Here is a 72,089-nt window from a genome sequence, read left to right as displayed (position 1 = left end):
TGTGCGGCTCATGGAGGTTTGACAAATGTATTTTCCTTGTAATCACCATCCCAATAAAAATATAGACTATTTTCATCACCCTAGAAAGTTCCCTCCACCCTTATCATTCAATGCCCACCTGACCCTACTTATCTTCCAGAAGCAATCACTGTTCTGGATTCTCTCACCACGAGGTAAGGTTTGCTTATTCTAAAACTTCAAATAAATTAAATCATACAGTGTATACTATTTTATATCCAGCTTTCTTCACCCAACAGAATGCTTTAAAAATTTGTCTCTTCTGTTGTGTGTAGTAAAAGTTGGCTTCATTTTACATTATGTAAATATATCAGGCCAGGTGTAGTGGCTCATGCCTGTAATCCCAGCACTTTGGGAGGCTGAGGCAGAAGGATCACTTGAGGTCAGGAGTTTGAGACCAGCCTGGGCAACATAGTGAGACCATGTCTCTACAAAAAATAAAAAATTAGTGGGGCATGGTGTCATCCTTCTACATTCCTACCTGAGGTGGGAGGACTGCTTGAGCCCAGGAGTTCAAGGTTACAGTAAACTATGTTCTCGCCACTGCACTTCAGCCTGGGTGACAATGAGACTTTACCTCAAAAAACAACAAAAAGAAAAATATATTATACTTTGTTTATCCATTTACCTGTAGATAGACACTGAGGTTGATAAGAGTTTCTGGCGATTATGAATAAAGCTATTAAGAACTTTTAAAATAAATCTTATTGTGGAAATATACATTCATTTTACTTGGGTAAATATCTAAAAGTAGTATTTCTGAATCATAGGGTAGATATATTTTTGGCTTTATAAGAAGCTACCAAACTGTTTCTCACTATAGCTGAACTATTTTACATTCCCATCAGCAATGTAAGAAAGTTCCAGAACAATCTACCTCCTTACCAACCCTTGGTATTGCCAGTCTCTTTAATTTTAGCCATTCTGATGTCTGTAAAGTAATATCTTATAGGATTTTGATTTGCACTTCCCTGAAGACTAATTGTAAGATGTTTCTTTTCTTATATTTGTTGGCTAATTATATGCCTCCTTTTGCAGGTAATCTGTCCATTTTCCTATTATTTGTTTTTTATTATTGAACTTTAGGAGTTATTTGAATATCCTGAATATTAACCCTTTGCTAATATTTTTCCCTGTCTGTGACTTTATCAATGGTGCTTTTTTTTTTTCCAAGAGCAGATTTTAATTTTGCTAAAGCCCAATTTAAGACTTTTTTTCTCTTTTGATTAGTACCCCTTTAATCCTAAGAAATTTTCACCTACCTTACAGCATGAAGATATTATTGTATATTTCTTCTAGAAGTTTTATAGTTTTCATTTATATGCCTGGGTCTATGATCTAGCTCAAATTAATTTTTGTGAATGATATGAGGTGAGGCTTGAGGTACCCCTTTTTTCCATATAGATATGTAGTTTGTCCAACACTTTTCTTGAAGACTTTTCTTTTTCTATTTAGTTACCCTGGCACCTTTATTGAAATTGGTTGAACATATAAATGTGTATTTGCAGACTCTCCATTCTGTGATACGGCTTCTAAGGGTATATTTCGTTCTCATATTTGGTCTTTGGCCTTGGTTTCTGACACAGAGCTCCTAAACCCCTTGGAATTCCTCATGACAGGAACATCTTTTGTTCTAATGAGATGACTCTTGATGGGCTCCCAGATGGGGGCTAGTCACCAGAAAACCAAGTCATGCACAGAAGCATGAAACTTTCAGCCTCAGCCACCATCCCTCCAGGGAGGGAGAAGCTAAAGACTGAGTTAATAACCAATCATGCCTACATAATGAAGCCTCCATAACAATCTCTAAAGTAAGGGACTTAGAGAGCTTCCAGGTTGGTAAACACATCTATGTACCAGGAGGGGCGATGTACCTCAACTCCATGAGACAGAAGCACCTGCACTGTTGACCATTATGGACCTCATCCTGTGTGTCTCTTTACCTGGCTGGTCATCTGCAGCCTTTATTATATCCTTTATTTTATGATAAACCAGTAAACAAGGAAGCATTTTCCTGAGTTCTGTGGCTGTTCTAGCAAATGATTGAACAGAAAAGAAGCTCCAGGAACCACCAATTTTGTAGCCATGTCAGAGAGAAATTGTGGGGCACATAAAAACTTACCACTTGCAATTGGTATCTGAAGTAGGGGGGCAGTCTTATGGGACTGAGCCCTTAACTAATGGGATCTATGCTAATTCCATGTAGATAGTGTGGAAATTGAACTGTAAGACACCTCATTGGTATCCCAAGAAAATTTGAGAATTGACTGCTGTAGAAAAAAAAAAAAAAACCTTCACATTTCTGGTGTCATAAGGGGAAGTATTAAAAGTACCATGAGAGTAAAGGAAAAGGTATTTTTTCCTATATATATATTGCAGTTAATTACATTGATTGATTTGGGCATGCTAACCTCACCTTGCATACCTGGGATAAATTCCTCTTATATGTTTCTGGATTAATTCTTCGACATATTTTTAAGAACTTTTGCATTGATAATCATGAAGGATTTTGGAATGTAATTTATTGTCTCCTTGGCAGGTTTTGGTATCAGAGTAATATTAACCTCGTAAAATAAGTCATAAGTGTTCCTTAATCCTCTATTTTCTGGAGCAGTTTGTGACACTTATGTTATTTCTTCTTTAAGCGTTTTATAGAACTTTTCAGAGGGATCATATGAGTCTGGAGTTTTCTTGTCAATAGGTTTTTTTTCCTGAATCAATTTATTTCAAAGATATATTACTATTCATATTTTTTCTTGTGTTAGTTTGAGTATGGTGTCACTTTCAAGAAATTTGCCATTTTGTTTCAGTTGACAAATATATGGACACCAAGTCATAGTTGTGTAGTATTTATAGGATCTGAAGTCATTTGTCCTCTATCATTCTGATATTGGCATAAAGCTGTTAGTTTTGCAATATCTGTGGGGCATATAGTGGTGCAGAAGAGTTAACATCAAAGTTCTGACTGCTATCATTTGCTGTCATTTCCAATGTGGCCTGTGGCTGGCATCTGAAAACTTTGATTTTGGAAGGGTCCTTGTCACCCAATGTGATAAGAGTAGTCCACTAACTACTGCACAAGAAATATGGTTTATGCTGAATACCTACTTTCCTTCCGGGAGTCTGCAATTTTGGTATATGCTGGACAGAGGCTGCCAATGTGTTCCCAGTAAAAATCCCGGACTCAGATCTCTGATAAGGTCATTAGACACTTCATACATGTTGTCACAAGTCACTGTGGGGGAACTAAGCATATGCTGTGTGGTTCCATGGAGAGAGCACGTTTGAAACCTTGCATCTGGTTTCCTCTGGGCTCTGCTCCATGTACCCTTTCCTTCTCTGATTTTGCTTTGTTTCCTTTGATTGTGTCTTAGTCCGTTTTGTGCTGCTCTAACAGAATACCCAGTATACCACAGACTGGGTAACTTATAAGACACACATATTTATGACTCACAATTTTGGAGGTTGAGAAGTTCAAAATCAAGGAACCAGCAGGTTCAGCTGTCTGGTGAGGGCTGCTGTGTGCTTCCGAGAAGGCACCTTGTTGCTGCATCTTCTGGAGGCAAGAAACACTGTATCCTCCCATAGCAGAAGGTAGAAAGGTAAGAGAGACGAACTCCCTCCCTCAAGTCCTTTTTTAAGGGCACCTAATTCCACTCATAAGAGAAGGATCCCTAGTAACCTAATTACCTCTTAAAGGTCTTCCCTCAGTACCCTCATATTGGCCATTAAGTTTCAACACCTGAATTTTAGAGGGAACTTCTTCAATCCATAGCATGTTGTAAAAAATCTTAGCCAGGGGTAGTGTGCTGAGTGCTGAGTTCTGAGTTCTGAGTTCTGGGAGTCCTCCTAGCAAATTTTCAACCCTGGGAAGAGCCTGGGGATTACCAACACAGAAGTTATTTCTCTGTCATACTGTTATTAGTTATTGATATTTTCTCTCTTCTTAGTTGGTCTCAAAATGTTTTTAAAGAAAATACTTTGACCTTGTTGACTTTCTCTGTTGGCCAACATTTATCATTATTAGTCTATTTTCTAAACTTTCTGTTAGTTCTGTTTCTATTAGTTTATTTTCATAATTTCTGATCTTATCTTTATTCTTTCCCTTTTTTACTTATTTTGAGATTAATTTGTTCTTTTACTTGCTTCATATGGTAGAGGTGTAGATCACTGATTTGAAACTTATCATTTTTCTGATATAAGCATTTAAACTCATACATATATTTCTAAGCATTTATTTCCCTCTCACAAATTTTTGTATGTTGTGTTTTCATTATCATCCATTTCAAAATCTTTTAACCTCCTGTATTATTTCTTCAATTTCCAAATATTTTGGGCTTTTCTGAATATCTTATTGTTATTAATTTCAAATATTTTTCTACTCCTGTCAGAGAAATACTCTGTATGATTCTAACTAGCTGACATTTATTGAGACTTGTTTTAAGAGTAAGCAAAAGGCCTATTGTTATAAAAGTCCCATATGCACTTAAAGAGGACATGCATCCTGCAATTGCTGGGTATATGTTCTACAAATGTTATATGATCAAGATGGTTAACACTATTTTCAAATCTTCTGCATTCTTTCTGTATTGTTATCTACTTGGTTTTTTTGTTTTTGTTTTTTTTGTTTGTTGTCTGTTTGTTTGTTTGTTTGTTTGGAGACAGGGTCTCACTCTGTCACCCAGGCTGGAGTGCAGTGGCAGGATCTTGACTCACTGAAATCCCTGCCTCCCAGGCTCAAAGCAATCCTCCAACCTCAGCACCCTAAGAAGCTGGGACCACAGGCATGAGCCACCATGCCTGGCTACTTTTTATATTTTTGGTAGAGACAGGGTCTTGCCATGTAACCCAGGCTGGTCTCAAACTCCTGAGCTCAAGCAATCCACCTGCTTCAGCCTCCCAAAGTGCTGTGATTATAGACATGAGCCACCGCAGCCGGCCATGTTATCTATTTGTTATATCAACTCTAACTGAATGGTATTAAAATCATAGACTATGTTTGTGCATTTTTCTATTTATCCCTTTACTTTTGTCAAATTTTTCTTTATGTATTTTGGAGTATTGTTATTTATTGCATACGTTTAGAATTTCCAAGTATTCTTCAGTAATTGACCATTTAATCATCATGAAATAATGCCCTTTATCAATGGTAATACTCCCTGCCTTGAAATCTACTTTGCCTAATATGCAATATGAACTCTTTCATATTTATTTTCACACAGGTCATGAGGTTCTGCTCAGCATTTTTTTAAATCTTTTTGCATTTAATTCACTTTTTTCTTTATAGATAATGTATATCTCTTAAAAAAAGAAAGAAAAAAGTACTTAATTCTTTATTTATATCCAGTGTGACAACCCCTGCTTTTCCATTGGAATGTTTAGTTCATTCACATTTAATGTAAGTATTAATATAATTAGGATTAAATATAGCAGCTTGCTATTCGTTGTTTATCTGTGCTCTTAGTTCTTAGTATTTTTATTCCATGTTTCCTGTCTTCTCTTGGGATAATCATGCTGTTGGATTTTGGTTTAGTTATTCAACTTATCTCTTCTATGGCTTTTTTGCTTTTATTCCTTTTTTTCAATGGTTGTTCTAATAATAACAATAAGCATCCTTACTTAACTTGTCTACATTGATACTGAATTGACATTATATCACTTCATATACCATGTAAGAGCTGTAAATAGCATCTTCTCATCCTCTATTTCTGCAGTCATCACGTTTTACTTTTCCTTTGTTAGAAACCATCATTTTGTTATTATTTTTGCTCTAAACAGTCCATTACATTTTATAACATTTGAGAAAGGAAAATATAGCTTTTCATATATACTATTCATAGTGCTCTTCCTTCCTTTCTTTTGGATTCAAATGTTCATTTGGTATCATTTACATTCATCCTTAAGAGCTTTCTTGAGCATTTCTGGTAGTGTGAGTCTGAATACATTTTCTTAGCTTTTGTCTACAGCTTATCTGGAAACTATCTTTATTTTTTCTTCATTTTTAAAAACGTACTTTCATTTGATGAAACAATCTATGTGACAGTGTCTTCCCATGCCTCATCCCCTGACACTTTAAAATGTCATTCCTTTATCTTCTAATTTTCATTATTTTCTTTTTTCTTTCTTTTTAATAATAAATATGCTGATATGCTGTTAGTCTTCTCCAGATTCTCCTGTATATGTCGTTACCCTGCTCTACATACTTTTAATGCTTTTTCTTTTGCTTTGATTGATTACACTTTGATTACAATGTGTTCAGGTGTGATTTTCTTTGTATTTGTTCTTCCTGGAGTTTCCTGGGCTGCTTCAGTCTGTAAGTTGACATTTTTGTTTTATCAAACTTTGTAATAGTTCGGTCAATATTTCTTCAATTATTTTTTTCTGTGTAATTCTCATTCTCCTCTCCCTCTGGGACTAAATTACAGGTTTTTGTTTTGTTTTCTTTTGTATTTCAGCTTTTCTTTCTCTCTCTCTCTGTTCTTATTCAGGATAAGTTTTAATAATATATCTTTAAATTTATGAATACTTTCTTTTGTTGAACCCAATCTGCTGTTAATCTCATCCAATTAATTTTTTAATTTTAGCTGTCTTATTTCTTTAAGATATATATTTGATTCCTTTTTAAGTTTCTATATTTCTTCTAAAATTCTCCCTTATTTATTATATCTATTTCTTTAATTTTTTTATATTGGTTATTTTAAAGTGATTACCTGCAATATACAATCTCTGGTCATCTGTGGGTCTGTTTTTTATTGATTTGTTTCTTCTTGGAGATGAGTTACGTTGTCATTTTTTACACATTTTTTGTTTGTTTGTTTGTTTGTTTGAGATGGAGTTTCACTCTTGTTGCCCAGGCTGGATTGCAATGGCACGATCTCAGCTCACTGCAACCTCTGCTTCCTGGGTTCAACTGGTTCTCCTGCCTTAGCCTCCCGAGTAGCTGGGATTACAGGCATGCGCCACCACGCCTGACTAATTTTGTATTTTTAGTAGAGATGGGGTTTCTCCATGTTGGTCAGGCTGGTCTCGAACTCCCAGCCTCAGGTGATCTGCTTGCCTCGGCCTCCCACAGATGATTTTTTAAATTGTGATTTAAGTATTGTTTTTAATACATTGTAGAGACTCTTTTGTTAATGTTTTTGGAACAGTGTTGTTTATTTGTTCTAGAAGTTAAATATATTATTCAAAGAGCACCTTGATCCTCAAGCACTTAGCTTTAGCCTTTGTTTGCATATGCTGCTTTTGCAAATGTCTTAGTTCTCAGAAGTAGTCTTTACTTCTAAAGTATGGCCTTTCTAAAAGTTCAGTGAAAAACCAAAGGTGTTTAACAAACCCCTCTCACACAGAGGTATTCTAACTCCAAACTCTTACTCTTCTATGGCAAGCAGCAGATTACAACTCTGCTTAGTTTGTTTATCCTTCAAGCTCTTCATATTGCCTGCTAGATCCAGAGTTTCATCCAAACATGCATAGTTTGCGAGTCACATGAAGATTAGAGAATAATTCAGTCAGTGGGTCCTATGTATCATGGTTTCCCATTCATTGATTCAACCATCTGCAAATCAAATATATTCAAAAAATTATGGGGGATGGTGGCTCACGCCTGTAATCCCAGCAATTTGGGAGGCAGAGGCAAGTGGATCACTTGAACCCAGGAGTTCTAGACCAGCCTGGACAACATAGAGAAATCCTGTCTCTACTAAAAAAAATACAAAAAATAGCTTAGTGTGGTGATGTTGGCCTGTAATTCCAGCTACTTGGGAGGCTGAGTCAGGAGGATCACTTGAGCCCAGGAGGCAAAGGTTGCAGTGAGCCAAGCTCATGGCACTGCACTCTAGCCTGGGCAACAGAGTGAGACCCCATCTCAAAAAAAGAAAATCAAAAACTTAAAAACAATACCCCCAAAAAAATACAAATCAAAAAACCAATACAGTATAACAATTATTTACATTTTATTAGGTATTATAAGTAGTATCTAAAGATGATTTAAAGTATATTGGAGAATGTGCCTAGGTTATAAGCAAATACTGCATCATTTTGTACAAGCAACCTGAGTATCCACAGATTTTGTTATCTGCCAGAGGAGGTCCTAGAACCAATCTCCTGCAGATACAGAGGAATGACTATACATGGACTTTGGGCTGTATTCTTTCTGGCTCTACTCTTTCTTAGAATTTTCCATATCAATATTCCAAGATCTCTGGAAGTTCTGACTCCTCAGACCCAAAAGAAGGTGGCCTGAGTTCTAGCTGCCACACTCTGTAACTATTACAGTATCCTCAAGAGAAAAATAGATGCACATTTCACCCAGTATGGCTCCCTTTTTTCAAGGATCAATTCCTTACTGGTTTCTGTCCTCTCTTTGTTACTCTTCGGTTGTTTCAGTTGTTTTTTCTTACACTGTGTCCATAATTTTTATTGTTTCCTCTAGGATAATTAGTCCAATGCAAGCTGCACTATTACTTAAATTAGAACTCCTTGAGTAAGCTTTATCTGTATTCATTCAGGAAGAGTATACTAAGCCCCCACCACACACTTTGGACTGGGTTAGACATTGGAGATATAACGGTGAATAAAAATACACAGGGAGAGAGAGAAAGAAGAAAGAAAGAAAGTGATAATTCCTATCTTTGTGGAACTTACAGTATAATGAGGGACACACCCACAAAGAAATCACATACATACATGTATAATGAGAGCATGTGGTTATGAGAGTCTATAACAGGGCAATTTGAACTGATCAAAAGATCCAGAAAGATATACCTGAGGAAGTCATAATGGAGCCACCATCTAAAGCTGCTGTTACCACCCAGGAAGTTTTCTTGTGGTTCTGGAGGCTGAGAACACTTTCCTGAGACCGTGACCATCACCTTGAAATCAGATGACCAGTAAACCATGACCAGTTTATGTCTCTCCTAGCAGAAGTCCAGTGATATGCTAGGTACTGTGATGCAAGGATTCATCCTGGATATATCAGCTGTCTGGTAAAGCATTCTGTATAGTAGATTCCATGAATTAGAAGCGCTGTCATGGGAGTCAGAAGGGAGAAATGAGGAACAACCAGACACACCAATCCAGTGCAGAGACAGCTGCAAGAGCATCTGGCCACCCCAGCATTTTTGAATACTTGTGATGGTCTTAAGTGACATGGAAGACACAGGTTCTAAGAACTGCCTTTCTACTGAATTATTTTTAAAAAATAGAAAAGGATTTTTAAAAAGAAAACTTTCCTTATGGGTTAAAAATTCTGTTGAAAGCGACAGAGCTGTGTGAGAGAGAGAAATCCCAGGATTTTGTTTCCTCTCTGGGAGCCTGGGGAATTCACCACCAGGGAGGGATTCATGTGGAGATCCCCTGGGGGTGGAAGGGAGGGGGCTACAGGGTGTATCTTGGGGTGGGGAGGAGCACTTCCACTTTAAACCATGAAAGGGAGAGGGCACCCCTCCTTTACTCTTGTCATAGTAACATTCTTTTATGAAGGTTTATTCTGAGTCCTGTCAGCCTGATGGTAATGTTTTCTCCACTTATTCTGTAATTATGAAATAATTATGAATGGATGACACAGATCCTTAGTCCCTCTTTTTCTTTCTGTGCAGCGGTAGACATTCTGCCTGAAATTTGTAGTCTGATTAGTCATCTCTTGAAATAATTTGCCTATGGTAGATCTTCCTAGTCTAGTGGGAAAATAAAAATTATCAACCTGAATGCATTTTTTTATTATTTTAGTATTAATTATATTTTACTTAACAGAGGTTCTTATTTCCATGAAGAATATTTTTTAAAATGAAACAGGACAATAGGAGGAAAGACATAGAAATTTGCATAACCTAGTGCCTAAGGTTTACCACCGATAACATTCAAGGTTAGAGCTTAGTGCCCATGAGCAGATGCATCTGGACAGAAAGCAGGACTGAATGTGGACCGACAGTGCTGGGGTATATGGGCAGGAAATCATGAGGCTGGAGAGGTCTCCTGTGGCGAAAATCACAGATAGCCTTTTTAGGCACATTAAATATTTTAGAATTTACTCTTAAAGAAATGAAAAGTGGGGCTGGGCGTGGTGGCTCACGCCTGTAATCCCAACACTTCGGGAGGCTAAGGTGGGTGTCACTTTGGGAGGCTGAGGCTGAGGTCAGGAGTTCAAGACCAGCCTAGCCATGATGGTGAAACCCCATCTCTACTAAAAATAGAAAAATTAGCTGAGCGTGGTGGCGGGTGCCTGTAATCCCAGTTACTCAGGAGGCTGAGGCAAGAGAATCGCTTGAACCTGGGCAGCAGAGGTTGCCATGAGCCGAGATCCCGCCACTGCACTCCAGCCTGGGTGACAGAGTGAGACTCCGTAAAAAAACAAACACAAAAAAAAAGAAATGAAAAGACACTGAAGGGTTTAAATGAGAAAAATTCCATAATCAAATTCGTATTTTAAAATCCCTCCCACTGTAGTGTAGAGAATGTATCTCAATGAGGCAGGGGTTCCTGGGGAGAGGCTATTAGGAAGCTGCTGCTGTCATCCAGATGAGAGGCAGCAACAAGACACTGATGGGAATGATGGAGAAGGAGAGGAGTCCACAGATAAAGGAGACATTTAAGGAGAGCAAATGGTAATTGATTGGACACAGGGTGCTTTCCAGGCTTTTATTTTTTTTCATATGCATAAGTTTTTCTTTCTTAATAATGTTACCTTGTATATGCAAATATTTTACCCTGCTTTTTTTGACTCAACAGTAAGTTTATTTGGTATTACTTACTGTTATTAAATGCTGTGTAATAATTTCTTGAACTTATGCACATAATTTAATTCCCAGCCTCTCATTGTAGGATGCTAAGGTTGTTCTCCAGGTTTTTCTAATAACATGTAATTCCTTTGGGCATAAAGAACTTTCTTTATATTTGATTGTTTCTTGAGAATAAATTCCCAGCACAAAATTTAATGGGTTAACGTATATAATCTTATTAAGATTTTTATGGCAATAAATGGATATGTCTATTTTAATATCATAGTTACATCATTTCTTTGGGGAAATAGCCTTATATCAGGCTACTGATGTTGAGTTATTTTCATCATAGAAGGGACAGTGATTTGTCTTCACTGCAACAGATGCATATTCTGGATATAGATTTGTCTTTCCTGCCCCCACAACTTATTGCCAGAACCACCATCTATGGACTGACAGAATGTTCTATTCACCACCATGGAATAACATGCAACATTACTTCTGAACATAGGAAACTCATTTTATGGCAAAAGAAATGTGGCAGTTGGCTTTTACTCTGGAATTCAATGACCTTACAATATAGCCCATCTCTAAAAGCATCTAGCATCCTAGACTGATAGAATGGCTTACTGAGGGCTCAGTGATAGGGCCTATTAGGAAAAAACATTCTGAAAAGTTTGAAGTTATATTTTAAAATGTGTAGTATATGCTTTAAATAAGCAACTAATATATGGTGCTATTTCTTCCACAGGATATGTGGGTCTGGGAATAAATTTTTACCATTGTACCCATTCACAGAGTATTTGTTCCCTGTCTCTACAACTTGGAACTGTTGTGATTGGAAAGTTTAAGTTGTCAATGGAGAAATATTTTCACCAGTGGACACAATGATTGTCCCACTGAGTTGACAGTTGCAGAGGCCATTTCAGGCTTGTTACATCACTAAACCCATGGGAGGAAAGAAGTTACCATCCTAGCTAGATGATTGATCTTGATCATCAATAGAAAATTTGAGTTCTCCTTAATAGGAAATAGGTCAGGAAGGACTAGATTGGGAACCCAGAGGATTCTCTTGGGGAAATTTTAGCATTCCCATGTGTAATAGTAACAGTGAATGGGAAATTGCAGCAACCAAGATAGAAAGCAAAACAACCAAGGATTTACACCATATAGGAATGGAGATTGGGGCTGCCTACCTGGTAAAGAACATTGATTAGTGGAGATAATGGATAAGGGGAAAGTGAACATGGATTCAATTGTAGAGGAAAGAAGTTATAAATAGCAACCATGGCCTAATGAGCAGCTACAGAAATGAAGACTGAAATGCATGCATACATGCACATGTGCACATGTGAACACACACAGAGAGCTTTTTATTTCACTTCTCTTCATCCTTTCTCATTATTTTATAAGGCATATTACTAGTAGTTCAGAGCACATGTGGTATCCAGTTCACTTGTTGTATTTAAAGAAAAATGTTCTTAAATAGTTTCATCGTGTATACCAAGGCAGAATAAATAAAATGGAAAAGTTCAGAGGATATGCACAGAATTAAGGGGATATGTTGCCTTCTGGAAGAATTGGCGTAGTGCAGAAAAAGTATCCCTGTCTTGAATGGCCAATGGAGAACAGGTTCCAGCTTAATATAAGAAAGAACTTTCTTCACAGCACTACACAGAAATAAAATGGGTCTCACCATCAATGTAATAGGCTCCTGGGAACCTAAATAATGCTCAAGAGGACTGATGTATTAAGCACGAGACTGCAAAGGCAAACAGGGTATCGTCGTCGTTTTACATTCAAGGAAAATAATTCTCAGAGAGGTGATGTGATTTATCCAATATCACACAGCTAACAGTGAAGCTGGATAACTCCCTCTAATACCAAGATGTTGTTTTACTGTCTATTTGCTGATAACCAAAGAGGAGGACCATGAGGAAAATTAGGGTTAGGGTTTGTGTTTTTCTTTTTCCTTTCTCTCCATAAGAATTTTAGCTCTTCTGGGGAGTTGATGAGTTCCTTTAGGGATTAGGAAGCTTATATTGGGCTTACTTTGATATATATCCAAAATACATCATTAATTATTTACTTCATTAACCTCTAGAAATTTATAGAAAACTGGCATATCATTAAGAAAACCCAAAGTCAATAACTTTTGTCAATATATTTCTTACACTCTCCTCACCTATTCAGCCACACACAGTACACATGTATGTAGACAGTACATGCCCCCCCAACACAGACACACAGTCACTCACACATCAGATACTATTTTCATTAACGTGTGTTTGAATTAAAACATTTTTTCTCTAGTATTGTGAATACTGATGAATTTTGGAAAACAAAAGGTGGCTAAACTATCTAGATACTCAGATATTTCTGTGCACAGAAATGGGTCTAGTTCTCCAATCAATCCATGGACATGGAAAGACTGTACTTCCCTGCACCTTTGAAGTACAATGTGGCCATGCAATTTATTTTATCTAATGAAATGTAACTAAATGTCCAAGTCACCTTGAAGCCTGATATTGAGATGTTGATGTCATAAGTTAGTGGCGCCTCCATCAGATTGGATCCTTGCAGGACTACAGAGAGCAGAGGACCCTCTCAAACTTGACTGGCCATGTAGCGTGCACAAGAAATAATTGTATGTTGTTTTATGTCCCTGAGAAGCTCCATTTGGTTGTTACTATCTGAGAATCTAACCTATCCTGACTGGTAGACCTGCCAACCAAACCCTATGTCAGAGATTGAATGTACAAAGTATCTCTATAAGACAGACCTTATTATTTTCATTTTACAAGTGAGGAATTTGAGGTTTAGTCATCAATAACATGCCCAAAATCACACAGTAAGTTAGAGCAGAAAGAGGTGAATGAGACAGTAATCCATGTTTCTAAGGAAAGACAAGTCTTTGTGTTTGATGCTGGAAAGAATCAATTGTTTTTTCCAAAGGGCAACCTTGGGGTTTCCACAGGCTTGGAAAGTTCCCTTCCCTTACTAATTTATCTTAGGGCTTGCTTTGTACATAACATCCCTAAGATCGGGCTCCTGGTTGAGGTCAAATGAGAGTGACTATGGTGGAGACAGAGGGCTGGGGAGGAGTTATCTTCAAATAGATAAGAAATACATTCAAAATAAAGATAATTTCTGGAAAACAAGACACAGAGGAAACTGCAAATATATCCCAGTGGACTGCAGCTGCCTCTAACCTGTCTGAACTGTAGGTGATAAAACAACATCGCAGGAGTGGATGAGCTCACATGGGTGAGTGTACAACACTAGGAAAGAAAAGATTGATGAGGCTCTTCCCAATTCACCAGAAGTGATACCTTAAATTTAAACAATATTCTTCAACTTTATTCTAAATTCAATATAGAGTTTCTGTTTACTACCTTGTCTACCGAATGATCTTTGGAGCATATTGTAAATTCTTGCTTCATTAATTTATATGTTAACTGATATTTACTTGCTTATACATTGATAATTGTTCTTCAGAATTGCTTTTCAGATATTACATTTTTTCAAAAGAGCATCACGTCTATCTAAATGCATGTATCTAGTAATTCATATTAATTCTTGTGATGATATTTAGACTAAATTTAAGATATCAATTTAGAATAAATTTAAGGTATCAATTCTGGTGAATTGGGAAAAGCCGTATCATAATATTGTAAGTTACAAACAAGGTGTTATGCCTATTATGTACATTGTCCAATAAAGAATGACAAACATGTTTATCACAGAAAGTTTACGAATTTTCAGGTTGACTGGCCCATTAAAGCCTGTTCCTTACTTGACCTACAAAGATTTACACAAGATGATGGAGGTGCTTGCTTCTGAACATAGAAAACTAGAAACAAAAGATGTCCAACTTCTTCGTCTTCTTAACAATGTTGTCTCATCTATAAAAACAAATCAACAAACTATCCCTTTACCTGGAATGTTCTCCAACAGATGATGGAGACGTATGGTTCCTAAAGACACATTGATTTCTAAAAGTGAACTATATAAACTTGCGCTTTTATACATTAGAAAAATAACCTTTAAAAAGGCAAAATAGTTTGCCTGGCCAATATCTTGAGGTAGGGCAGAAGAAGGAAGCCCTCTGTTCTCCTTTGACCCTGCATGTAGCCATCCACCTGGTCCCGTCTGAGGTGCCATCAGACCTGTCCTCAGTGCCCTCTTCTCTTTCTCCACTTCCTTGCCTGCATCTTGGCCATTTCTTTCACTTAGGACATTACAGCAGCCTCATACTGGTCTTCCTGCCTCTGGTCTCCTCCCACCGCCAATTGTGTTTCCAATAAATGACAAAATGGTTTTTCAAAATACCATTTGGGTCACATCACCATCCTGATTTTAATCTCTTCCATGGTTCACTGTAACCCTCAAAGGAAATCAAACATCTTTTGGCTGAGAACACCCTTCCTGATCAGGTGTTTCTCTACCTTTTTTGTCTCATTTCCTGGATAAACACCTTTCCCTTTAATTCTATGGAACTACATGAAGTTTCCTCAGCCCACCCTTTGTTTCCCTCCAAACTTCTACTAACTCTTCAAAATCCATACCAGCCATTTTCTTTTCCAAGAAGCTTCCTTTGACATCTTATCCCATCCATCCTGGTTAGTACATATTGAATACTTTGTTTTGATTTACTGTAGACCTTTGCCATTAGTAAATTTTGTAGTCATTGAGATCAGGAAATTAGTGTTCTTAACTTTATATCACAGGATATAATATTAATATATTATCACATAAATGCCTATCACATAAATGCAGGGAGTGGGGAGGGAAGAATAAAGGAAAGAAGGAGAGAATAGGAAGTAAAGACTAGACTGACTCTCATGTTCCCTATCACTTGATCCAGAGTCCTTCCTCCCACTTCATGGTCATTTCTGCAAATATCAATAAGTAAGATAAAAAACAAGTGGCTATGTGGGTTTTTTAATAGTTAATGAAAATAATATTCCCACATTATTTTCTTCAAATTCAATAAAAATGTTTAATATGGAAGTTGATATGGTTTGGCTGTGTCCGCACCCAAATCTCATCTTAAATTCCCATGCGTTGTGGGAGGAACCTGGTGGGAGGTGATTTAATCATGGGGCCACATCTTTCCCATGCTGTTTTTTTGATAGTGAATAGGCCTCATGAGATCTGATGGTTTTAAAAATGGGAGTTTCCCTACACAAGCTCTCTTGTCTGCCACCATATGAGACGTGCCTTTCAACATTTGCCATGATTGCAAGGCCTCCCCAGTCACAGGGAACTGTAAGTCCAATAAACCTTCCTTTTGTAAATTGTGCAGTCTTGGATGTATCTTTATCAGTACTGTGAAAACAGACTAATATAGAAGTAATAGAATTTCTATAGTTAGTAGCTATTGTAGAGGTATTGACAAGCTCAGAAACTGGTGTTTGGGTTTGGATGTTGATATGCTTTGACTATGAGATTTGGCCACCCAAATCTCATCTTGAATTCTAGCTCCCATAATTTCCATACGTCATGTGAGGGACCCTGTGGGAGGTAACTGAATCTTGGGGGTGGGTTTTTCCTGTGCAGTTCTCATAATAGTGAATAAGTCTCATGAGATCTGATGATTTTGTAAAGGGGAGTTCCCCTACACAAGCTTTCTTGCCTAAGACATGACTTTGCGCCTCCTTTGCCTTCCACCATGATTGTGAGGCCTCCCTAGCCATGTGGAACTGTGAGTCAATTAAATCTCTTTTTTTTTTAAATTACCCAGTCTCATGTATATCTTTAGTAGCAGTGTGAGAACAGACTAATACAGATGTTAAAATAAGATGATCATAAAAATGACAATAAAATAGTTTGTTATAAAGTTACACATTTTTAAATGGCATTCATGTGCAATATTTCATCTGATATTCCAAAACACGCAGAACACTATACTGAATGTAAGTAAAAGTATTACTTTTATCATTCTATATAAGAAGAATTGGAGGTTCAGAGAGGAAGTGATTCCTCAAGGGCACCTTGCAAATCATTGGCAGAACAGGTACCCATATGCAAACCCCTGGACCTCTCATCATTAAACTTCACTTTCCACACACCCTACTGAGCTATTTTGCTTTAAATAAAAAGTCAGTGAAATTTCCTTGGAATTACGTGTTTCCCTGGGCTTGACTGCCCTTTGTTTAGGATTTTATATTCTGCTTTCTATACAAGTTGTTACGACTCAGCACTTACCCAGTAACCTTCTCCAAGGGAAAAAATAGCAATAATTTATTTGGCTTATACTTTTTCTAAGATCTCAGATTACTGTTTTGCAAATATCTTCCTGAAGTTTAGAGTGTATAAAACAAGAGTATATAAAATGGAAAGAAAGCCATTGGCCCTATGAAGTCAAGGACTCTTTCCATAATAATAAAAAAATTTAAATAAAAATTTGATCACAACTTAAATTCATGGAAGAATATTTGCATTAGAATGGGTGATTTATGCTAAAATATTTCAATATCCCCTGAGCCTAAAGGCAGCAAAATTATTCTTTTGTTTGTCCATTCAATTAATCATTTAGTAAACATTAAACTCCTACACTGTACCAGGCAGGCATTTTTTTAATATAGGACTTGCTTATTTATAAGCTCAAAATCACAGATGTGGGGAGCATCGTACATCCTGTTGAATCTCTCTTCCCTCTTCTTTCACAGTTTCGTTCTTGAATTCTCTATTTCCATGTCAGGAGACTCTACTACTTAGGTTTGAATTGCTCTATTGATAAGACTCTCGTTACTTCTAGAGGTTCCTGAAGTTCAGTAGGTTGCTATATCCACTGGTCAGTGTTCCGGGGCAAATGGACAATTCTCTCCCCAACAGAGCATGACAGAAACACGGAAGGACAACTCATTAGACAACTTTGTAAAGCTCCCCGCTGGTACTGCATTGGACTGGCAGTTCCTAGTCTGGTTTCAGACAAAAGAGACTCAACCACAATTAAATAGTCACAGAAATTCCCTGTGGGCTTCTGCCTGTGCACATTCAGAAGGATACTAATTAGGTGGGGACCCCTTCCATGCCAAGCTCCCCAGGCATCGGGTTGGGGTGGGGGTGGGCTACATTGGAGGATTCCTCTCTGACTAGCAGCAGTGTTTGACCTCCTCATTGAGTCCCTAAATTGTGTTTGCCCTGCTAATAAAGCCCTAGTGGTGGGAGCTGACAGACTGCCTGCCTTTCCCTATCCAGGGGACTCTGCTTTCCCCACTGTGAGCTGCAGGGCATGAATGACCCCTTTGTCTTCATCTCAAATGTTTTGGCAGGGCTTCTAAAAACAGTGGTGAATGACAAACCACGTGGTTCTAATTGTTTTCTCTGGGATCAGACTGATTTCCTTAGGGCATCCACCACATACACTCGGTGCCTTGAGATCAACACTGCCCTTCGACTTTCCAGCTAAAACCCCAAACTGTGATTTTTAAGAAGTAGCAAAGTATATCCAATCATTCTAAGAAAGAACATTTTCTCTACCCAACTCTAGTAATCGTCCAGGTGAAAACATCAGGGTGTGATTTCCTTTCCAATTAAAAAACACACTGAGCCAAGACAAGCCACCTGTTTATATCAAGGAAGGTACTAAAACCTTCAGGCTGCAATTTCTTGAATGAAGGAACAAATGAATAAACAATATGTGGAGAAGAAAGGAAGGAAAGGGGGTGGAGGAAAGTGTTCAACCCTAAACTGTGCAAATATTGGTTTGATGTTCACCTTGTCCCAGGCACTAAGTCAGGATTTTTCAACTATTAACAGTGTGGATCAGATCATTATTTGTGTAGGGAGGGTCTTTCCTATGCATCGTGGGGTGTTTAATAGCATCTCTACCTCTACCACTAGATGCCAGTACCAACACCCCATCCCCAGCTGTGACAATCAAATATGTGTCAGATCTTGCCAAATGTCCACTGTGTGCTGGGGGTGAGACAGGCAGTCGGGGGAAAGGTTGAGAGTTACTGAACTAGATAATTCAGAAAGACAAGAATTGCAGAAACACTAAGTGAGAGTTGGCTCGAGAGTCGGCAGCTGGGTAAGAATCCCATGTTTGCCTCTTACTAACTCTGTGACTTTGGGCTTAATACCCATCCTCCCTAAACCTTCAAACCTACTCCACAAAGTCTAAAGGATTAAATGGGAGGCCCCATGTAAAGTGCTTAGCACAGAGCCAGATACGCAGTGAGCTGAGCACATAATCAGCATTAACTGGTATCAACATCATCCTCATGGTATTTCTGCAACTTGACACAAAAACAGTCCTCTTCTCTGAGCATAACGTGCTCTTCTCATGCATCTGCTGAGCCCATTGGGTGCTGTTTACGTCCACCATCAATTCTAGAGTTTCCAACCTCCATATTTCAGGCCCAAGAACAGCGGGACATGAGGACTCTGGCATCACCCATGACCCCTTGACTCCCTCCTGGGGTACACACAGGCCAGGGGCTGAGAAAGAAAGATGTTTCCCACGGAAGAAAAGGCTGCTGACATTTCAACAAGCACATTTGACAGGCCTTTGACCAGCCAGGGCCATAGGTCAGATTCCTGGCTTTCACATTTGCCTTTCTCCAAAAGGAAAAGCCCCATGGTGCTAACAGATATCTTCGGCCTCTGGTTACAGCCTGGGATGAATGAGCTGCCCCAGCAACCTGGTTTTTGCAAAGGTTCCCACACATCGCATGGTTAGTCACTTCCACCAACAGTCCCCCAATCAGCATGACTCAAGATCCAGACCTGCTTCTCTTCGGCCTGCAGCCACCCCATCCGCTTCCCATCAGCTCCTCTCCATCCTCACCTTTGTGTTCTGTTTAAGTCTCTCTCTGGATCCCTGGATTGGAGATTTGAAGCACCCTCCTCTCTACCTCCTATCTCCAGGGCATCCTCCAAACCATGTCATATTTTTCTAAACTGCAACCGTGACTGTCACTCCCTTGTTTAAAAACTTTCAGTAGTTCACCGTTTCTTTTGAACTAAAGTCTTCAGTTAGCTATACAAGTACTTGAATGCCCAATGCCACTTCCCTTCATCTCTCAAGAAGTGTTTCCCTTCTCACTCCCACTCACTGCCTGAACTGCAGGTAAGCCAAGTCCCATGCCATTCCCTGAAAATGTCCTACTTCTTTTCCAAGCTGATTCATTCCCTCAGCAGTACAGATAGAGTGCAGGGCCAATGACATCATCAAGAACTAACTGAAGTATTTAAGGCTGGAAAACACAGATGTATTGGATAATATATTTGAAAAGAAAACTGTGAAATAAAAATGAATAAACATTAAATAGTCACAAAACAATACACTCTAACTAGTCAGCTGTAATTCAACTCGTGATTCCATATAAATGTAATAGACATTAAATTAAATAAATAATATAAATTGTTTTGACACAATTGAAACTTAAAATTTTAATGTGAGATGTGCTATGTATGTATTTACATTTGGTATAAAATGAGATGGGGCTTCAAGATGAAGAGGTTTAAGTGTTTCCTGCAATCCTGGTTCTTTGAGCACATTCTTTCTCTGTAGCATGTGTTTTCCAGTCTCTCCACCTGGAAAACTGTTTCTAATTCTTCTAAATTAACTTAGATATTGCCTCCTGTAAGCAACTCCTCTGAGGTCTGTTCCACAAGGTCAGCCTTCTCTCTGTGGTCTCTGTGCTCCATCTCAGCACCTCTCATACTGTGTCAGTCTGTATCTCTCACCAGACTTTGGGGGTTAACGATGAAGAAGATTGTGTCTTATTCATCTTAAAACAATTCTGTATTACCTGGAACTTAGCACATAATGAATAAATATTGACTACTGATGACAATAACCACTACGACAATTACAATGTTGTAATTTGGGTACCCTCCAATGGCAGACCAACCAAGAACCTCAAGAGAGAAGTGCACTTTCTTACTTTGCTGTGGCCACATTAGGGTACCCTCTGCTCTGAGTGTGGGTCAGGTCATGGCATGACAGGTTAGCCATTAGCTGTACAGGTGGGTCATTGATCATCAGAATGACCAGCTTTCTCTCTCCAGATCACCACATGGAAATAAATGAGACAGGCCTGTCTCAGACGTGGTTGCTCTCAATAACTAGTACCTCCAGGACCTGACATAACCAACAAAGCAAGATTCTGAGGGGTCCCATGGGCTTGGAACAAGGAACCAGTTATACTAGGGTCTCAGTGCAAATGAATGGCTTTTGTGGCGGAAGAAATGTAGAAGGTAAAATGCTGAGCACTTCAGGCATTCTATGTCCAGTGAGGCAAGCATTCTTGGCTACAGTCCCTAAGGGGACCACATAAATTTCACAAGATGCTGTTTATTTCTCCTCTTTCAGGGATTTTTGAGGGTGGGGCAGGAGGCAGAAGAAGCATGTTTTTGGTTCATAAACCAGATGCTTTCTTTATCATTGCTCAGAAAAACTGAGGGAAACAAACAGAATCAGGGTAGTAAGGGGAAAAAATACTTTGGTGTGAGCCAGGCTTGGGTTGGAATCTTAGCTCTGCCACTTACAAGTAGTGTGATTTGAGGAAATACCATGTAACTTCACTGAGCCTCAATTTCCTCCTTCCTTAACTGGGTGTAACACATACCTTGAAGATTTGATATGATTTCTGCAGTTCATTCATTTAATGCCAACCATGAGAATATCTTCATGGTTCATGTTCAATAGTCAGTGCTGTTGTAGATCATATGTTGTGGGTTATATGGATGATCATATGTTCATGTCATATGTATATCATGTGTTGTAGATCATATGTGTGAGAGTGATCCTGGCTCCATCACCACCACCACTACCCCATATCCCTCATTCCTTCCCCTATAATTGATTTTCCATCTTTGGATACAAAATCATACGAGAAAACAGTGCATTCCTGAGGAAGTCTGTTCTTAGGGTCCCTGCTTTGGAGCACACCATGGCAATGGGCCACACTGCAAATTTGGGGAATAAATTTCATTTTGAGTCTTCCAGCAGTTGTCTGAAGACAACAGCTACTCGTGCAAGAAAGGCTTCCAGAGAGAGTGGGACATCAGGGAGAGCCCTGGAGTAGTAGTTTAGTTACCATTTCAAATGTACCATCTACCCACTGGAATATTGCTATTATTGGGAAATAATAGCAATAGTGTGTCGGTACAGTTTTAGAGAGTTGCACTATTTACAAGGTGCTTTAACAGCACAGAAAGTGACTTTAACAGGTGTGGCACTTGGCCTCGAGGTATACCAGTTGTATTGGTCTATGGAATTCCACTTTAACTTTTTAGTAACTTGTGGTGGCATCTATCATTATCCTTGTTTTATGTATGGGGAATTTTAACTACAGAGAGATTAAGCGATGAGGTCACACAGCCAGTAAATTCACTGAATGAGGATTTGAACCCCAAGATCTGGTTGATTTCAAAATTGATATTCTACCCCTAAAGGACTCCCTTAGTCTTAGAAGTATGGTTATCAGAGATAGTAAATAAAAATGTATAATACTCAAAAAATTTGCATTTCAGGTAAGCAACAAATAATTTTTACTGTAAGTACTCCCCAAATATTTTTAGCATGAGTATAGCCCAAATATCACTGATACTTTTAAAATATGTATCTATCTTAAATGTTAATTTAACTAGGCATCTTGCATTTTATCTGACAACCCTTGTTAGGAAGTTTGTGTCACATGAGCATGTAAGAAGTGGTATGTCAGGGCTTTTCCAGAGACACCTGAGGTGGTGCTCATGGAAATGTGCCATTCATAAATGTAAACATTCTCTTTACTATTGAAATACTTTTAGAGAAACATAGGCACAGGAAAGCTCCAGAGGTGATTTAGGATGTGTTTTCTACATGAATGTGATACGGGTCTAGGTGTGCAGAGTGAGAAATCCAAATCAAAACTGACAGTGGGCAGATAACTTCGACTGGGTAAACTCAGGGTCACTAAGCCAATTTCACCCTGAACTCTCACAGGTCCTCACTTGGAAGCCAGAGCAAGTTGCTGACCTAGAAGCTGATGCTTACTGAAACCCACCTGTAGGGCAGCACCGTGCTGGCACTTCATGGCATCTCATTCCGTCTCCTGGCATTGCTGTGAGGTGGGTGTTATCACCTCATTTACTGAGTGAGAGATCGGGATGGAGAAGTCAAGGCCACGACTCATTACTGGTAGAGCTGACTTTGACGCAGGTCTGTTTGAACCCTATCTATACACAGCATCATATATATGGTTCATGGAAAGTCAGGGAGCCACAGTCTGATGCCTGAGATTTTGTAGGTATATATTGAGTGTCCCAAGTAACACAGTTTAAATTGTTCCTTCTACAGTCATTCTACCTGAATAGACTCCTGTCTGCTCATCTGCACCTTTTTTGACTCATCACTCAAGGCCCATGTCATCCCTCTCTGACATTTCTGAAAAGTTTTGGAATACTGATGCTTTCCATGATACATGAATCCCTCTTCTACATCTCAAATCACTCTGACTTGGCTTCCAATGGCCTTCAGATTTGACCTCTTACTGCAGGAACTGGGCACTTCCTCTCCCATTGTGTGCACAATGCCTTCTGCCACTCCTACAGAGTGGTATGCCACATAGCACAGTGGCTAAGAACATAGTCCATGGCTCCACCACTAACTGTGAAGGCTTGGATAAATTACATAGCACCACATGTCTTGGTTTCCTTGTCTTTAAATACAGATAATAATAATAACACCTACCTTAAGGTGTTGCTGTAAGGATTGATTGAATTAATGTTCATAAGTCACTTAGGACAGAGCTTGCCACACAGGAATCAATCATTTTTTGTTATTACTGTTACTAATGATGAGATCTATCATGATTTGAACTTTTCATTGGTGTTGAGCACAGAGCTGAACAGCTCACATGCATCATGTCATTCTATTCTCACAACAACCCCAAAGGCAGATACAACCGCCATTCACACAGTTAGTAAATCACAGTGAAGAGGCAAAACTCATCTGACTGTGGAGCCTATACTTTCAATCCCAGCTCTTCTGTTCTCCCATATTTCTCTCTCAGTCTCTTATAGATTCTTGAAGGTGCTTCAAAATCATGGCTGACTTCAACTACATATTTTCTCTGTCAACCCATAAAGAGACATAAACATTTTTGCCTCTCCAGAATCAAATGCTCCCAAATCAAAGCCTTCTTTGTGTATATGAGCAAGGAGATGAAATTGAACAGTGGGGGGTTAATAAGAGCAGTCAAGTATGGGCTTACAGGTTAGCCCAGCCTAACTTACAACCTGAGAGCTACCTTTTTTGCACAATGACATTACAACTCCAGGACTCAGATTCCTTCTTGAACCATAAAAGTATCAATTTTTTCTTTCTTTTATTCTTTAAAATAATATAACTTAAAAAGTTAGAGTATTATTTAACCTCACACTGGGGCAGGGGTGGGGGACAAAAATCAAAGCACATCTTTATGGATGTGGACCATGCGATGTAACACCCATCAATGCCCGCATCCCAGGTGGCCCCTCGGAGCACATTGCACCCAGCAAACTGTTGATCTTGAGCAAACCACCCTTCCGATGACTGTGTAGTCACTAGAGATGTCTGCCTCCACCTCCAGCCTGTCAAAGACCTCAGAGAGATAACTTTGTTGATGAATAGGAAGGAACCCTTTCTGAAACCCCTGAGCAGAATGTGTCTTGTCTATAGATGAACAAACGAAATGAAACACTCCAGTCTGGGACCCACAGTGACAGCTTCAAAAAGATACTAAATCTTCACAGACCAACAAAGAGAAAAGAAAATCAAAGTTTATGGAAAATTTCACATGGCATTGGTAGGTAAGACATGTGATGTAGAATCCATCTCAGGATACATCCGAGGATACCATGTGATAACTGTTTGAATGTGGGCAAGATTTGCAACTCCCGTGAACCTTCGTTCCACATCTATGAATTTGTGAAAGTTGTCCTTCAAATTGGGATGGGCTCTAAATGAAGTCACAGATGTCAAAGCACCTGGTATGTCTGATTCCTACTAACCATATTATTTTGTAAGAGCACCATTTCCAAAGTGTCAATTTTGTCTTTATTCATAGCACATCTATTTCTGATTTGGGAAAATAATAATGTTTTTATCAAACTGGTAACAACTGTGGCCATTGAAATTCAAAGAGTCTCATCCCTTGCTATTTAATGGCACTGATTTGCTGGGTTTTCCCTTCTCATCCACCCAGAGTTCAGTTATCTGAGTGAAAAGACCAAACTAGAGCTATAAAAATATGATTACATTGCTGCTGCAAGTTCTCAAACTCAGATGGTTATAACCTGATGCGGGGCATTCCAATTTTAACTATCTACTGCTGTTTTTATTTCATAAAGACACTAAAAACATCTTGCACTGCTTTTATATACATCACTACTTTTATGGCTTTTGTGTCATAACTAAAGGCAGTTCATTGGAAGCTAAGGTTTTTTTTTTTCCAGCAGAAAAAATAGCCAACTTGGAATAAGACATTTCTGTCTCGTTTCTCTGCCTTCTAACTCTGGCCCATTCAATCAGTCCACATTCCTCCAGGCTGCCAAACTGTTCTTCCCAAAAAGTGATTTATAGGATATTGCCCTGCTCAACCTTCAAAGGCCTCCAGTTACCTTGATTAGAAGGCCCTACATCCTTAACCCAGCATTTAAACGTGCCTGGTATCTGGCTTCACAACTAAGCCACCTAAAACACAACAAAACACTGAGTTTGTGCTTTGCCCTCTCAGGTACTCTTGATTTTATACACAATATGCTGCCTCCACCATTTCCGGTAAGCCTCTCTGCCTTGCTTCTTTCCATCAGTTTAATTCCTACTTATTAACAAAAATTCAGATTTCTACATAATTTTTCTAAAAAGTTTTCCCTGGGATTTCTCCCTTTCCTCATCATTAGCAGAACACTGCTGCCTCTCTTATTTTGACACAGCAATATTCTGCCCAGTCATGTGGCTTTCACTGTTGCCTTATCACCTCTCCGCACCTAAATCCAAATTTCCCTTTGATTGGGAAATAGACCTTATACCTTTCTTTATCCTGTACTGTGCCTATGGGGAACACCAGATAATGATGCATAAGAAAAGGAAGAATTCTAGGAGGAAACTAAGCAGATTCCTCAGTTTACCAAGGATAAGTGACCTAGCCACAGTCACATGAAGTTCATTTCAGATTATCTGGAACCTACTACGGTGCACTTTCCAGAAATGAGGGAGAGAGGGCGAGAGGAAGAGGCGAAGGGATGGATGGATACACACATGCATGCATTCTAAGGGAATATCTGTCAAACTCTTGACTCAAGGAGCAGAGGATGCCTCCCTCTGGAGAGAGAGAATAAATAAAACACCCTCATGAACAGGAAGATGACAACTCTGTGTCTAGTTGGTAGAGATGGAAGTTCATCTCTAGTCCCAACCAGATTCAGCAAAAGATAACCCACCAAGATTATCCTACTGCTAATGGGAAAGACAGTAGGTTTGTGGGCAACACCAGAACTAAGTGATAGAAAGTGATGCTTTTATTCAAGGACCTGGACTCTCCCACACTAGCTAGGGAAGACCACTAGCTTTTTCCCTAGCTAGTGTTTTTCCTCCTACTTCAAGGTCTTGACTATTCAGACCCCCGAACCCCTTCATTAATACAGTCAGCTCCAAGCACTGAGATGTGATTAGTGATTTATACTATGATGTGGCCACTAGCTACTAATGTACACAGCTCTGGACCATCTCAGAAAAGGTCGCATCTCTCACATGGACAGATCACCTAGTAGGTGACTAGACAGACTCTGATAATAAATATCTAGGAAGCCTTTGTAATGTTCAGACAATTCTGATTCCTATAAAATTCCTTGTCTTGTAAGCTCAGGTGCTTCACCCAGTCCATGTCAGCAAACAGCTGTTGATGTTGGACAGTGTGGTTGACATAATGTCATGTACCAAGATTATGGTAAAGGCATGGCCCCTTGTCCTCAAGACACTTTCAGTCTAGGTAAAATCTCACTCTATGGAATCCCCCTCATTAAGTCTTCAATCTAAATGAACATTTTGATTATCACTGAATAATCATCCCTATAGGAATTTGAAAAACAATCCTTTCCTTCTCCATCAGCATCTTTCCTGGTAACCATCACAGAGCTCCATTTCTTCTGAATACACCATTGTCTGAGTTCTTCTACACCCCTAGTCACCTCCAGTCTTTAGTTGCCTCTCTCTCTTTGCAGTATCTGAGCTATAAACAAAATAAAGTGAACTCAACCCTTGAGTTCCATTAATATCAGCCCATGATATCAATAGAAACTCTCCAATCCAATGATCCCTTGCTATAGATCATACAGTAGGGCAGGTGAATTAGAACCAAAACCAGATCAGTAATTCTCAATAATTACTGATCTGGCTTTGGAAGAAAGCCAGAAGATAGGAATTCTCAGTGATTCTCTGTAGTATCAGTAAAGTCACCATTAACCTGGAAACCCTGAAATCCCTTGGTGGGTGGCCATCCATCTACAAGATAGCCTGTTACTGAGTGGAGCATGGTGAGGTGTCCTTGACCTGAGCCTTGAAGTCTCGCAACACTCATCCTCAACATTTCACATGTGCTTACCTGGCTTGGCTTATTCTAAAAAGTCTCAGAATTTTCAAAGCTTCCCTATAAGGTCTTTGATATAGCTGAGTCATCTGGAGGAGTCCAAATACAGGGCTCTTCCAACATCACATCCCTGTGTTCCTGTAATAAGTGACTGCAGCCTTTAACAGGAAAATGTAATACTTTTCAGCCTCACACTTGTTTTCTTGCATTCTGCACATGGAACACATAAATGGTGTTTTACAGATTAAAACAAGACAAAGACTGGAGAAGAGTCTGTGTGTGCTTACCTATTAACCATATTAGGAGTCAAAATGATTCATGCCTCCAACAGATTCCACTCTGGCTTTGAGCTTGGTTATGTAGTACCAAGATGAGTAAGGTTCATTTTAAGAGATATTATCAAAGAAGCCTGTGAGCGCAGTTATGCAGGCCCCTGTTTAAGAAAAGCTATGGCACTCCTATGTTAACCTCAGAGAGGAAATATCTAGAAGACACTGGTATTCTTGAGGCTCACTTTGCCTTGGGGTTTCTCATGCCGATGCTTCTACCACCATTAAATTGTCCCCAGCAAGTCCTGTAATTCCTGCAGTACAGACACTGGCTTCTTCTCTTCATGTGATGCCAGTAAAAGAAAGATGAATTGTTGAGGCTAAATTTTATTAAAGATCCATAATTAACAAGAAGGAAACAAGAAAACCATATCATCATAGCTTAAAACTTAAGCTCTGTAGTCAGGCAGATTTAGGGTATGAGTTTTGGCTTGGCCAACTTCTATTTCTGTGATCTTGGGCAAGTCAACCTTTCTCTGACAAACTTCACATGAAAACTAAGAATTGTAGTACTATCACATTGGGCTGTTGTAAGAATTCAGTGGGAACAATAGAATAAGCTATATGCTAGGAAAATCAGCTACTACTAAACACTGTATAGAACAAGAGTGATCTGGCTTACATGTGAGGCCAGCCCTTCAAGCTTCTCCAGGACCCAACGACCCTCTCCTTCCATAGTTTAGACTCTTTTCAGGCTGTAGGTATCATCCAAGCACCAAACACTCAGGAACACACCTCGAAATCCAGACCCAAAAAAGAGTGACACTCTTGCCCTTCTCGTCTCTCAAAATGCAAACTTTATTTGCTTCACATTTTTCCTCCAAAGTATTAAACATATGGTATTTCATCTGTCTGCATAAAATTTTAAAGCAGATACAGATGTTCTTCTCTGCTAAATGTTGGATTTAGAGTCAGAAGACCCGGTTGTGAATTCTGCCTCCCCCACTTGTTAGCACTGGAATCTGAATCAACTGGCTTCATCTCTCTGAGCCTTGGTGTCCCCATCTGCAATGGAATAACAATGATATGATGGTAGAGGGGTGCAATGGCAAGAGCGACAATGATGAAAACAGGATGTCTACCTCACAAGCTTGTTAGGGGACTCTTAGGAGCTGTTATGTGTGTATAATAGTTGCAATCTTTAAACTATACAATTTTCTGTTCATCCTATTATTTATGATCTGGGAACTAAAGCTCATGGAGTGCAGAAGTGACTAAGGGTCACACAATCAACCTGTGCTCATGAATGTCATAGTGGGTCACTTCTAATGGAATGACCACTTGTACACCTCTGGGTTTGTTAGCCTTTGGCCCGATTCTGGTCCAGCTTCAGGACAAAACACCCATATGCTTTGTAGACCAGGTCTAAGAAAAGCATGTTCATTTGATCATCTATCCTTTTTTTTTTTTTTTTTTTTTTGGAAATAACAGTGTATACTACACTGGCAGTGTGAGGGTACAACAGCAAATAACTAGTCGCAAGACTGCCATGTTTATAGTTTATTATAGTCTAGTAGAAGGAACTTACCAATACTCTAGTTTTAAAGCTTTGTTAAAAATCGTGAGGCTATTGAGTCTCGGAGTGGCTCCATAGCTTCTCACATCTCACCTGGGAGGATAGGAAAAGACGGAATGGGAGCTAAAGTTGTTCACATCCCCTGGCTAGTGCTCTTGGTTCCAAGTGACTCTCTGACATAAAGAAATCATCTTCATCATACCACTCATTCTTTCATATTTCATATAGGATTTCCCTGGGAGTTGATAAGATAGTTTGCTCAGTGTATTAGGCCTTCCTCAATTCCTACATTGCTGGAACACCCATGAGCAAGAAGAGGCCCAGCACCTTCACAACGCTATGGTTTTAAGGCGATAGGCAACCATTGCTCCATGAAAGAATAGTATCTAAGCTCTTATCTAATTATCTAACTGACACACTGTGTTAATTAAGGCTCATTTGGCAAGCTGAAATAAATCGAGGGATTTATTCAAAAGTTCCTGGGTAGTCCATGAAGTTCATGCAATGGTTAGGCCGAAACTTGGCAAGGAAGAGACCCACGGAAGCTCTTGAGACTACCTTAGTAGGAGCAGATGGCCATAAAACCTTGACTCTGGAGCTGTGCTGTCCAATACAGTAGCCGCTGACTCTTAAGTTTAAATGCAAAATTAAAAGTAAATGTAATGTGGCTCACACCTGTAATCCCTGCACTTTGGGAGGCCAAGGTAGGCAGATTGCCTGAGCTCAGGAGTTCAAGACCACTCTGGGCAATGTGGTGAAACCCTGCTACTAAAATACAAAAAATTAACAGGGCATAGTGGTGCACACCTATAGTTCCAGCTACTCGGGAGCTGAGGCACGAGAATCGCTTGAGCCCAGGAGGCGGAGGTTGCAGTGAGCCGAGATCACGTCACGGCACTCCAGCTTGGGCTACAGAGTAAAACTCTATCTCAAAAAAAAAAGAAAAAGAAAAAGAAAAAAAAGTTAAAAGTAATGTAATGGAAATTAATGGAAATAAAATTTGAAATACAGTTTCTCCAGCATGTTAAACACTTTTCAAGTGCACATCAGTCACCATGTTGGGTGGTGCAGGTTAGAAATCATTTTCCATCATTGCAGAAAGTTCTATTGTAGAGCACTTCTCACCATTGATACCATCAAAGCGCCTCTATCCTGGACTCCCAGGCTCTGCCACATTATTTCAACTTTCTAATTTTCAGCAGAGAGAATATGATAAGCCAGATTGAGATCCGTGTCTACATCTGGAACAATCCACTATGATCAAGGAGGACGAAATCATTTAATACAGGCCTGGCTGGGCCTTCTTCACTGGGGCAGGTGATATAAGGGAATCTTCTGTGAAAAGGGTATGGGAGTACAGTCATGTTCCCTCCTAGACTCATCAAAGCCAGTGTCTCAACAATTCTCTCTTGTGTCTATGTAATGCCTCCCAGGACTTCCCTGTTCAACTCTCATGACTCTCACAATAGCCTGAGATGATAAAGTGGACAACAGAAGTAAAGAAAAGCTCTGCCCAAGATTGTGGAACAAGAGAGTAGTAGTCCTAGGGCTTCAATCCACTTCCTGTGTCTTGTCTGGTACATTCATAATGTCTTCTTCCACATTCCTCTTTTTAAAATTTAATTTATCAGGAAGGATATTTTTATTTATTTTCTTACTGTTCATCTTGGGCAGCCTTCTTGAAACATCCTAATAAATCTCACTCCTCTTTAAGGAGCTGCACTGGGCCTATTAACAGGGGAAAAAAAACCACTATTATGTATCTTCATCTCAAGGTGTGACCCAATGACTCCAGGCCCAAGAAGATGAACAGATCTTTTTTTTTTTTTTTATTCTAGAGAGCCTTCTGAATGCATGATGTGTTTTTTAGGACACAAATTCAAAGGAGGCACAAAGAAGTCAGCAGAAGCTTCATTTAGGGACTTTTGTCTCTTCCATGAAAAGAGTCTGCACTAACAACAGAAATTGAATGCACAAAACTAATTATTGGAGTCGTTTTTAATTAACCTGGCCAGCTAATGTAATCCCTGGAACATTCGTTCATCTGCAGAAGTGTTATCTTCAGGAGCAAATCATCACTGGCTTTTTTGCATTCATTGGATCTGTATTGATGGAGCATCAAATCCTTGTATGCAATGGAAGTGTTTGCACCTCTAGGTTGATAAGAAGGCTAGGGGAGTGAATTTCTTCCTCTGCCCCTAGTTTCTACATCATTCTTTAGGTTTCTTACAGAACACTCAAGTCTCTTCTAGGTATTCCCACCTGTATGGCAATGTGATCCGGTGTCTAAACTCCCTACATAACCTGGCCCAAAGACACTCTCAGCCCATGAGCTATAACGCACCCACCTATCCACAGAGCAGTGCCATTCTAAGGATACATCCACCTGAAAACCCTCCAAGGCAGCAGGTTCTCAGCCTTGACTGCACGTTAGAATTGCCTGTGGAGCTTTTAAAAACACCCAGTTGTGCTGCACTCCAGACCAATTAAATCAGAATGTTTGAGGATGGGATCAGCATCAGTGATTTTTAAAGCTCCCACATGACTGCAAAGACTACTTGAGTGGCAAGTTAGTGGCCGGCAGTATGTGCATAACCTGGAGCGTGTTCGAAATGCAGAACTGCTGACCCCACTTTAGACCTACTGAAAGGGAATCTATATTTTAATAGGTTGCCCCAGGTGACTTATCTGTGTATTAAAGATTAAGAAGCACAGCCCAACCAGGGTTCTCAAGCTTATGCGTGCCTCAGAATAGCACCTACAGAGCCTGCTAAAATGCAGATTGCTGGGCCCCACCCCCAGAGTTATTAAATCACAAGGTCTAGAGTAAGGCTTGAGAATTTGCTCTTTAATTATAATTTCAACTTTTATTTTAGATACAGGGGTACATGTCCAGGCTTGCTATGTGGGTATATTGCATCTAGGTGGTGAACGTAATACCCAATAGGTACTCTTTCAACCCACACCCCCTCTGTTCCTTCCCTCTCTAGTGGTCCACAGTGTCTATTGTTACCATGTTTATGTCCACATGTCCTCAATGTTTAGCTCCCACTTATAAGTGAGAACATATGGTGTTTGGTTTTATGTGCCTGCATTAATTTGTTTAGGATTATGACCTCCATCTCCATCCATGTTGCAGCAAAGGAGATGATTTCATTCTTTTTATGGTTGTGTAGTGTTCCATGTTTCCATGGTGTATATGTACCACATTTTCTTTATCCAGTCCACCATTGACGGGCACCTGGGTTGATTCTATGTCTTTGCTAAGGTGAATAACTTGGCAATAAACGTACAAGTGCATGTGTCTTTTTGGTATGATGATCTGTTTTCCTTTGGGTATATACTCAGTAAAGAGATTGCCAGGTTGAATGGTAGTTCTAAGTTCTTTAAGAAATCTCTAAACTGCTTTCCACATTAGCTGAACTAATTTACATTCCCACAAACAGTATATGTGTTCTGTTTTCTCTGAAGATTCACCAGCATCTATTGTTTTTGATGTTTTAATAGTAGCCGTTCTAACTGGTGTGAAATGGTATCTCATTGTGGTTCGAATTTGCATTTCTCTGATGATTAGTGATGATAAGTATTTTTCCATATGTTTTTTTCCATTTGTATATCGGCTTTTGAGAAGTGTCTGTTCATGTATTTTGCACATTTTATAATGGGGTTATTTGTTTTTGCTTGTTGATTTAAGTTCCTTACATATTCTGGATATTAGGCCTTTGTTGGGTGCATAGTTTACAAATATTTTCTCCCATTCTAGAGATTTTCTATTTATTCTGTTGATAGTTCCTTTTGCTATGCAGAAGCTCTTTAGTTTAATTAGGTCCCACTTGTCAATTGTTGTTTTTGTTGCAATTGCTTTTGGGGATTTCATCAAAAATTATTTGCCAAGGCCAATATGGAGAAGGGTATTTCCTAGGTTTTCTTTTAGGATTTGTATAGTTTGAGGTCTTCTGTTTAAATCATTAATCAATTGTGAGTTAATTTTTGTATAAGGTGAAAGGTAATGGTCTAGTTTCATTCTTCTGCATATGGCTAACCAGCTATCCCAGCACCATTCATTAAATAGGGAGTCCTTTACCCATTGCTTGTTTTTGTTGGCCTTATCTAAAATCAGATGGTGTAGGTGTGTGGCTTTATTTCTGAGTTTTCTATTCTGTTCTATTGGTCTATGAGTCCGTTTTTCTACCAGTACCATGCTGTTTTGGTTACTGTACCTTATAGTGTAGTCTGAAGTCAGGGTGTGTGATATATCTGGCTTTGTTCTTTTACTTAGAATTATTTTGACTATTTGGGCTCTCTTTTGGTTTCATACAAATTTTAGAATAGTTTTTTCTAAATCTATGAAGAGTGATGTTGGCAGTTTGATAGGAATGATGTTGAATCTGTAAATTGATTTAGGCAGTATAGCCATTTTAATAATACTGAGTCATCCAGTCCATGAGCATGGAATGTTTTTTTCCATTTATTTCTGTCATCTCCAGTTTCTTTCAGTAGTGTTTTCTAATTCTCCTTGTAGAGATCTTTCATCTCCTTGGTTAGCTTTATTCCTAGGTATTTCATTTTCTTTGTGGCTGTTGTAAATGGGGTTGTGTTCTTAATTTGATTCTCAGCTGGATGTCATTGGTGTATAGAAATGCTACTGATTTTTGTACATTAATTTTGTATCCTTAAACCTTGGTGAAATAATTTATTAGCTCTAGTAGCCTTTTGGCAGAGTCTTTAGGGTTTTCTAAGTATAGAATCAAATTGACAGCAAATAAAAATAGTTTTATTGCTTCTTTTCCTACTTGGATGCCTTTTATTTCTTTCTCTTGCCTGATTGCTCTGGCTAGGACTTCTAGGAGTGGTGAGAGTGGGCATCCTTGTCTCTTCCAGCTCTCAAGGGGAATGGTTCCAAGTTTTGCCCATTTAGTATGATGTTGGGATGACTTTGTTATGGATGGCTCTTGTTATTTTGAGGCATTCTCCTTCAATGCCTAGTCTGCTGAGGGTTTTTATCATGAAGGGATGTTGGATTTTATTAAATACATTTTCTGCATCTATTGAGAAGACAATTTGCTTTTCTAAGAGTGATGTGATGCTGGCAATCCCAGGTGATGATGATATCATACAGAGATCACATTTTCAGATGCACTGCTCTCTAAAGCACACTTAACATTATCCCCAAATCTTTTTTTCTCCCAGTAATATTTTATGAGGACATAATAATATATTGAAACACAGAGGATATTGCAGTGAATAAGGAGATACAATCCCTGACTTCATGGAACTTAAATCCTAAAAAAGGTCCAGACAACAAACAAGAAAACAATTAAATAACTGAAATGAAAATTACAGATCATTTAAAGTTTTTATGAAAAGTATATTAATATATATTGAGTGGCAATACAGTGGGTGGCTAGGAAATACCATTGTAGATCAAGTGGTCAGGGATGAGCTCTAAGACGGAATTGCATTGAGCAAAGACCTCATGAGTGAGTTGGTGAGTACAGCAAAGGACAGGAGGGATAGATTCAGGGCAGAAGAAAAGGCAAACTTAAGTGCCCAGATTCATGGTGGACTCACCACACTCCCAGTAGGATGAAGGGTCCAGGGGATAGATTTCCCTCTCCATCTCCTAGATCCACACTCTACTGGCTCTGTGATTTGGAGAATGGAACTTTTTTTTCCCCTCTTGGCTTGTTTATTCATCAAGCTTTCCTTACAGGATTCTTTGGAAGATTAAAATTCCATCAAGAACTTAATTCATACTTTATGCATACAAAAGTTACACTTGCTTGCTGATACCAATTTCTCTACAGGGGAAAGAAAGCAGAACTTGCCAACAGTGAGTGAGCCATCCCTCTTAACTGAACCTCATAATGGAGACATAAGAAGGATGAGATGTTTTCTCTGCCATCAGAAAATCCCCAGCCACACAGAAAGGAAAACAGCAGGACGAAAGAGAGAAGACTCAAGAGACAAAGAGAGCAATGATAGTTGCATGGGTTTGAACTGGAGAGTAGAAAACAGGGGATATCCCAAGGACAGGAGCAGTTCAGGAAGGATCTTTAAACAGGCAGAACTTCAGCCAGGACTTAAATGAAGAGTTTAAGTCCTTAAATGAAGGGCTATAATAAGAGGATACAGGCAAGGGGACCCTATAATTTTGCCTACATGTTTTATTGAAGAGTTAGATGCATGAATCTGAAGATGACAGTACCAGACAAATGTCAAACACCTTCCAGAGTTTATGGACCTCATCAGTTAGGCCAAATATTTTCACTTCTCATCTCTGTCCTTGACTTCTGCTATGAACTGAATTGTGTTCCCTCCAAATTCTTATGTTCAAGCCTCAACCCCCGATGTGACTATATTTCAAGACAAGACTTTTAGGAGGTTATTAAGATTAAATGAGGTCATAAGAATAGGGCATCATGTCCGTATAACAAGAGGAAGAGACACCAGAGCTCTCTCTTTCTCTGTATTTGTAACTTGCGCTATATTGGCACAAATACAGTGTGAAGGCAGGCATCTCCAAGCCTGGAAGAGAGCCCTTTGCCAGAAGCCGAACCCTGCCATGCCTTGATCTTGGACTTTCCAGTTCCCAGAACAGTGAGAAAATACATTTCTATTGTTTAAGCCCCCTAGTCTATAGTATTTGTTGTGGAGCCCCAATCTAAGACACTTTCCAGGAAGCATAAAGCCAAAATTAATTCCCATTTAGAGTAAATATAATGGCCCAAGTTTTATAAATAATGACTTTCATCTTTCATCCACAAACTTAATGGTACAATATTAACTATTTTTTAACATTATCTTTAAGTAGGAAGTTCTTTGTCTTATTTCTCACCAGATCTAGATTTGAAAGTTCCACGCTTCTGGCTTTGAAAGAATAATTCTTCAAGTAACTAAGCATTCATTACCTCATATAAAATGGAGATTCTAAAAAATGGCTATTTTTGATCTTGTTGTATCACATTAGAAAAAAATGATAAGTGGAAGTGAAGAAATTAGCTCTTAGCATATGGTAAGTGTTCCATAAGTGCTGGTTTCCTCTCCTCCTGCACTATGTGGGTTACCCCGGACTGGACAACACAGCTATCTTATGTATGATTGGAAAATGACATTCCCACCTGAAAGACCTCACTGAGGTTCAAACTCTGGCTCCCTCCCATCCCTGACCCCAGTTAGATATTGCATAAATGATCCCCAGCCCACACACATTTTTTACCCTAGCTGGCCTCTAGGTAAATAACAGAGGCCATTGTCTTCTATTAGGCTCATTAGAAATGTCATATCATCCAAGCCCCTATAGTTGCACAACTATAAACAAAATAGCCTTACCAGGGGAATCTGTGGCTCTGTCTTTATGGGTCCTGAAACTGATGAGTGAATTGTCAGTGCTTGTGAGCCCTGCCACCTTGTGTCAGGGTAATCCTCCTCTTCCTGATTTGGATGTTCCTGGTATTTATAATGTTTGGAATGTCAAAGAATATTCCACAACCCCACTTCTCTTCTTTTATCTTTAACTCTCTGTGATCCCAAAAGGGACCCCTTCAGCCAACAGCTGTTCATAAGTGAGTAATGAAAAAAAACGTGTTTAGAGTACTCTTTTAAAAGCTTAAGAGAACGGCAAGGCAGCCATGAAGCTGGGGTTGTTCTTGAAAGCCTGGCCAGTTAGCTCAGTGTATAGCAGTGAGGGTTATTGCAATCCAATTCAATGAGGATGTGTGAGTATGCGGAGCCCACCCCTCTCATGCCCAAGCTCCATCTGCAGCCCCCAGACTGATCAGGTTGACCTCACATGTAGAAGCTAGTGCACTTCTGAGAAGCTGAGTGACAGCAAGGGTGCCGATGCCAAATCAATACCCAGGATCTGATCTGAGAACCTTCACTGGGCTAAAATTTTTGAAACGTCTGTACCCAGCTCTCATGGTACCTACTTTTGAATATCTGTTCCTAGGTCTGACTTGAGGAGCTGGGTCTGTTTCAGGGCTAGCTCTGAATCGGAGCTGTGGGTTTCTGGTGTATCCGGCAGTTGACATCTGTGTCTGGTCACTGTAGGTGCCAGATACAATCTTCTTATGCTCCTCTATGCCCTAGTGCAGCTGATACTTTTGGTACTTGTGTCACATCCTCCTGACCTGCCTCTGATTTCAGCCACAGCTGTGGTGGACAGATCTATTTACTCTGAGAACCTCCACCTTAATTAAAGCACAGGCCAGAGGGTCCAGGTGGATACTGAGAATATCTTATCCCAGCCCCAGCTGTGTGGCTATAGATACAGAGACAGCGATAGAGATCTTAAAGTGGGGTTTATGGACGAGCATCATAGGTTTTACCTGAGAGACCTCAGGTCCAATACCAGACCTACTGGATCATATTCTGCATTGTACAAAGAGCCCCAGAGTCTTTACATGCACACAAAAATTTGAGAAATACTGGTCTGGATTATTTTATGTCTCTGGAAAGAGTCTGACTCATCAAGCCTCTCCCCACTCATCCTTCATTCTGGATAATGATGGTGGCCCTAATATGAAATGGAGTAGACAAGATTCTTTTTTTTGAAATGAAAGGGAGAAACTGCCTCATGCTGTTCCCATGTTGTATTTCATTGTCAAACATCAAGAATCATTCAATTAATTAACTTGGAAAACAAAGTTACTTTAAATTATTGAATGCAGGTTCATTCTGGTGCTTAAACACCAGCAGTGCCAGAAAGAATAATTTCCTGAAAGCTTCCTATTGCCACAGAAAGGAAGTCATTCTTGAGGAAAAAATAACAGCTCTAATATAATCGCTTTTCATTTGCACTCATGCAGGAAGTTGCCAAATGTTTGCACTCACTCATTTGATCAAAAAGTTGCTTTCTTGCTACAATTAAAATGTATGATGGCTGCTCCGTTAGCCACTTCATGACACTGGTCCAGATATTGAGAATTTTCCAGCTAAACCTCTCTGTTATGAGTAGACTTTAGGCTGTTGAAGCGGGCATAGGCATTATGCATGAATCTGGACCAAACCCTTTATTTTACAAGAAATACACACAGTGTGTAGGCAGACACACACACACACCCAGAGGCTTCAAGGTGCTTCAAGGAATTGCTCCACTGGAATTCTATTACAAACCCTTCAATTCTGAATACAAGGCCCTTTCTGTGTTTGTGAAAAATGTGTGAACGTTTCTTTGATCAAAAGAAAAATCAACAGCTAAGAAAAAACAGTTCATTCGATCCTTATCTATCTGCCTATCTATCAGTGACTGTTTGAAACCAAAGAATATTCATTTGAGCAAATTCAGATATCCTCAGTATATGACTTTTATCTATTGTAATAATTGTCCATGCAAGTTCTGTAAACAATGGCTAACATCTGTCTCTCTACGCCATGGCATTAGGGATTATTCATTCCCTTGAGGTTGGGCTAGTTTTGTTCTTTTGGATTACCTGTAATTATATTCCAAAGATAGTTTGCTAGGCATAATTTATTATCTTTTCTCTGTAAATAAACATGACTTCTGAGCCCTCAGTGACTTCTAGTTGCTGCCTGCATTTACATATTTTGGGTGCAGCAAAAGGGGACGTTCTAGTTTGGTTCTCAGAAGCCCCAGCAATCACCCTACAGGCCTCTGGCTCTGATTTACTCCAGCTCTTAGAAATCATCCTTTTACAAGGTAGGTTTACAGGAAACGACCTATTGCCAAGTTCACCAAGTTATAAGGGAGGAAATGCATAGGGTCACTCAGAGGCAAACCCCACAAATTAAAAGAGGGGAGAAGTCACATCTCCTAATACAAGTGATACTTCTTGTATTGGTCTGTTATCACACTGCTATAAAGAACTACCTGAGACTGAGTAACTTATGAAGAAAAGAGGTTTGATTGACTCACAGTTCTGTAGGCTTAACAGGAAGCATGACTGGGGGGGGCTTCAGGAAACTTACAATCATGGAAAAGGTGAAAGGAAAGCAAGCACTTTTTTTCACATGGTGACAGGAGAGAAACAGAGTGAAGAAGAACACGCTACATGCTTTTAAACAGCCAGATCTCGTGAGAATTCTATCATGAGCCAGCACTTGAAGGATGGTGCTAAACCATTAGAAAGCACCCCCATGATCCAATCAGCTCCCATCAGGTCTCTCCCCCAACACATGGGGATTACAATTTGACATGAGATTTGGGTGGGGACATGGAGCCAAACCATATCACCTCCTTATCTCAACCAAAATACTTCTTTACAGTACATGCATTGCCAATTCTGACCACCATCACAACCCCATAATACGGGCAAGTCTGACACATTGAACTCCATTTTATGGAAAAACAAACAAAAACAGTAAAAGTTTGAGACTCTGAGAGTTAGAGAGAGAGAGAGAGAGAGAGAGAGAGGAAGAGAGGACTTGCCTGCCCATGGGGTCACCCTTTCAGTGTCTGCTGAGAGCTCTGGTCTGAATGATTCTATGGCTGAGAAAAATGTCTGATCCCAAGAAGCACATCAAGCCCCCATCTGCTCACACCCCATTCCAGATCTTTCCAGACTGACTGTGCTGAAGAACTGAAATGGTGTGTATATGCAAATGGACCTGAAAGGCAGTGGTTCTTCAATAAATGGCATTTCTTATGATACAGTCACCATGTGTGGAACATGATTATTTATAGCACTAAACTCTGTCTTCTCAGCTGCAGGTTTCTTGTTCTCCTTTTAAAATCACATACGTGCAGCTTATTTGACCACTAATACATTGTGATAGCTCAGAGCAAGTCCTCACAAATGGAAATTGCTCTTTAATTATTCAGAAATATAACAAAACCCATCATCAATCTCCAGGTCGGAGATACCCTGGGACCCCAGCAGCAGCCCTGGCATTTACTCTCAAGCCGCAGTCACTTGGACGAGAATCGTGGCAGATCCTCAGGTCCCCACCGCAGCTGACCCAGGACTAAACCCACCCCTCCGGGATCTGTCTCTCTGTCTGTTGCATGCTTGGAAGACAGGGGTTTTCTATCAGTGCTGGCTATTAGTCCAGGGAACCCCCCAACAAATACACATTCACATACTCACATCCATAAGATAAATCAATCCATCTGCTTAAGAATCAGACTAAGAAGGAAGGGCCCTTAAGCTACTATTCCAAACACCACCACATAATCACAAAAGAAAAACCTGGTGAGATAAAAGGTGAGATCTGTTTGTCTCACTACTTCCAATGAATCATGAACTCTAATTTGTAATGATGGCTGGAGCTGCTGTGCCTCTCCTTACTCTGTCCTTTACTCCCTTTGTTTTGGTCTCTGCTAAGCCCTGTACTGCGCAGTAGGGTGATTGAGATGAGCATCACTGGCCCCTTCTCAGGAAGAGAGACAAACTGCACACAACCTCCCTTGCATAGGCACTAAAAATACCAGGTGGAGATAGCCCCACTCACCGGGTGCTGGGTACCATGCCAAGCTCATAGATCATTCATGTGCCTCACCCAGCCAAGACCTCACCCCAACCTATGAGGCAGGCTCTACTGTCATCTCCATTTTGCAAATGAAGAAATCGAGGTTTGAAGATGTTCATGGGCTTTGCTTAAGTGTAGCCAGAGTCGTCCATGCTCTGGCCATCCTACCATATAGAGGTAACCACAGAGTGTTACAGGGACATGGAGGAGGGCCTCAAGCTGAGATGGATAGAGGTGAAGTAGAGTCTGAGTAGGCTCCCTGCAAAAGGTAATAAATACCTGAGATCAGTGGCTGAAAAATGAGCAGGAATTAGGCAAGGAAAGGAGGGTGCAGATAGCACTGCAGCAGAGAGAGCACAGCACAGGCAAAGGCATGGTAAGGAGAGCAGAGGGAGATCCCAGGTCAGTCCTCAGGCTGCACACCAGTCATCCCCGAGGGAGGGAGAGGGAATGTGGAAGAAAGGGAGGAGGGGAGTGAGAGAGGGTAGAGCAGTCTCAGGAAGGGGCTTACTCAGCCATAGAAGGCAGTGGTGTGGTGATGGCAGGTGAGGGAAACTAAGTCCCATAGGAGAGAAATGTGGGGCCATTTCCAGTATTCTGATGTAATAGGACCAAACCTCCCTTCTAGATGCACACCCTAAGCAAGTAGTCACAGAGGGCTGGAGATCCAAGTAGAGCCACGCGGGCTTAGGAAAGGCAGTCAGATAGATGGGGGTGGGGGGTGCAGAACATGGTTTTGAGGGGCACTTCCAGGGTGGAAGAATATTTTTGTTCCAGTTTTCAAGGAGCTGAAGGGCTCATGAGAAACAGCTCACGGAGGCATATGGAGCAAGAGATGGAGGCTTTTTTTGCAGACCCAGGCTACTCTGGGGCCTGGTGGTCACAAGGACATTGGGTGACCAGAATTCTGAATAGGAGAGAGGCTCTGAGACCAGCTCCAGCAGTCCTGGGCAGAGCCTACAGTTGCTTCTGGGGCTCAGCCCAGTGCACACTCAGAGTCCAAGGCTCTGTTTAAGTCTCTGCTAAGCCCTATATTGGGCAGTAGGTAATTGAGTCGAGCGCCCCTTCTCAGAAAGAGAGACAAACTGCACACAAATTCCCTTGCATAGACACTAAAGAGAAACACCCAGATACCCTTTTCTCTGGGTCAGTGAAAGACAAGAGGGCCCAGATCAGATACTGCTCAGATGCTTTCTCTAAGTGGAACCTCTCTGCACAAGATGCCTGTAATGCCCTCTAAGTGAGCATGAAAGAAGGAGCTGACAGTTCTGGGTCACTGGCACCATCCGCAGACATAGATACAGGCAGTGTGTGACATGGGAGGTCTGGAGGAGGAGGTGAGGTTCTGGGGAGGGCTGGGGAAGGGGGATTCTCCCCATGAGGGTCATTCCCTCAGGGATGCGGTAAAGATGGTGGAAGTAGCAGAAGGTCATGGAGAGGGAGATGGGGTGCAGCCTCCTCTTCACCTGGGAAGTCTCCGGTAAGAGAGCCAGGGAGCCCAGTGTGCACCTGAGATGGGCCTGTTCTTGAGGGAATAGGACCATATTACAAAACAAGAACCAGGAAAGGGCTGAGGACATAGGACAGGGCTCAGAGGCACAGCAGCAGCCCCGTCACCCCAAGCCATTCTGAGCAAAATATGGACGACTGCAGAAACCGGAGTGTAGAGTAGACAGATTTCATTTTCCACTAACCACTGAGTGCATTATTTCTTTAAGGCCAGAGCTCACTGTTCCTGGAGTGAACCTCTGAGACCCAGCCCTCTCCCTGCTCCTAGAATGGGGGCCCCAATCTCATGCCTTCTCTATTGATCTCTCCAGCTTTGATGGCACCCGTCACGAGCTCTGACAACACTAAGCCTGTGAAGCCCACCTCCCTGCTGGAGAGCAAGGTGTTCTCTGCACCCCAATGTCCTGGAACTGTTCTGGTCTAGGAACCATGATGGACAGTAATGCCAAGGTGCATCTGAAGCCATGATGACACTGTCTCAAATCCCCTGGCGCTAACCCCCTCTGTGTATGGATACTGGCTGGATATAGCCACTCTCTCCCATGGACAGCATATGTTCTGCCCTGGGACCCAAATCTGGGACCCAGTCACACCCAGGCCCTTGTCCCAACTAAGCTTCTTTTCCTCCCTCTCCCCACCAGGCTCTGCAGTGTCACACAGGTGTGGATGGCCCACATCTGTCCTCCTTCCCTCTCTAGCACATGGTTCTAGCATGGGGTATGCCATCGTCCTGTCCAGATGTGCCACTCATAGGCAGAAGCTTGCATCTTCTGGGTCCTTCTCCTCATCACTGATAGAAACATTGACCTGGCAGGGCTGACAGAGGTCAGATTCACATTCCGTGAGACCATTTTTAGAGACCACCTCCATCTCTCACCCTGGGACTTCTCTCCACTTCTCTCCATAGGAAGACAATTCATGAGACACTGCTCCACAAAGCTTGTTGGGGAGAGAAGCAGCAAACAGATTCAGGAGGCAGAAGAGTAGAGTGGTAAGTGCCCCCCACTTCAGAGTGAAACAGCTGACGAGTCAGAATTCTGCCTCTAATGTTTACTGTTGTGAGACTCTAACAGGTTTTGTAGGGAAGATAATAACTCCATGAGAGCTGTAGAAATAGATATGGTGTTATCATGGTACAGGATGACCTGTGTGCAGCCAGTTATGAGCACTGTGTAGACTGGCGCCCCTTTAATCCTTGCATCATGCCTGGGAACTAGTAAGTATTCCCATCTCACAGATGCAGGAGTCAGACTCAGAGAATGGAGCCCTGAGCACAATCATGCAATACTACATGATTCAATAATGCATGACTTAGTTCCGGGGCCAGCATTTGGACCTTGGTCTGGACGGCTCCAAAGCCCACCCTCTTTCTCTTCTGTCTCCAGGCCACAGTGCCCTCCCTCCTTGCCTGCTTCTCTCACCCATGTTGGGAGGAAATGGCAAGTATAATTCCTGAATCTTGAGCTGGGAAAGTCAGGCCAAGAAGTGCAGCAAATATAGTACACATGACATATCTGGTGGGAAGCTAAAAAATGTCAAGTTTTGAAACCATGAATTATTTTCCTTCTGTTTCCTCAAATCAGCACAAGCCCATCTGCGTGTGGTTTTCCTCAGGCAATATGCCGAGAACAAGTTCCATCCAGGTCTGCCCCACTCCCTTAAGCCTTCCATAACATTGTCTGAAGAAGCATAGAAATCACTAGAGTTAGAGCAATGGCGAGTGCTTTTGGGGTAAATTTTGTAAGCCCTGGGAAGAGCTTGAAACCCTCTTCTAAATACCCTAGGCTGACTGCAGATATCTCTGCTTCATTTAATAAGAAAATATACCTTCATTTCTCAATCAGAAAAAGATGGAGGCTGTTAAGATATTAGGACAATGTGCTCTAAACTTCTTACTAAGGCGTGAGTGACTGATGTTAGAAAGAAGATCAGGAGAATGTATGTTCAGCACCTTACATACATTCTCCCGTTAATCTTCATAGTAACTAACCACGCAGAATGTGTGCCATTATTACCACCAAGTGGGTTATTTTTTCAAGGCCAGAGCTCACTATGCCTGGAGTGAGCCTTCAAGGCCTAGTCCCCCTCCTTCCTCCTACAGAGGGGACCCCAATTTCATGCTTTCTCTATTGATCCCTCCAGCTTCAATGGGGCCCATCATGAACTCTGATAATACTAAGCCTGGCCAATTCCACCTTCCCCAGGACAGCAAGACGCTGTCTGCTCCTCTATACTCCAGAACCTGTGCTGGTCCATTCTACAGGTGAGGCTCAGCCAGGTAGAATGCTCCCAGGGAAGCAGGCAGCCCATGAGTAACTGATATGTGGGTACAAAACCTCGGACCCCCTGCTTCATGCTGGAGCAACTCTGTGGCATCCTTTCTAGTATAGAGCTCCCTGTGAGATCAGATTAACACAAGTCTCCAACTGAGAGAACATCTTGCCTTAGTTTATTTTCTTTTGCTGTGTTCTACTCCCTTTAGTCTCTCTCTCTCTCTCTCTTTTTAAGAAAAAAAAAAAAAAAAGCCGAGTGCGGTGGCTCATGCCTGTAATCCCAGCACTTTGGGAGGCCGAGGTGGGCGGATCACCTGAGGTCGGAAATTCAAGACCAACCTGACCAACATGGAGAAACCCTGTCTCTACTAAAAATACAAAATGGGTGTAGTGGCACATGCCTGTAATCCCAGCTACTCGGGAGGCTGAGGCAGGAGAATCGTTTGAACCTGGGAGGTGGAGGTTGTGGTGAGCCAAGATCACGCCATCGCACTCCAGCCTGGGCAACAAGAGCAAAACTCCATTAAAAATAAATAAATAATAAAACGCTCTCCCAATAAATCACTTGCAAAGGAACCATCCCTGCCTCCAGCTCTGCTTTTAAAGAACCCATCCTAAGACATTGTCTAAGGAAGGAGGCGCAAATGCCACATGGGCAGAAATCATCCAGAGTGGGTACTAGAGTCCTTGCCTCCTGACAGTTCCCTAGAATGTTTTATAGGATCTCCAGGCAAGACCTCAAAGCTGTTTAAATGCAACAGAATCTTGAAGACATCTGGGCAACCCTTTCATTTTAGAGGTGGGTTGACCAACACCCAGTGAGGGGAAGCAACTTACCCAGATCACACAGAATTTAAACACAAATCTATTCCCACAAATAATACAGTCAGACCAAAGACAAGGCATGTCCCCTGCCTACCATGGAGTTTACATCACCAGCACCAGTCTAGAAGGGGGACTTTCTCTGTAGTGGAAGAAGGTAGGTGTTTGTGCTCAGATGTTTGAGAAAATCTGATGTGATTACTCTCCTGCTTAGAAACAGTTGCTCACAGAAAGAAAGCCACTCTCCGTGGCGCAGTGCTTAGGGACTTACACATGCTACTATTCTCCAGCCTTGGAACTTGACATCCAATGCTCCCCAAGGCACTGTGAATTCCATACACCCCTGATCTTTCCCAAAGCCCAAGCATGCTGTGCTGTTGCTGGTTCACACTGGTATACACGTAATGTTACCAAATAAATACAGTGCTCAGTTAAATATGGAATTTGAGACAAACAACAAGTACAGCTTAGTATAAGTGTGACCCAAAAACTGCATAGGACATGCTTATACTAAAATAGTGTTTGTGTGTTATCTAATCTGGCATGTTGTTTACTTCGGCTGCCTGAAATGCCCTGTTTTTTTGTTTGTTTTGTGTTTTTTGTTTGTTTGTTTTGTTTTTGTTTTTGTTTTTTTGAGATGCAGTCTCACTCTGTCATCAAGCTGGAGTGCAATGGCGTGATCTTGGTTCACTGCAACCTCCACCTCCTGGGTTCAAGTGATTCTCCTGCCTCAGCCTCCCAAGTAGCTGGGACCACAGGTGCATGCCACCACGCCCAGCTAATTTTTTGTATTTTTAGTAGAGATGGGGTTTCACTGTGTTAGCCAGCATAGTCTCGATCTCCTGACCTTGTGATCCACCCACCTCAGCCTCCCAAAGTGCTGGGATTACAAGCATGAGCCACCACGCCCTGAAATGCCTGTTCTACAGAGTCCGGGAAAACTCCTCCTCATCCTCAAAAACCAGATCAAATTGAAGCTTTTATGAACAGCCTTGCCTAATTTCTGAAATAGTCCCTCCCTGGTCAGGGCCAGAGTGCTCTGGGCTCTGCTCAGCTGAAACTGTTATGGTATTTTAATGTGTTTTCAGGAATGGATTCAATATTGGAATGCTGGGCTCCCCAGTATTCATTTGGGGAGTGAGAGGATTGTCTGAGCCTCCATTGACAAATGTGTTCATGTATGCATGAATTCATTCAATAAATGTGCACTCAACATCTTCTCTGTGCATAGCATGTATGAGGTGTAGGGTCCACACACATCAATAGAAAAAACCTGTGTGGTTCCTGTTCTGAGGGGGCTCTCAACCCAGGAGAGGGGAAGGTGTTGTACAAGTCAATAAATAAATAGATGATTTTAAAGTATTATCTGTGCTACAGGAGGAACAAACTAGGTGCTCCAATAAAGAATAATGGTGATGGAATAGTAGCAAGAATCATTCTAGAAGGCCTTTTAGGGTGGTAACATTTTTAACTAGGACCTGAGGGATAAGTAGCATCCAGTTGCATGAAGGAAGGGGGTTTTCAATAAGAAAGAGCAGTCTGTGAGAAGGCCCTGAGGCCAGAAAGAGCTTGTCATGTTTGAACTTCTTATAGGAACTGGGTAGTCAAGAAGCACAAGAAGTATGAGTTAAATATGGAGCCACAAGCAGGGGTCAGATCACGTAGGGTCTTATCAACTATATTTAGGAGGTTATTTGAAAAATAGCAGAAGGTTGTAAAGGATCTTAAGCAGAGAAATGATGCAATATTTTTCATGTGCAATCTTTACTCCTATGTCTTATTAATCTTTGAACCCCCAGCATTCACACTGAGTGCACTTAATCAATATTTGTTGAATAAATGATTCTGTCCCTTTATGTGATCCTTGTACTCCCACATGTAATAGAAACATTGGGACATCCATCTTAACACACTTAGACTCAGGTAGAATGGCATCTCGATATCTATGTGTCCCCCAACTGTTAAAATGTCATCAGAAAGGTATTTCAAATTCACAGAACCCCATTCCTTTTTGGAAGTAGGTTCTATCTGCAAGAACAGCTGAGGTATAACTTTACAAACTTTTACTAAGTAGCATCTTGGCTTTTAAATTAAATGTCAGCATTGGTTTTTCACTGGGAATCTGGCCCAGCCTTCTGCAAGGCAAGATCTGGTCGACAACACAGGCCAGACCCTCAGAATGGGGCACAAGAGAAACTGGTTTTAAGGGACAGGAGGAGATGGCAGGGTGCCCACTCCCAACACGCTGATGCTGGGGCACAGGTGGTCCAGCCTCCAGCCCAGGGAAGTGTGCACGTGTAACTGAGGGGAGGGAACTGGCAGGGAACAGGGGGAGATCTGTCCATTGTTATGAAAGAGAAAGTGGTAGAGGGAGAATGTGCTCTCCACACTACCTGCCCCACATTCAGCCTCCTTCACCCAGGGAAGACCCAGTGCTGAAGTCTCACAGGGATCCTCTGGCGAGGACTTGAACCCTAGGTACCAAGAAGGTTGATAAGTCCCAATGCTGGAGGAAGGAATAAAAGAAGGGTGGGTGGAGGTGCCATTCCTCTTTCTTCTCGGCTGCGAGTTTTCTAGACTTCCGTAAAATCTGTATCTCTTGTCTCAAGACCCTAGGGTTTCCAAAATTATCCCTAATATCTCTAAAGTTTTATAGCTTACTACCCTGCCTCTCTTCCTCAACCCACTTCACCTCCAACATACTTTACACTGTAATCAAACTAGAAATATCTTTCACTCAAAAACTCCCTCCCTCATTTTTTGTTTGCAGTTCCCAATGTCAAAATTATTAGCACACTCCCAGGCCCCTAGGTCTTCCAGCCCCAACCCATCCTTCCTCTGCACCAGCAGGAAGGTGTGCACACCCTCTCCTGATTACCCACTGACCCCCATCTAGTCCTTCCTCACTCCTCAGCTATTGACAGCTTCACCCTATGGTCAATTCCTTCCCATCTTGAAAATTAGTTCCTTTGAGAGTCAAGAATGCTAGCTTTCCCTCTGTTAATGCTCTGCAGAATCCACCCTGTTATTGGAAGAAGAGCTAAACCTACTGGCCAGTATTTCCACAAGCATCTCATTTCTATTTCACAATGACCCTATATGACAGGTTCTACCATCCATATTTTTAGATGAGGAATTTGAGTTCAGAGAGGTTAAGCGAAAACCCTAATCATCTAGGTATTATGTGACAAAGTCTAAATTTAAGTCCATGCTCATTTAACTCCAACACTGATACCTCCCCCGTATAAGGCTACTCCAAACAGAGTTACTTAACTTTTTAAGAATATTCATTTCCCTTTCTTTTCTGCAACACACTCTTCTCCCTACTTACTGCAAAGATCATTGGAACCCACATCTCACACCTTTTCCCCAACCCTTCCCTGAAATCTGGCGTTTAATGGAAGTGAGCTTGCTAAGCTTCCTGCAAACACTACAGGAATATGGGACTATTTGGATTCCAAGGGACCAGATTGGACCAGAGGCACCAGAGCAGACTACATCTGCCACGAGTGTGCTGAGACATTTTAGTCTTCACTCGTTTGAAGATCTCATCTGGAACATTCACAATCTCAGAGACAGCAAACGTCATAGCCACCAGCAAGGATGTATTTTTGTTTCTCTCCTTCTCCACAGGTCAGAAGTGGTTAACTATAGCAAGAAGTCTCCTTCTGGGGTTCCCATTGACAAACAAAATAAAATTTCCTTTGTGAGGCTGGGAAAATCTTCATGATTGGGGCCCTGGTATCTTTCTACAGCTCTGATCTCTTCCTCTACCATGTCAGTCTACACAGGGGTGGGCTCTGATTATAAACAGGGCTGACCACCTCCTTCCCAGGTCCTTGGCAAGCATTCAAGCCTCCATACCTCGGGTGGTGCTGTTTCCCTTTACCTAAAATCTACTTCCCTCTGTGTTTCTTTGAGAACTTATCTTCCAAATTCCATCTCATGACAACATTCTCTTGAACTTTCTCTGAATCTATGTGACTTTGGTGGCAAAATGAATCACTTTGAATGTGATGAGAATATAGCATCTTTTTTTGAGATGGAGTTTCGCTCTTGTCACCCAGGCTGGAGTGCAATGGCGTGATCTTGGCTCACTGCAATCTCCGCCTCCCAGGTTCAAGTGATTCTCCTGTCTCAGCCTCCGGAGTAGCTGTGATTACAGGTGCACACCACCACACCTGGCTAATTTTTGTATTTTTAGTAGAGTCAGGGTTTCACCATGTTGGCCAGGCTGGTCTCAAATTCCTGACCTCAGGTGATCCGCCCACCTCAGCCTCTCAAAGTGCTAGGATTACAGGCATGAGCCACCGTGCCTTGCCAATCCTGTACAAGCCTCTAATCATCATTCATTCAAAAAATATTTATGCATCAATTACTATGTACTGGGCCCTGTGTCAGGTCCTGAAGATGCAACAGTGGATCAAAAATGCAAAACCCCTTCTTTCATGAGATTTTCTGTTCTGGAGCAGGGACTGTCCTATCATGTAAGGCCAGGTTAAAGCACCCAGTTTCTCCAGTGCAGTGTTTGTGCCTCAAGCAAACATTTAATTTCCATGTTGGTTTCGCCAGGGCACAGTATGCTGCCCGGCATTTGGTAGACGTTCAATCCCTGTGCTTATATTCAATTGAGAAGGGACATATGTCATGATTAACACTCACCAGGAAGCCGGGACACCTAGCTCTGCCACAAACAAAACCAGTTCCCAGTCTCAGACAAATTTTTTCTTGATAAAATAGAGCACTAGGGAGTAGATGCTTTCAGGGGTTACTAACAGCAATATGATTCAAATGAACTAGGTATTCCACTGTGTATTTTCATGGCTGGGAGTGAGGAAGGGGATGAAAAGCTCTGGAAAGATGCAACTGGATTTAGACTCAGAGTTACCAGAAAGCCCCAAAGGCTCAGCCAGATTCTTCTGATCCGAAGAACAGGGCCCACTGGCAACCTGATAGCTCATCTTCGGATCAATCCCATTGATCTTGCATTGTAACAAAGCCACTTCCCCTCAGATTGTAGCTCAGCAGTGCTTCCCAGGGTTTCCTGCCATCTTGCGTGGCTGCATCTTCATCTTTATGCAGCGACTGAGGGCATGTGAGGCACGGCTTGGCTGTGAAGGTTTGCCTCTCTCTGTTTTAATGGTGTGACAGTAACCTTTCTTCCTGCCACAAAACAGCTTTACCCCTGGTATGAATGAAAACCTCAATCATCCATCCTCCCAGTGCATACTGTTTGTCTCAAGAAGCAGGCAAGACAAGGGCATGTTAGTGGTTTTGTGAACAGGATGGGAGAAACCCTTAGGGTCTTTTCTCCTCACCTAGAGATGTCGATCAATTATGACGTAAAGGTGGTTAATGAGCAGAGGAATAGAATCATGCATCCGTAAGGAACATCAGATTCTCCCTTAATAAAATCCTACAACTTCCAAGGGTGAAAAGAGAAGGAACACCCATGTGAGAAGGAGTGACTAGACCTTACAGGCTGACACTGATACCCACCCTCCTTGAAGAGGCTGCTCACCAACTTCTGCTGCCAACTGTGCACTGGCCTCAGGGGATGCTCTCACCCTATAAACTCGCTGGCTGGAAGTGGACAAAGGACCCTCCTCTTAATTGTGTGGCACAATGGAAATAGAGCTGGGACCTTCAACTCAGATTGATTAAGGACTTAGGAATAACAAAAGAGAAATAAAATCAGAGGATCATTTAGAAGTTGAAAATCAGATCGCCTTACTTAGAAGCGGGGACTTGATGTCTGGAGTTTGCAGGGTGCATCCACACCAGGACTGGACATGCCCCTGTGAGCTGAGTACCTTTGAAATCATACTGCCCAAGAGCCCACAGTTCGATGTCTGTGCTCTCAGAAGTCCAGAGAGAAGAGAATGAATTTCAGAAACACAAGAATTCCCTTCCTGTGCTCTGTCAAGTGCCCATTTAGCAAGATGCAATTTTCTCTCTGAGGGATAGAATCTTCCATTGTGGTGCCTGTCTCCTGTAAGTGAGACCCCAATCCTATCTCATCCCTTTATGGTGTCAACATGATGATCAGATCAAGATTTAGCCCAATAAGGCCAATAGCCCCCTTCCTAACAAGTGCTGGGTTCACATGGTTTCACAAGAATTGCGTGTTACAGTTTTGCACATCCAGCTGCTTATTGGATCTTTCACCAACTCCTTAAACTCAACCCCTGATCACCTGCCTCCTGGACCCCACACCTGCTCCTCCACTAGCATTCCCCATTTCAAAGCACCACTGAACACCCAGGTGGCAAATATATAAACTTGCTCTATCCTTTTGTTTAAGCTTCTCTTGCGCCCTTATTTATCAAGTCTTGGTGACATTATCCTTGCAATATCATAGCCATCCCTACTCTCCACCATCATAGTTTGCCCTCCTTCAGACCACTGTTGCCTCTTTGCCAACTGCTAGAACATCCTCCTAGCTGCTCCCTTTGGGCCCTGTATCTTCTTTTTCAACCACCTGGAACTTGCTGAACATTTCCATGAAGATCAGCTCAGGTTTTATTCCTCTGCTACCTCAAAAATTCTAGAAGCTTCCCGTTGCCATGAAATCAAAGATTTTATTCCCAAGGGTTTTATCGAGCATTCCGCAGCCTAAGTGTAATGCAGAAAGAGGTTCTATGAAAAAAAAAAATCTTGGAAACTAGATTAACACACTTGAGATTTTTTTTTTTTTTTTTTTTTTTACTGCAGGACTTTTCAGTGCCTTTGATAAGATATTGATAAGTAATGTGTATTGTGAAGTTCCACATGTATAATATATTAGGCAGCATTCCAAAAATTCTTTTATCAAAAACTATTTTATAGCAGTACTTTATAGGACTCATGTCACATGGAATCTGCATCTGAAAATTCTGGTGTAGAATATAAAACATAAAATCTAATTTCTGGCATTCAATGAACTCCATAATTTAATTCTACTTTTGTTTTCTTATTCTATTTTATTCATAAACAATGCTTAGTTTATTGGGTTTTTAATTACAGAAGAGATACATGATATTGTTTTGAAATTAGACAAGAGTATACAGGATAAAATAACTTTTCTTTAAATCAGTCCCCTAATATAATAAACATACAACATTTTATCATTCTATTTCTCTTACTAGCTATGTTCACAGATGCATATACATATATAGACTTCTTTCTTTTCTTCCCATTTTCACACACACACACACACACACACACACACACAATAGTAACATCCTACATACATTATTCTGCAAGTTCTTTTGATTTCATTGACTGCAATCTTTATGTTTATCTGGACATCTTTCTAGATTTATGCAATTTCCAGATTTATGCACATTGATCTTTCTCATTTATTTAAGTAGCTTCATGATGTACTACAGGGCAGATGCCCCAAAATACCACAGTTTATTCAATTATTCCCTATTGATGTCATTCTAGTTATTTCCAGAGTTTTATTTTTATTTTTTGACTGTTCAATACATGGAATGCTGCAACATGTATAACAAAATCCTTTTATTTTATCCTGAAGGAGAGTATTTCAAAAGTTGACCTGGTCAATTTTTCATGAGAAACTCATGCTATTTGTAGTTCTTGGGTGAGATGAAACCGTACCTGAAGTAGATAGGACAGATGCTGAATGCTGGTGCCCATTATTTTAAACAAAGACAGCAAAACGACCTCTGCCTTTTGAAGTCAGCCTTTGGGATGCCTCTGTGGACCCAGCAGGCAGATGGTGGGCCTCCAGGTCCCCCACAGGACACTCCTCCCCAGCTGTCCCTGTCCTGCCTTTAACTCACACCCGATGATGATCCCTCCTGATCTGGGGCTTTTGGTGATGCCTGCATTTAGAGAAAAGCCCAAAAACCTCACTATATGATAGTAACGAGAGGAGGAGGAAGACAGGGCACAGAAAGAGTGTGTGGTTCAGATGCTGCTATGAGCACAAAAGTCACTCGATCGGGGCTCAGAGCTGAACAGAGCTGACAGGAGAGCAAGGGTAGCCACTGCCCACTCATCCTCCAGGGGGACCACTGCACTGCATAACCAGACTGCCCAGAAACTGGCTTTCCGTGGACCACATTCACCAAGTCAGTTGTGGGAGCTATCATCCTTCCTTCTACACCTCCTCACTGCCTCCCTCCTTGACAACTCATCCCTCTGAGCAGGCTGCAAGGGATCCTACTATACCTGCTATGGGAATCAGAATAGCAGGCAGGTCTCAAGCATAGTCTCAGAACCAAACTGCCAGGCTCAGATCCTAGCTCTTTTCCCTACCAGCTGCATCATCAAACAAGTGACTTACATTTTGATCTTTTGATCTAAGTTTCATCATCAATAAAATGGGAATAATGGTAATACTTCATAGGGATGTGACTTTTAAATAAATATAATTTCTTTCTCCCCAAACTGGTGCCCATATGTGTGTGTTTGCACATGTCTATAAAATATATAATACTATATAATATTAATGATAAGATTAATATATAATGCTATTATATATTGTATTATATTAGTATATTATTGTTATAGCATATTGTATAATAGTTATTAATATAACAATTTTCATATAATTACATAATTATATATTATATTAATATTAATATTAAATACATGATATTGATTATAAATATATACTGTATTATATAATTATGTATTGTATAGTAAATATTATATACATATATATATATTATATACATATAAGGTGCTTAAAGAAGTGGCTCACAGCAATCTCCCAGGAAGCCTTAGCTTTTATTGGTGGCCACATACCCATGTTTATCAGGCCCAGCCTCCCTGCAGTGCTCTAGCCTGAGACAGGTTGGGCCATCTCTGTCCCCTGCACATGGTGTCGTGTCAAACCTCTTCACCTTTGCCTATGCCGCTCCCTTTCTCAGGCTGACCTTCCCCAAATCCAGTGCCTGCTTGCCCGAATCCTTCTCTTCTACAAAGGCTCATTTGAAAGGGTGCCCTCTCATCAAGCCTTTCAGTATTCCCACCTACCCTGTGCTCCCCTCTGAGTCTTCTCTCTCCCTGCTTGACTCTATAGCAGCCCACCCCCCCCACCTTGGACTTATCACTTTCTGCCTTACATTATAGTTATGCATGCCCTTGACCTTCTGTCATTCAGACTGCATGTTTCTCGGCAGCATGGGTGAAATCTTTCTATCCCCTTTGGTGTCTGCCACGAGGACTGACATACAGTGGTACCAAATGCATGTTGGCTGAGTGAACCAGGTCATCTTAGGAACCCTCTGCAGTGACACGGTCACTTCCCATTTTTGAATTTTGCTCCATTGTTGCATGAAAATCGAAGCATCCTCTCAATGGGTAGACAGGTGGCTAGACCCTCTGCACTCTCAGGGTCACGGCAGTGCCTGGAGGAAGGCAAGATAGTCATGCCATTATGAGAAGTCAGGGTTGCAGACTGGGTGGTGTTAATGAATGCAGGGTTGGTCATGCCGGCTTAGAGGGCACCTGAAGCTACAGCCCCATCTGAACATGTGCCACACACCTCACCAGCTCATCACCACCTGTCTCAGAGCCCAAGTTTTAATTTGAAGTGCAGTGTCTGACCCAATTGAAATGGAATCCAGGGAAGGTCGAATCCTATTAAGTCACCAGACCATAAAGCAGAAAGGTATAAAGTTGACAAATTGCTTCTCCCAGTGGCAGCAGCTGTGAGGCACTCATTGAGCCTGGGCTCTGACCCAGGAAAGGGCCAACAGATATCCCCTCCTATTTCCTGGGAACTGGTCTCAATGTGCAACTAACTCCCTTTCCAGAGTGAAAGGGCTTAAGTGTTTAACAGGTAAATGTTTCACATCCTTCCCTGTATTTTATTTTCCAATTGAAATAGAGCCTGGGTGTACCAGGTCATGCCAGCCTGGGCATGTGAATAATAAGTCCACAGTAACCCTTAAAAAAGGGAACTCTGCTCATTGTGCACCAACTTAATATTGCACAAATCTCAGCATCCTGCCCTTTTTCCCCCACAGACAGTCCTGGGAGGAACTAGGGTGTCAATCATGGGTCCCTGCAAAGAGTTGCCTTTGCTCCACTGGGGTATGCACCATGAACCTCTTTTCATGCTCTATGAGCCAAGGTGATGTTTCCAGGAGGAGAGAAATTGAAGAAGGGAGGCACACACTTTGCACATTTCACCGACATTATCCCATAGAATCCTCCCTCCCATGTAAGGTCAATATCATGGTCTCCATTGTAAAAGCAAGCCAAGAAATGTCCAGCAAAGATAATTACTCATCCAAGGTCAAACTGCTAGTATCAGGTTAAGTTAGGATACAGGGTTCAGAGTCTTCCTGATTAAAGATCATATTTATTCCATTATACAACATACTTTTCCTTTTTGCCTCCAAAGCCCTCATTCTACCCCAGAATTGCCTCACTGAAATGTAACAAGCAGCATCCTCCATCTGATGTGTACTTTCCTTGTCCTCACAATAAAATCATCCATTTCATTCCTTTTAATGGACCTTTAAACTTTCTAGAAACACACTCTTAAGAGTATTGTCAAGGAAGCTATGCTGTCGGTCCCCAGGTTTCAGTATTGGTCTGGAGCCCATTTGACTAAGAGAGCTGTTACTCTCAGCTTCACTGTGATGCTGACTGTCCCCCACCATTACTACCCCACCTCAGCTCCTCCACATGTTCCCCAGTTCTCATCTCAGGCCCCTTGGTCTGATAAGCTATTAGGAAAAGCTTCTTCCACTGAACTGCACACTTTGCTAAATAAAGTTTTGAAATGGTACTCCCAGGCTCACATACCACAGTAAGGGATACTTTTCCTGTACTAGTGGAGCTTGGTAAGCCCGTGTTTCCTCACCTGTCAAAGGGGCAGTAAGCATGCTTCCCTCCATGGGATGCTTTATAGGTTCAGTGTTGGTCATGTCTTAGGCATATGAAATGCTCAGTAGTAACTAGTACAGAATAAAAGCTCAACATGTTAGCCCCCATCTTCCTCCTCATCCGCTGCTCTCCCTGGTCTGAAGTTGCTCATGTTTTGAGCATCTCCACTTCTTGCTGCAGTGGAAGATTAAAGGATCGGTTTGGGCAGGGGTTTGGGGGACATACACAGGGTTAAGTAGCCCTGGACTCCCCACAAGTTTCTCAGAAACTAAGATAACCCTCTCATTCAGACCAGAGAAAGGACCCGACATCAGCTACATAAACTCACTGCTGTTCACATTGAAGGAGATGAATGTGCCCAACTCTCTTACATTGAGGCGCTAATCTTCTAGGAAAGGCTTTCAAGATGACCCATCCCTTTGGCACTCCAGACACTGGAATCCACTGGGGAAACCTTGTCTTCTCAAAGAAAATAGAGACAGAATTGGGGCCACTGCTCTACTGACCAGCTCTTTCTCCCTTCCTAATTTCCCTATTGTAGTTAATTAACATAGGTGAGAATATCCATTCTTTCATCCATACTTATTAGCTCATTATTCAAATAGATTGTTTAACTCTACCCAGGAGATTCTAAGTTCTGAATTCTTTCAGAATTATATCATAATGTTTTAAAACAGAAACTTAATAAGAAAAAGTAATATTCCAACTCCGTTAGATATGTTGGATAAAAGCTGATGTTTCTATCCATTCTACTGCAGTCTTTGCATTCCTTTATGCCGTAAGAATCTACCATGGTCTTTTATATACCAGGCAATTTTCTAGGAGTAAAGGATACAGGCAGTTGTGCAAATAAATTCAGTGCAGATCCCAGAATCAGAATGGAAGTGTTTGCATGGTGTGGTGAAAGCACGGGGAAGGGTGAGATCAAGTCTTCCTGAAGGAAGAATAACTCAATGTCATTCTACTCTTAGAAAATGTCTTCCTCTTTCAAGTTGTGGCTCATGAATCACCTTCTCTGGGAAGCCTTTCCCGTTAACAATTTAAAGTTTTAGAAAAGTACAGCAAATTCCAGAGACTGGGATTAGGGTCACTGGATTTCATCTGAATGTCTTCTTGACAAATTTGGAAACACAGTTGCCTTGAGCACGAGGAAGAAGATTCTAGGAAACCCTTCCACAGCATAGCAAATAGAAACAAGAAACTCCCCAACTCTTTGGGAGATTCGATGGTCTTGGAAATTTCCAGGCAGATCACATTCTGATGCACCTCCACTTCTGTTGCAAGTGGTAGCAGGGGGTTCTTTGCTGGAGAAAACTCCAGAAGCTTGGTCATTTGTGGCCTATCAAATCATTATGATATTCAGCTAGTCACTCAAGATGAGAATAATTACCAACCATTTTAGCCAGAGGCTGCTTGTCTTCAGAGAGCAACAAGGAACTTCGTAATTTTATAAACACTTCATTTTCTTAATTTTTTTTTTTTTTTTGAGACGGAGTCTCGCTCTGTCTCCCAGGCTGGAGTGCAGTGGCGCGATCTCGGCTCACTGCAAGCTCCGCCTCCCGGGTTTATGCCATTCTCCTGCCTCAGCCTCCCGAGTAGCTGGGACTACAGGCGCCCGCCACCTCGCCCGGCTAGTTTTTTGTATTTTTTAGTAGAGACGGGGTTTCACCATGTTAGCCAGGATGGTCTCGATCTCCTGACCTCGTGATTCGCCCGTCTCGGCCTCCCAAAGTGCTGGGATTACAGGCTTAAGCCACCGCGCCCGGCCCATTTTCTTAATTTTTATAAACATTCACTACTAGTGCTTCATTTGATGCCAGAAGACATCAAGAAAAATCCCATCCCCCTTCTCATCTACACTATTCCCATGACCACATGGGTACAAGAATTCAGATGCAGAATGAAGGAAGACGCTCATCTCTGCTTAGTCAAGCTTTCATAGGTCCTAACTGGATTTAGCAAGATGTGATTATTTTCACTAGCCTGTTCTCTCTACTGAATGTAAAAGGAAAGACCCAACACCTGTGACAGTTCTAACTCTCCATATAGTGAATTTAGAGAATGTTATCTCTATGGGCAAGTCCAGATGTGTAGTGCAAGCTGTGTTTAGAAATTCATGATGGCTCCTTCCACCATGAGATGGGGACTCCAAGACTTGCATATTCAACTGTATAGCAGTTGAAGCTACCCCAAAATATGGGGTACCTTTAAAATATGGGGTATCTCAGCAGCTGAGGCTGAGAAACTAATACGCCAAAATATGGTACTTTGACATGCTAAACTGAAGAAGTAGCCTCAAGGTCTCTCGGACCTTCCTCCCCCACCTTTCAGCCCTTCACCTTCAGTCTCTCAATCCTTTGTCCCTCACAAAGCACAGAATGAGGCTCTTCTCTGAAGTTCCCTTATCCACCTGGAAACAAGACCCTCAAAGAGGAAGACAACTGGCCTCCATCTTCCCCCAGAAATCTCAATATCTATCACAGAAAAGAAGACAGAGAGCTGCAACCACACCTGGGTGGACTTTCTCACAGGAAAATGTGCACTCCTCGGAATCATTCAAATTCCAAAGGGAAACATTTACAATGAAATGTCTGTCTGTGGGTTTATTCACTTCCCCTGAAAATCACGTACTTCTATGCCCCCTACTTTCTTGTTCCCAATGAATAGCATATTTAAGTGTCGACCGTTTAGTTCTTTTCTGGAGTTTTCACATTTTGTATAACTCCCATGCACATGTGTATATGTGACAAATGTTATGTTTTTCTCTTGTTGATTTGCCTTTTGTTATCAGAGTTTCAGCTATGACTTTTTATGATGGGGAGGAAAGGAATCACCCCCTTACCACTTGTATACAACCAAACTCCACATCCTAAAATTCAATTATCACTGAACTTCACAATGCAGCAAGGCCCAGTCTTATCATCTCTCCCCTCCCATATCTTCCTCCCTATGTCTCTTATGTTGGTAAAGATTGCCATTCAGTCCTTTACTTCAAAAACCAGCATGCCATTTTACAGCTCTCCCTCACATCATCCCCAGTTTTCTTGGATACATCTTCTTAAGATCAATAATACTGTACCTACCACATTTTGTCTACCCTCACTGCTACAACATGGTCCAACTCCTTAACACTTTATGCGTAAATTCCTTGACTAGTTTTTCCAAAGCATTCTCCCATCATAAGCTTTACCTGCCCTTCCCAATCTTTCCCAGTTGTCATAGTAAACTTTCTCCAAAGTAAATCTAAGTCACTACATTTTTTTTTTTTTTTTTTTTTAGAGACAGACTCTCACTCTGTCACCCAGGCTGGAGTGTAGTGGCATGATCTCAGCTCACTGCAACCTCCACCTCCCAGGTTCAAGCAATTCTCCTGCCTCAGTCTCCCAAGTAGCTGGGATTACAGGTGCCCACCACCACACCTGGCTAGTTTTCATATTTTTAGTAGAGACAAGATTCCACCATGTTGGCCAGGCTGGTCTTGAACTCCTGACTTCAAGTGATCCACCTGCCTTGGCCCCTCCCTTAGTGCTGAAATTACAGGCGTGAGCCATAACACCCAGCCTCACAAAAATGTTTACATTTATATCCCCCTTTTCCCTTTACATTGTCCATTTCCCTTCAGGATAAATTCCAGGCTTCTTACACTCCCTAAAGACCCCTGCATAATCTGAACCTGGTCCTACTCTGTCCCCTCCCTAAATGTACTCTAGCCTCTGACGTATGGAAACATGTACACCCCTTTACCATCAACCTTCTTTTGCTGTTTAGGTTTTATGTTTCTGTGGCAAATGCCTTACAGCAAGATTGGGTTTTATCTCTAAAGATGAGAATCACTGCCTTCTAAGTGAAATTAACTCATTCACAGTATAAGTACTTTGACTTATTGAAACCAACGTTCTCTATTTGCCACTCTTTCTGGTCATTTTCTTATCCTTTGTTCCTTCCTTAAGTTCTATTGCCTGGGGTTCCTGTGCTTTTCTTCCTTAGGCCTAAGTCTGGGGGTTTGTAGTCTTGATCTGTTTTTCTAATTTTTACCCTACATTTTTTAATAAAAATACTTAAATGTAGGCAATCCTGAATAATTTTAGAGATGATCAGCATCTATATTCTCCACATAAAGAAACCAGTCTCAGCATGCTGTAAATTCCATCTGCCTCCTTTACCTATCCCCAACTTATTGTATATTGGAATCAGCTGAGATACTTTAGTCAGAAAATTAATTTTTAAAAACTCAACACATTTAAAATTAAGAATTTTTTTTGCTGGTTTATTTGTTCACCATTGTTTCCTCTATCTGACTTCTTTCTCTTAGGTGTATTGTTTCCCCTTGTTGTTAATTAGTTTCAAGGAGATCTGCTCATGGCAAATTTTCCAAATCTTTGCATATCAGAAAATCTGTTGATTTTACTCTTATACTTAAATCACGATTTTATTGGGTATAGCGATCCAGATTCAACATTAATTATCTCCCTGACATTTGAAAATATTGCTCCATTATCTGCTGTATTCATCACTGCTGCTGAGAAGTCTGCTGTCAACCTGATTACACGACTTTATAAGTAATTTGTCCACCTACTCCACCATACCTTGCTCCAGAAGCTTTCAGAATTTTCTTTAATGACTCAAGATTTTATCATATAGTGTCTTGCATGGATTTAATTATTTATTTATTACTTTCTACATGACATGAAAGAATATTTTTCAACCTAGTAACTTATTGGATTATTACATTCTATGAATTTGCTTTCCACTATGTGTTTGAATTATTTCTGGGTCCATTCTGCTATCCAATTCATGTGCTGGTGTTTCTTGTTTCAACCAACCAAAGTTTAATACCTTGGATCTCCACTTATTCGGGCTGTGTTTATTAAGGGCTGCTGAACTGAACTCTAAAAGGCATTCTCATTAAATGGAAACGTTATAGTAAACTGAGCTATTACCTGAGATGAGTAGGTCTGAAACAAATGTCTCTAATTTAATGCATCTAGTTTATACTATGCAAGTTTGTGAAAGGCCTGGGCAATTCATGGCTTTAAGTCCTCAGATGGAGCAAGGGAAGGCCAGGAAACTGTAGATCTGGATGAATTTCTGACCATGTTCTTCTGTGCTGACCATTCAAAGACTCCTCCCTTTCAGACCTTTGAAGTCAAGGTACAGCTGGTCATACATACACAAACCTGTGAGAAAAGTGAATGACAAATCTACAGTGGTGAGGTTTCATTCACTTGTAGAGAGAGTACAGTGTTGACTTTAGCTCCTGTTTATTCTAACAAATGTGCCATCTTTATGTCAAAGCTCCTTTGCTCTTTCTGCAGCATTCTGCCCCTCCTTCCACTGCCTGGTTTATTTAGGTCTACAGAGAAGATAAGTGGGTGACCTGTCAAGCAACCATACACCGCAAAAGCACCTTACTGTAAAAATATGCTAGATATATTTAGTGCTGCTTAATTAGAATTGGCAATCTTGAATTCATTTCCCTTTCTTTATGATGAGGTTTTAAATAAAAACCCAAACACTCTGTGTTTGTGTTTATTGCAGGGCTTGAATTAGGTTGAAATCTGGATTCTCTCACCTTGAGCGAGATGGGGTACGACTCAGCCTCAGTTTTCTCATCTGTAATCTCAAGAAAATAATGTTTTGCTCACAAGGATGCTGGAAGGGTTGTAAAGACACGAAGATAGTTGGACTATAGACTTCAATACACTCTAACAGAACAAAAAAGACAATGTTCCCATAGCAAGTTTAATGCATCCACACTCATACACTTAATAATTGAACTAGCACTTCCCAGGGGCATGCAGTACATATGAGCCAGGGAGAGCACCCACATGGCTTCACTTTTGGAATTCTATGACCTTGGGGTATTTACGTTCTCAACCAAACCATTATGTCGCCCTAGGGTTTGCATTTAATACCTCGTCTCATACTGAACTGGTAAATGACTTTGAACTCCTTAAAAAAGCAATGAGCTCCAAATAACAAAAGCAATGTGTTAGAAGATGTTATTATTAACTCCCTAGCCATCCTTCAGAGTGTCAGACTCTGTCCTCCCAAGGAGCAGGGAGTCTAATATTGGTACAAATTCCCTGGATCTTGACATTTAGTTTCAGAGTTTTAATTGACTCCAGACTCACACATCATGTGTCTCATGAAAGACAACAGTCATCTGTACGATCTCATCACCATCTGCCCCCTAAACCGTCTGAAACTCTGGGGACTCCAAGGGAAAGGTAGAGAGAATTTGTCAAATCATTAGCACCCTATTTTCATAGGCCCTCTAAAAGGTGCAGGTGGCAATATTTGCCTGAGTCTGTGATCAAGTCCCTCAGCAGCCAAGGGCATGTATTCTCCAAAGTTTATTCTAAAAAATAATTTTAAAAGCCCATGTGCTAATAATTCTGGCCTTCACTACCCTTTCTAGTCAACATATTATCCCTCACCTGACAAAACAGGGAAAATTGAAAACAAAGCACAGATAGCTGTAGTTTTCTAATATAAAAGAAAGGGAAAGAAATTGATATTAATTTAGCAAATCTAATGCTTACCACTTGCTTTTACTGGCACAAAAGCCACACACACCTATGCATTCACACACTACAGATATAGAAAGATCTAGACATAGACACAGACATAGATGTGGATATACATTTTCCCCTTAATATAATCATTTGAGGTAGATGCAATCATCTCATTAATAGGTGTACAAACAGGCACAGAGCAAGACAAACCTAAAACCCCCCGTGTTCATCCTTAGCCCTCAGCTAAGTAATCTTGCATTCTTAGCTATTAATTCTCCATTTCATGGTTGGAAACTGTACTGTTTTTTCATTCCTGTATCCCTCTGCCTGGCAGAGAGTCTGGCAATAGCACATGGTCAATGAAATTTTGTGGAATGAATAAAGAGCAGGCTATAATATGATACCAACACAAGGAGTTATAGAGACAGGCTTTATAGACAGGAGCTCAAATTTTGATGACCCCCTACTATCTTCCAGACCCTCTGCTAGACAGAGAGATACAGGAATGAATGAAACAGATATCGTTCCTGACCATTTAATGGAAGAAGTAACAACTAAGACTATACTATTGCTTGGCTGAAGGATATGGAAGAAAGCAAAAGGCTACCATGAGGGAGATGATACAGAAGTGAGAGAAGGGATGGGTGGATGCTATCGGGCCCTGAATTACGTATCAGAGTTTGGGAAATCCTCTCTCTCAGGAGATCATTCTGACCTGTTGTCACACCAACTACCTTGAACGTTATGCTCAAGATTTTGTTTCCTTTGGGACACAAATACACACACACATACATCAGATATTGCATTTCCTAGGGTCTTGGGTCACTAGATTTGCAAATGAAAATGCGGGATTTCCAATTAAATTTTAATTTCAGATAAACAAATTTTTAGTATAAGTATGTCTTAATATATGAGACATACTTACATTAAAAAATTATATGCCTTAATATATGAGACATACATATATTATTTATCTGAAATTCAAAACTGGTTGGATGTATTTTGTTTTGGGAATCATTCAATAATTTTAAAGTGAAATAGAATAAAATGCAGGCTTTATGAAATATAGATTGTAGGCCTCAGTTTTACTGAGTGTTAATTAGACGTTTTAATTTTTGAGAAGAGCTAACTTTCAAAGGTGAGAAAAGTATCTTCCCAACCTCTTTGTCATGGTTAATCCATGAAGACCACAGAACACCAAGTCTAGAATGTAAAAAGCACTCAATATCAATATGGTTGTTTACTTAATTTCGTTATTGCTGGTGGTGTCCTCATTAACACTGATTCATTACACTAATATCAAGTGAACCTTTCTGTTTTCTAGGCACTGTGCTAAAGGTTTTTACATACATCATCTCTCTCAATCCTTCTAGCATCCCTGTGAGCAAAACATTATTTTCTTGAGATTACAGATGAGAAAACTGAGGCTGAGTCATACCCCATCTCGTTCAAGGTGAGAGAATCCAGATTTCAACCTAATTCAAGCCCTGCAATAAACACAAACATAGAGTGTTTGGGTTTTAATTCAAAACCTCATCATAAAGAAAGGGAAATGAATTCAATGAATTAGCTAATTCTAATTAAGCGGCACTAAATATATTTAGCATATTTTTACAGTAAGGTGCTCTTTGCGATATATGGTTGCTTGTGACAGGTCACCCACTTATCTTCTCTGTAGACCTAAATAAACCAGGCAGTGGAAGGAGGGGCAGAATGCTGCAGAAAGAACAAAGGAGCTTTGACATAAAGATGGCACATTTGTTAGAATAAACAGGAGCTAAAGTCAACAACGCATTCCAGGTCTCAGTGTGCTCTAGAGTCCCAAGACCAGAAAGAGGATAAACAGAAGGAATAAAAGACAGTTGTCATCCAATAGCGTTGCCCGTAGGTGCAGGAAGCAGACGCCACCCCCAGGCGTAAATGGACTCCAGTTCTCTGGCACGTCCTTTAAGCTCCTTGCCCTCCGGTGTGATATTGATTCAGCAGCTAAACGTGAAAGGAGCTTAAAGAGGGAGAGACAAAGTCTGTGAAGTCCTGGGTTGTTTATTCAGTATCTGAGTTTCTGGACTGGGAGAACATGTTGCATGGTGCAGGAGACACAGCTGCAACAGCCTGCAAAGCTGTTCTGAGTAAGTGTGGATAATAAAAATAACAACAAAATCTACCTCCCCAGTGTATAATTTCCAAAGCTCCCTGTAGTGTAAGTATGATATTCATAATTACACTCATTTTGCTGCCGAGGTCCCATAAGGCCTCAGCAGTTGGTTAGGCAACTCCCCCAAAGTTTCACAGAAGCACGTTGACAGGAGAGCCATAGACAGAAGACAGGTACAGAGAGGTGCTGGATGTCAGGCCGTTTGGTCTAGTCCCCTGCCCAAAGTGTCAAAGGTCTTATAAAGAACAATCGTATGCATCTGACTGTCTTTATTTTCTGTTCCTTCTCTCCTTATTACAGAAGAGCCTACCCAAGGCCAGTTTCTCCCCTGATGCACCCAAAGTCCATACTCCTTCACTTATCCATACACATTGCTCCAAATATTAACTCTCCCGGCATTATCCATTGTGCCTGTGCTATTTGACATCCCCATCAGCATATAAACATGCTGCTATATTTACAATCACACACACACACACACACACAGAGAGAGAGAGAGAGAGAGTGGGTGAACCTTCTCTGACCCCCTATCTTCCTCCAGTTCTGCCCTACTTGCCTATTCCTCTAATATAGAAAAGATGGGTCTCCATATGGATATAGGATTAGATAGATAGATATGTGAGACCGTATGGATATAGGATTAGATAGATAGATATGTGAGAAAACAAATCTATTAAAAGGTTAATGATAGAATTTAAGTAGTGTGTATGTGGGTATCCACTGTGTACTTCTTTCTTTCAAGCTTTCTGCATGTTTGAAATTTTTCTAAGTAAAATATTGGGGGTAAAGCTGTCTCTATTTCCTCTCACCCTTTTCTTTCTATTCTCTCCAGAAACTACTCCAATATGTCTTTCATCCCCATTTCTTGTCAAAGTCTCCAATGACTTTTGTGTTGCTAATGCAGTGGTCACTCTTCCAACCCTCATACTGATACATGGGCAGGCATATGACACAGGTGGTCACTTCCTTCTTCTCCACTCAACTGTATTCAACTTCTGGGAGGTCACTCTGTCTTCATCTCCCTCCTAGATCATGCCCTTACCTCCCCCAACATCTAGACTATAGTGAGCCACAGCACTCATTCCCAGACCCCCTTTCTATTCACACTCCCATGCTGAGCTCACCCAGTCTCATGACTTTAAATGTATCTTTGCAGATGACCTCCAAATATGTATCTTTAACCCAGACTTCTCCCCTGAACTCTGAACTCTTATATCTAATTGCCTCTTCTACATCCTCACTTCAAGGTCTAACAGGTATCCCAATCTTAAGATGTCCAAAGTCAAACTCCTTGTTTTATACCAGCACCTCCACCCTCACCCAAATCTACTTATCCCCACAGAGACCTCCATGTAAATATGTCCAAACTGGCCTGCTGGAAGATGGTAGGCCATGCAGAAGAAAACCAAGGCACCCAAAAGGACATCCTGCCAACTGCAAGATGTTTGAGTGAGACCATTCTGTCAGCCAGTCACCAGCCAGCCAACCAGCTAATGACAGATGCATGCAGAGGCTTCAGAAAGATCAGCTGAGTTATACCAGACTAGAAGAACCAGCCAACCCACAGAATTATGAGAGCAATAAAAGGTTGTTTTCTTAAGCCACTGCTATTTAGGGTGGTTTGTTTCTTAAAAAAAGAAAAATGAAGAACACCTAAAATATTCTAGAAAGTATGTTTAATTTTAAGGTGAAAGAGTCACTCTTAAAGAAAGATAATTACCTAATTCTTTAAATGCATGCATTGGGAGCTGGCCTTGTCATAGTTCCTTGAATATTTATAAGGGAATATATCCCTTATTTCCTTGAATATAGGCTTTTAAACTGCCCCCATTTTCTCAACCAGGAAACTTCTCATGGTAGGACAGCTTCTTCCAACTATCTTGAAAACTCTTGAGTAGGGCTTTTTGCATACTCTAAGTTGTGGAGATGTCTGAGTTGATACATTCCTTTCTTACTAAACTTCAGACAAGGAAAAGAGACAGATCTACACAAATGTGCCCTCTGTTTTCTTGTTTAATGATGCCATGTGATATCTCCTGGATTACAAATCTGATTAGTGTGGTTCACGTGGCTAACACCCCTCTATTGTGTATTGATTCACTTTTGAGATGGGATCAAAGTATGCTGAATTATTAAAGGCTTCGTTTTTGACTCTAGGTGGGATGCAAACATGTTTTCAAAGTGCGTTATATTTTTAAAATTCTCCCAGAAACGTCATTAGGAAGCCACTGAAATCTAACAATTTTGGATTTGATCTGTCAGAGTAGCCTGAGGATGCAGCAACAGATCCTGGCCCAGAGCAATTAAACTTAACAAAATCTTGCTAGCGAATCAGCAGCCTGCTCTGACTGCCAGAGTAAAATTAACAATTCTCAAGTGCTTAGAAAAATCCTGAAGACAGCTATGTCCACTTCTTTTTCCTCTAATTTGCTAACCTCCCTCCTATCACACTTGGCTCTCATGGAAGGAGCCAGGTCTATGGGAACCCCTGCTTGAACTCCCCCCAGCTAGCCTCAAGTACATGATTCTCACCTGTGCCCCCAAACTTCCCTGTATGACACCTGGTTAATTCTTAATATATGGCCTTGCCATTGTAAGTTTATCAGCCATCTGCCCTACTAGCCTGGTATTCCGTAAGGTCAAGTACCAAGTCTTATTTACATCTGCATACCCTATACCCAGCAAGGAGTTCTGCACAACATGGGTGCTCCAAATAGGCTTTGATTGAATGAAATCAACAGATTCATGCCTCATTATCAAATATAGATCTACCCCGAGAAACTTGTGAACTGATGAAAATTATACAAGTGTTTGTTACCGTCATCATCATCATCATCACTCACTTCATTTCAATAGCTGTGTTTCCTGGATTTAATTTGTTTCCCCAATCTTCATTATCTAGTTAGCAGTGGGAGGCTGGGCAGAAATCCAGGCCTCCTGGCTCCAAGTCTGTTCATCTTCCTTCATAACATTTTTACCATTAGCCTGATGGAGACCTGCAGCGGTCAACATAGCAAGAGCACAGAGAGGATTCTGGGATCGCACAGCCAGGCCATGGCCCCAAGTAATGTGTGAGAAGAAAGTTATCACTCAGAAAACAATTACCCTGTCCCATGGCCGGGTGTGGTGGCTGATGCCTATAATCCCAGCACTTTAGGAGACTGAAGCTAACAGATCACTTGAGGCCAGGAGTTCAAGACCAGTCCGGCCAACATGACAAAACCCCGTCTCTACTAAAAAAAAATACAAAAATTAGCCCAGCATGGTGTCTCACGCCTGTAATCCCAGCTACTTGGGAGGCTGAAGCACAAATCCCTTGAACCTGTGAGGCGGAGGTTGCAGGGAGCCAAGATGGCACCACCGCACTCCAGCCTGGGCCACAGAGTGAGACTCTATCTCAAAAAAAAAAAAAAAAAAATTTCCCTGTCCCATCACTCTGCTCATCGCTCTATTATTTTACCTTTTCAAAATTCTCACAAGAACATTGTGAGGCAGGTAATAATTTTTCGGATGAGGAAATAATGGCAGTGAATTTTCTAGGGCAGGCAGCGAATCAGTGGCTTGACTATGCAACACCATTCAGCTAACTCACCATCCTAGATGTCTAAGGATGTATCTACCCAGCTCAAGAAGACTTTCTCAAAGCCCTACTTCCAGGCACAATAGAAAACATGATATCTATTTACAAGGCCAACATTACTGGAGGCTGAGGAAAGAAGAGGCTGGTATTAGGAAAAACAAACAAAAACAGACCAAAAAAAAAAAAAAAAAAAACTTCAGTTTTTAGGACCAAGCAGTTCTTCAAAACAAAACGGAAACTAAAGTAGATATATTTCGTGAATATGAATCTGTCATTATTCAAAGTGTCTGAGCCCTTTAACCTGAGAGGTTTCAATATGCTGTGTGTGACTCTGCTCCCGGACCCAGCATTTCACAGACAAACACCTGGAGAGTGTGGCTGACATGGGAGGAAGACATCTCCTCAAGGTGGCATGGGGTATCCAAATATTGCATGGAATATAGTTATACTAAAAAATTATTTTTCATTTATCTGAAATTGCAGTGTAACCTAGTATCCTGTATTTTTATGTACTAAATCTGGCAACCCTACATGGGTATCTTTTTGACAGTGAGGACGCTCTACCAGAAGATGGGTGCTCCTGTGTCATTGATCACAACTGAGACCCATGCCCATGCTGGCTCCAAACTTCAGCAAGGGAAGCGGAGCCTGCATAGATGACTTGGATCACTATGGATCATCCCTTTGGGCCTCCTGGAGAACATGGACATGAGGTAAAACGAAGGGCTTGGGAGACATAGAATGGGAAATGGGAGTCGGAAAGGCAATCAGCCCCATTACCATCATTATTATAGGGGCTCCAGAGCTGACACCCTCCTTTCCAGCCCATGTATTCTTAGTTCTTGGTCTGACCTTGCTATGGAGGGAGCTGGATACATGAAGTGGGATGACCTCCAACCTGCATTTCTCTTTACTTCTTGGCATGTCCTTGAGCAGCGACTGCTTCACATCCTCCACGTTTTTCAGGACGATGCCTCAATGGTCCTGCTGTGGAAGGAAAGCTGCTCTGCAGGAGTCAGAAGACATTATTCTCTGAGTTGTGGATTCAGCTCTGGATCACATATACCCATGGGCAAACAAGCTTGGCTTTCAAGTCCTCTCTCAACTCCCGTGCAAAAGGGAGTGTTCAGTGTAAAGAACTTAAAGTCCCTTTTCACCCTGGTTATCTTTTAGCAGAGTCACCTCCTGGCTCTTCCTACCCGAATCAAGCTTTGACATTGCTTAGGAGCCTCTCATTTTTTCTGATTTCTTAAATCAAAGTTCTAAAAAATGTCAAATATATCCTGGGCACTGTTCAGTAGGCATTGCTGATAAAAGATGCACAAAGTGTGCTGAGCACACAGTCCAAGAGAAGTGCCAGACATACAAACAGCCAAGTACCACTCAGTGTGGGGCATGCCGCTGCAGAATTATAGAGGACATACTGGAGGATCTCTGAAAAAGGAGGGAGCAAATTTCTCTATCCCAGGGAACCCAGGAGGAACTCAGAGAGGAGGTGATTCCTGAGCTGGGTCTTTAAAGGTGAGCAAGGTTTCACCAGTCAGCAAAGAGCCTGGTGTGTTAGGGGAGCAAAGGGAGGCTCCATGTGGACAGAAAGAAGGTTTTGGTAATGAAGAGAGGTAAAGGGCCTACTTGCCTAACCACAGGGACAAAAGAGCAGGATGGGCTGAGCATGGTGGCTCATGCCTGTAATCCCAGCAGTTTGGGAGGCCGAGGTGGGCAGATCACCTGAGGTCAGGAGTTCGAGACCAGCCTGGCCAACATGGTAAAACCCCATCTCTACTAAAAATACAAAAATTAGCAGGGTGTGGTGGTGCAGGCCTGTAATCCCAGCTACTCAGGAGGCTGAGGCAGGAGAATCACTTGAACCCAGGAAGGGAAGGTTGCAGTGAGCCAAGGTTGTGCCACTACACTCCAGCCTGGCAGACAAGAGTGAAACTCTGTCTCAAAGAAAAGAAAAGAAAAGAAAAAGACAAAGAAAAAAGAGAAAACAACAACAAAAAGTAGCAGGATGCATCCAGCGAGTTTTGTGCACACCTAGAAGACAATTATTTTTAATGCATTAATTCTTAAAAGGCCTTTGCTGGCAGCATTAATTCTCTTAGGTGATATTGAAGCTTCTTAACAAATAGCATTGCCAGCAATGCATTTCATAGTGATGTGACTCAGTATCCTAGAACAGTGCTTAAACACAGTGAGAATGTGTCAACCCATACACACTTAATAATTCATTCACAATGTGGATCCCAGCAGAATGGCTGAGCTCCACAAGCAGCATTCACCCTGCCTTTCCATCTCATAGTGTTTTATAACATCGTCAGCCTAAATGAGGCGCCTAGAAGGACAAGTGGTGGTTTTCAGGTTGAAAATCAGTGTCCATTCCTTCCCATGGGAAGCTGACATCTCATTTTTTAAGGGTGACATGCCATTACAAAGACGCATTGAAAGGTGAAAATTCAAGCACGCTCTTGAACATCCTAAGTGGCACACGAGCTATAAAGAAACTCTCATTAGGTGTAATGACTCTTCTACCTTGAAATGGAGGGGAAGGACATACGCTACAAGAAAATAGAACACATGTTGGGTAAATATAAGCACACTCTCAAAGAAACCAGAACAGGCAAGGTTTCATTCCCTTTACATCTACAGTAAAGCAAGCCAAAATATGGAGCCATATGTAGATAAGCTTAGGTTTAGTTAGGAGCTTTCTTTCAAGAATGACCATGGCAGAGTGCAAAAAGTACCTACATTGGAAGGAGGATGGCATTCTGATTTTTAGCAAGTGCCATTTAGTTATCATTGTCATCATCACTGGCAGGGTCTGGGAATGACATTCACCTGAGCAAGCTGAGATTTCTTTGAAAAAGTCTCCCCAAGTGAAGGGGCTTTATAATCTCCACATTGAGGTCAGGAGACTGAGAAAGACGGCAAGACATCTTACCCAAAGTTACACAGCTAGAGCGTGATTGCACCTCAGTAAGACCAGGTTTCCCTCAAACCAGATGGAGCATCTTTCCATGGAAACCTAGAAAAAGCAACTTATTTTCTCAAGTTCACCAGACCCTGGAGGGGTTGCAACTTGATCCAGGTACCCCATTTTTCTGGTTGAGTTCAGATTCTGCCCTTTCAGTTTGCTGGGAATAGCTCCCTCTCTTAAACCTTCCGACCATTTTAAACTTTTGGTCAACTTTCCTTCAATAACTTTAGTCTCTGGTATTTCTGCTTTCTATGTGAAAGGGAATAACTTGATAACCTTTAAAATCCTTCTTTAGAGAAAACAGAAATAGCCATTTATATTCTTGCTGCAATCCTCGTGGCTCTGCCTGCCTCTGAACTGGTTTTCCTAGCTCCGTGCTCCTTAGGCTTTGTTAACAACCTCTCTTTGAGGTTAGGGTGAGGAATGGTAATTCAGCTATTCACAGGGGCTGCTGGAGGCAAGCCTGAAAGGTGTCCAGAGAGCCAGCAGGCATGGGCCATGCTTTCAATGGAAAAGGGCAAGAGTCAAGAGTCATTTCCCCATGTGGTATGTATGTGAGTGTGAGAGAGAAAGAGAGAGAGAGATGAGAGAGAGAGAGAGAAGAGCGATTATGGGAGGGGCGGGAAAACATCAATATATGCCCTTCCAAAATAAATTTAACTTCTAGGCAGAATCTTAGTTTCCAAATAGGCTTATGGAATCTTCACTTTTTCGTATTTCAAAGCTTCCTGTTGCATCCAGCATTTCTAGAAACACTCCTTTGTAGAACAACAGCACTGTAAGAACAAAGGGGCACCATAAAATAGAAATTGGGACACAACGCAT

General features: G+C 41.1%; 1 long non-coding RNA gene across 1 annotated transcript; it reads left to right on the top strand.

Moving 5' to 3' along the window:
• Positions 1–16,508: 16,508 nt before the first annotated feature.
• LOC110742048 lies at positions 16,509–67,911 on the top strand. Its single transcript, XR_002519283.2, has 3 exons — positions 16,509–22,805; positions 42,996–43,079; positions 66,050–67,911. It is a non-coding gene; the product is annotated as an uncharacterized LOC110742048 (long non-coding RNA).
• Positions 67,912–72,089: the final 4,178 nt, after the last annotated feature.

The sequence above is a fragment of the Papio anubis genome, chromosome 18 (genome assembly GCF_008728515.1).
Source record: "Papio anubis isolate 15944 chromosome 18, Panubis1.0, whole genome shotgun sequence".
Classification (NCBI taxonomy): domain Eukaryota; kingdom Metazoa; phylum Chordata; class Mammalia; order Primates; family Cercopithecidae; genus Papio; species Papio anubis.
The sequence above is the reverse complement of the archived record's forward strand: the minus strand, read 5'-3'. Positions and strand labels throughout refer to the sequence as shown.